Below are 72,089 nucleotides of genomic sequence, written 5' to 3' on the forward strand. Positions count from 1 at the left end.
CGGCTGGCAAAGGACAGGTTTAATTGGAGGCACATGGGAGAGGCCTCTCCCTGCATTGGGCGTAGTCAGGCTAATCTTGATGATGATGACTGGTCGTCTGATGGAAGTTAACACCACAATGTGGAAGGTAAAACAAAATTTGCCACGCAGAGCCCCGTGATTCATTTGCTATTAGGCAACCTTTATGAACCTGCGGCAGCAACAGAAAGCTCTTTTTAATGCAGCAACATTCCCAGTAACAGAGAAATTTTAATGCCTGGAAAAGTGGACAGGACACCGGGAAAAAAGTCTTCACATATGCTACTCAATCTTGCAGAATGAGTCGAATACAGAGCTGGAGGGTGATCCCACATTGCAAACAGCTTCATGCAGTGTGCAAGACACTTGCTTTATTCGCTTCGTGCAAGTTGTTATCATAATGTGCACATACACACGCATTATCAAGTGCACGTGGCACATTAGGCACGAACATGTTTCAGTGTGAGGCGAAGGAAGGAAAGTAGAATAAAAATAACTCTGAAGTTGCAGGCACCACAATAAGGTAGGAAGAACAAAACACGACAAGAAAAGCACAAGCATGCACAGCTGCAAGATAACACACGTAAGGAGGCAAACAATGCAAGGGTAATGTGGTCCGCTGCACAATATTTGAAGGAGGCAGCATCACAAACAGGCGGTGGTATTCTGGCTAAGGGTTCATTAATGCTGCATGATTACACTGGATGTGTAATGATATTGGCAGGACCTGTGCACTCCATGAGGAATGTACAACAGGCTTCAGCAATGTTTGTTGCCTGATGTGCAAGTGTGTAACCTTCCCTGTGTACGCTTCTCATCACATACATATTATGGCCATTGTTGGTTCTTTTCAAGCGGTGTATCACAATGCGGTTAGGCAACATTTACTCCATACACTGATGCAATGAAGACCCTATGATGGCACTAGTGTGCACTGCAGGAGAGTAATGCTCAATGAATTGCATTCACTTTCAAAGTAGTTTCCTTTAATGTGCATTAAAATGAACAACCGAAACTCTGTATGCACACTAAAAACATGACGTCTACAGTTCACTGAAGGCCATCATACCGTCAGTAGGCGTTTCAATGTTGGTAAAAGTTTGAAAGGACACTGAGGACGAGTCGAAGTTGCTCTGTAACAATACATTACCACAAAGTTGCTCTGTAACAATACATTGCCACAATCCAATAAGAAAGGGCCTGCCTGTAATGAGAACAAAGCTCGTGTACACCTCATTGATTATTTAATCAAAGAAGTACTTGAAGTGCGCAAGATTGCGGTGGTGAACTGCATTGTCAAGAAGGCTATTATAGTCCTTGACTACGTGAAAATAAATTGGAACACTTAAGATGCACAGTGGTGTGCGAAAAAGGGTGTGTTTTTCATCACGATTAAGCCAGTTTGAAACATGGTAAGCAAGTCATGAACAGGAAGTATTCATCACGAATATATGGTACAACAGGTTGCAAAATGAGGAAATTGGAGTCATTGCTGCATTAACACCTTTTTTTGGACTAGTTGGTGCATACTTGAATTAGAGAAAACCTTGCGCCAAAACCATGCAAACCACAAGGACGAACGGCGACGAGACACAAGCGCTAGACGAGACATTTAGCGCCGTGTTTCGTCGTCGTTCGTCCTTGTGGTTTGCATGGTTTTGGCGCTGGGTCTTTTCTAACTCAAGCCATTGCTCGTGCATAAAATTTAGGCTTCCTGAAAATTGCCTTCTTGTAAAGCTTTGCTGGCTATTTTCTCTTCAAGTTCAAGGAGAAGTATGAAACTATTCTAAGTCAGGTGGAAATAGGCTGCTATCTCGTTTTGGACTGTCAGAAAAAAGAATTTTATTTGTGATTACTACCAGGTAAAATCTTTACGGCTGCTTGGCATGCGATGGCATCGTAATTAGTGTTAAGATGTTATTGGGAAATATTTACCACCAGAACAGAAAGGTATAGAAAGCCTGCACACACCACTCTCAAGAAGAGGTTTATTAAAAGACATCATTAAGGCTGCCATTCAGCAGAAAACCCAGCGTTATGCAGCCGGCATTGTGACAAAAAACTGCGCCACGCATGCGTGTCTGAATAAAAGTCACTGAAAACAACATTCGTAACTTAAATCAAATTTCAGGACATGTCTCAAACAACTTCATCTCATGAAGTAATAGATTTTACATACAAAAAATTTGATGAAATTTCAGTATGGCTTCAAAGACCCTTGGGTCACCAGCCAGGCACACTCTACTAACTAGACCACGCAGTCACATTGTCTGTACTGAGGTACAAAAAGGGGGGTGGGGGCGTGATGCGTGTGTGCTCTTGGCTTCATTTGAAGCTTATTAATGTAATTACTGCAATGAACTAGATACGTGCCAATCAGTGAGAAACAAGTTATAGTAATATCATGTTGGCGAACTGCAGTGTGCAAGAGTTCAAAAACAAGAATGTCGAACCTGTGTTAAGATAATTGTGATACATGTGCGAACATGAATGAAAAAATGCGACCGTGTGTAAAGAGAAACCACTGCAAGGAGCCATTAAAACTGTCTCATAATGCCATCAAATGCTGAGCTTAAGTGTCCTCCTACTATACTGGGCAGCGAGAGAAGTTGCTATGCCATTAAGGTGTTGCGACTTGTCCGAGTAAGGTGTGTTTTACATGTACAGTGAAAAGTTAGTGGAAGGCTGTATTGCCAAAATAATTTATTTTCATCACTGTCCTTAACGAATCCTAGAATTTGTTATGCAGCCTAAATGAGACTCATTACCTAGTGCAACATTTCATAATGAATAATACACATCGTGTACTAAGATAAGAAATTTTTTTGGACAGACCCTCCTTTCTTAAACATTCAACAGTGGTGTACACGGTGTACACGCACACCACTGTTGCGTATTTTGCAAAAAGGAGTACCCAGCAGTCACCTTTGCTAACCAAAAAAGTGGAACCACATACACTGACGGTCCAGTCGCAATGAGGGCGTAGAGAGTAAACAGGTTGTCTGGGATTTTTTTCAAAGCCACCGAACAACATCCCCAAATTACATGAAGCAAAGTGCAAATGGCGGAGTCAATGAAAATGGTATCTAACACAGTTCGACTGGGACGTTGATAGCCCAGTGCACAAAATTATCCCGGGATAAAGCAAAAGATCCCGGACCTGGGAAGACGACCTGACTAACCCAGAAAGATGAATAATGAAGTTTAGTACTACTACTATTACTCTCAATTTCCAGCTGGATTACTGAACTGGATCGTACCCTTCCAGCTGCAAAATGACATTTCGAGCTTTATTGTTGAAATCAAATCCTGCTGCATATTTTATACTCCCAGTTACCTTCAACTCAATTAATGTAAAATTGTAGGTTTTCGTCAGGGGTACAATTTTGAGTTCGAAGATGGCAATAGGTAGCGTGACAAAACTCTACCTAAACCTTGCATTTTCATCTCTAAGATAATGACCATGAAACAATCGCTTGACTTTTCCCTGAAGAAAAACAGGTCATTGCTGTATAATCACATGCAGCATGTGAAAGAGACAGTCGGAAGCAAGCACACAGAGGCAACAAAATGCACTGAAGCAAAGCACGTTGCAATCTTACCACACAAACAGCGCCACACAACCCTAAAGAGCTGCTGTAAATGACTGCAGGCGCAGCAACCATGCTGTATGTTGAGCATATTGTGAACTGCTGGCTCTCCACAAACACCAAAGCAAACAGAAAAGCACTGGTGAAAGCATGTCCAGTCAACACTATGATGCCAGAAGGAAAACATTTTGGTGCCTTCCTGTCTTTCACTGAAGCCCCAAATAAAATGTGCGTTGTGTACAAACAGAACACGCAAGAAGGCAATAAAAGGAACGGCATATCTTCAAAATCGCCAAAGCATGCATTGAAGCACACACTCAGCAAGTTGGCTGACGGCAGGTGGAAAGCACTTGGGACACTTCCTCACTTTGTAACAATACACCCCCCGAGAAATATTCAGGGGGACACTTTGTTGACCTGAAGTGCGGTGAGGCGAAAGCCTTTAGCGCAGTGTTGCTGCTTGTGTGCTGAAGATGTTGATTAAAGACTACAAAATTATTCGCTTCACAACACCTTCGCATTAGCATGCGTACGCTTGGTTGCTGCAGACAAAGGAGAGGGTTTACGCGGCATCCTTCCAGATCGCCATTCAGGAGGCGTCTGCAAGATTGCCAGAGAAGCGGTCCTTTCTAACGATGGTGGCGCCACTCAAATGTCACACGCATGCGCAGTAGGCTGTAGCGCAGGTATTGAGCACTATTGTTGCTAATTAACTAATTAATATTTAACTGTGAGGACACTAGCCTGCTTACATAAAGGAATGTGAAAGCATGCGTTTTGAGGAAAGGTTTTTGAGGGAAGGACACAGTAGCTCTCATCCACGGTAAAACAGAGCAGAAAAACAAACGGAAAAAAGGACGGAACAAACAGGCATTATCACACCGTCTGAAGAAAGTGGGGCGAGAGTTTCAAATTGATGTTGTGTTTTCGTCTCGCAGAAAATTAAGCAAATATTGCTGAGCTGTGCCGCAGAAACGAGAGTCCGTACTAGGAAGGAGGATTGGTGAGGGGTTGTACCACAGCCACATAGAGAGGAGGGTAGAGCGCGTCGAAGGTGTATACAAGATCCCTCTTTTATGCGGTAGATGGTATGTTGGCCAGACTGGGCGATATCTCAAAGAACGCCTGAGGGAGCATAACAATTCTTTGGACCGGGCAGCTGGTTCGAATATGGCGCTGCACTGCAAGCAACCTAAGCACACGTGCGCCCCATTGTTTCATCAGACATTCGTCCTCTTCAAACATATGGAAAAGATAGTAAGGGAACTGGTAGAGGAATATCACATTGTCAAGGGGAGTCCAGCATTCATTTTCAAGCCCTCATTATCACTGGCTAACAGCGAAATCACCTTTTTGGAGCATGCATTTGTAGAAATGTTGATTTAAGATGTTCAGCGATGACGCAGTTCTTCTTCGATATTTTTTGTCCTGTTTAGTGTTTCGCGGGAATAGTATAAGCACACATGTTCTTAATGAATCTCCAGTTTAAAGCCAGCGCTCGTGTCGTCGTGTTTGTTTCGTCCTCGTGTTTTTCCGCACTTTTTTACCATAGATAGTAGTAACCAACTTGCCCAGCTTTCTGTACTTCTAAGTAGCTCTCACATCTCTCGAAATCTTGGTGAGCACGTCAAGCACGTTTAGTTATAGGTATTGCGTGACACATTTATGCAAACATCCCCGCTGGCGAGTCATGAGCCTATAAAGGCTTTCGCCTTGAAACAAATCTCGGTTGTCTTGAATACCACTAATAAATTGAATGCCAAAAATATGCTCGTGTTTATAGAACAGCACAAAAATTAACACTTCACCAGCTTTTTAGCAGTATGCTGTCAAACTTGAAACAGAGAAAATGCACATTGATTGCTTGTGGCTTAGCGACATGTGAAAACCATTGCAGTGAGTGCGATTCCCACACGCAGCTGATCATACTGTAACGTAGTGGTGACGGCAGTCGAAGCAAGGTTGATGACGGACAAAAGGTCTTCTAAAAGAAAATTTTTTATTGGGCTGACTTGCACCCAAAATGGACTGAATAACTCAGCGGCGGCGAAGCGACAAACGACAATCGAAATAAATCTAGTCGCGTCATGAGCCCTAAACAAAGCGATAAAGTTCTGTGGTGGCAGATTTGAAGAATGAACAAACACTCCAAATGTTCACGGCATTACTCCCATCTCAAAGAAGCATCGACCCGATGCATTAAAACAAATAGTGCGACTAGTGAGATACAAAACGGATCTTGCGAAAATAGACTACAGAAATGCAGTGTCCTTTAGCGCACATAATACGGCTTCAGACGGACTACATGGACAACTTCTGGTCGGTGCGGTTTTGCATGTTAATGTTCAGAATTATAGCTTCAGTCAACACAAATAAGCATCGAATGACGACAAAGTTAGTCAAAGCCACGAAGTAAGAAACTACAGACGACGAGCTTTTTATTTGCAATGGTGACCTTTTCTTTGTTTTCCAGTCCGCGATTCACGTCTCGCGCATAAAAATGCTTGCGTGTCACAATGACAAAATGCAAAACCTGGAATGAGAAATAAGCCATATGCTCTTTGCATACAAGTCGAGCAAGGATTAACAATTCCAGCTCATCTAGTTCGTCCGAGAATATATCCCTCAAAACGGGACCTTTTTTCGTTAAGAAAATAGAAACTGCCTTGTTTGCAATATTTGTAAACTGTAGCATCTTTCTGGTTGGATGCTTTAGGTACCCTTGCTTGAAGCGCTTGGGCGTGTAGCTCGTGTGTGTACGTGTTTCTTGTCTTTGTCTCCGTTCTTTCGCGCAGTTTAAGAGTGAATGAGAAGCACCAACAAGCCCGCCAGAAAACTCTTCTTCAATATATTTCTCTTTTACACCGTAAGGTATGAGTCACTGCCAACAACTGCCACTGGAGAGCTAATATCTTCCATGTACGAAAGGCAAGTTGTGTTTTTGGACAATTTGTGGGCCACATAGCCTGAAAAGTACTCTAGGATGCTTTCATCTACTTCTCCCTTAGAGTAAATGTAGTCACTGTCACAGTGTTTGGGAGATTCAGCTTCAGAAGTTAGCTCGAGCATTCTTGACTGAATAAGTTCATGCAGGCGAGCGTTTAAGCAATGGACGTTGAAAAAGCATAAAACAACATCAGTCATGCAGCCATTCTGAACTCCACTGACATGCTTCATCTCCCTTTGAGAGTGCGTAGTTTTGTCAAATCAGTTTTGTAAGGCAGAAACTTTGTAATATGCCTCAGCGGCAAAGCGGTCCGATTATTTGTTTCTCTCTGCGGCGTGCCCTAGGAATCAGTACAGTCGCCGATGTTCTTTAATATTGCTTTCATCACGCTGGCTCGGCGCTTACATGACATCCGTGACATAAAATTTTTGAAGTACGCTGACGACATCGTGGTGTGGAGTACTCACCAAGATCTGGATTCCCAGGAAGCTGTCCTTCAATCTGCCTTGGATGCTACCTCTAATTAGGCATAATTCATCGGGCTTGACTTTCCGTGCATAAAACAACATACACGTCGGTTGCCAACCGCTGGGAATGCCGAAAACTTCCTGCAAGTCCAATCCGTCTTTCTCAATCAGGCACTATACTAAAAGAAAGTCCGAGTGTAAAAAGTCTAGCTTAACGATTCACTAATCAGGACCAGCGATTGCATGGCTTTCTCAGGCAAAAAGGCAAGCTATTCAGACATTGGGTTTGATTAGAAGAATTGCTCTTAAAACGGGTGGTGGAGTCTCGTTCGTTGCACGGCAATTGGAGGGCAGCTCTGCAGGCACGTATTGCTTATCAACCCCAGTTTCAACATCTTACAAGAGCTCAGTGTGATCGCATTGAAACCGTGAACCGAGAGGCTATGAAGACCGTCGCATGCCTTTCACGCATCAGACCTGTCATAGCTTTGCAAGAGAATGCGCAGCTCAATACCACCGATGAGCTCGTACGAGAACGCCGTGGTGCTCGCAGCCGCCTTGAGTCCAGTCTGTAGCACTGCACGCATGCACTGAAGACTTATGCAACGTCACACTCCATTCTTCAGATGCCAACGCCAGTTCTTCCCCCATGGATGTTTGTACAGCTCAGCGACAACGAGCCGGCAGATAATCGCCGACCAGCATCTGCTAAAGCGTCATCGTTGCTTCACCAGAAATTTGAAGAACAAAATGCTTGCCGACCTGAGGAATCCATTGTTGTCTATGTAGACGGAAGCATCCAATACTGCGAAGCAAAAGCAGCAATCTACTGCCCGTGCAGACCTGCCCTAAATCAAACCTGTAGGTTTCAACTTACGGAACCTCCTACGCCATTTTGGGCTCAGCTCGTTGCAGTTCAAGAAGCACTCTGCTCCGTGGCCGACATAACTATGCTCCCTGCGGCCCACGTTGTCATCCGCACTGATGCCCTTCAAGTAGTATCGTTGCTACGACATGTTAGCAGCTGCCCAACGATATGTCAGGACATCTACCGGCTCGCGGCACGCATTCCGCAGCCCGTACGTATTGAGTGGGTCAAACGGAATCTGTTGACCTCTCAATGCCAGGAGATTTAGCGACCCGCCTCGTGACTCAAGGCTCATCATTACCTCGGATCCTTCATTTGGACAACTTTACCCCCATTTCGTCAAGAAAAGAACTCCTCCGGCGCCGCACACGTGCTTTAATCCCTCCGCGTGCGGTAGCCCTCCCCCGAGGTATTACTCGTGCAGAGGAGTTTGCGCTTAGGATGATGCGGGTTGATGTTGCCCTTACACCTGTCGTCATTCAGAAATGCCCTGAGGACCGAGATTTCTTCCCTCGGCCTGGGTGACTCGATATGTAAACGGGAGGCCATTGAAGCCGACATTCATTACTCACTGTGGGACTGCCCAGCTCTCAAGCGTACAAGAATCCGGCACCTGGAGGTAGTGGGTCTTTCACCGAGTAACCCTGCTTGATATATTGCCTGGACGCAGGCACCATACTATCGCTCTTTACTGGATTTCACAAAATCAGCTTGCCTTTTTTGATTAATTTAATTGTTATTAGATATTTTATCATGCCATCGCGCATTGATGCACTCAGGAGATAAATCTCGTTTGAAAAATGCATGAGCGGAATAGAAGACACACGCATGAATTGGACGAGGAATTGAAATGCATGAACCTGTAGTTTTTGAGAAAATGCTTTACAGTTAGGTATGCATATGCGCCGCAACCAAAGCGTCACAGCGAATTGCCTATAAAACATAAGGGACAAGTTGCTGTCACAAAATCGAAATTCATGTCGCTGAGGCTTAGCTGCCGACCGTGCCAGTAATGTGTGAAACTTAAGTAATGTAACGTGTATTGTGTGAAAATTCGCACAGTCATTCGCACAGTCATTGGGCTGTGCTAATGCTTCCTGTGGATGCGTGCCCTTGTCTCCTCAGAAGGGTCAAAGGATTATCGTACGTTATGTGATCAACTCCGCCTTGTGTGCACTTTTTGATTGCTTCTATCAGTTACGCTGTTATCACTTCTCAACCAGAATACAGGAACTTGCTTAGAAAAACCTCTTTTGTACCATACATACCACGCAGAGACATGTAAATGCAGCCAACCAGAAGGCAAAGTAAATATTATTGTTTTCGTAATTATTTCATTTGTGCTACTGAGGCTCTCTGCTCTGTGTATTTAGGTGATCAAGAATCCATCTTTAGCGATACATTGAACAAAGCTCGGTCAGGTTATCATGGTCCGAACTTCATTTTCATTTTCATAAATTTAGCATCCAACTGAAAATGGCTGGAAATATAAGTAAGAAATATAAGAAATCGTGCACCTACTAACGGTTTAGCGAGAGCGTAATACGCGCTCATGTTTCTGAAAATTTTGAAGGTAGTATTGTACACTGAACACAAAATGCATAAAGACTATCTCGCTTCGTTATTATTCTTTATTGTAATGTTGTAATTTGCGATGGCAGAGATACTGAAGGCACAATGTTTCAATTTCGTATCCACAATCAAAAATTGATAGTTTTATATACTACCAAACACTGATTTGCAATTTTCTGTTTCTGCTTTCCAGTGCTTGCTTGCATGACGGTATTGATATTGTAACATACGAAGGATGGCTTTGAACCGTTTCACGCTGAACCAACTGCGAATCAGATGTCTGCTTTGCGGTTACTCCTATATAAAACAGAGAGATGGTTTTATTACTAACCGAATTACTCAGGTAGAATATGCTGCAAGGTATTTCATGTAGCTTTTAGGTTAAAATTTAGTATTTGTCCCCACGTATATATTTTTTCCTCCGATGCTACGGTGTGCGTACCTACCGTTCGTCCTAATCAGTGCCCTTAGGCGCGTTTTAAAATATTTCTGCAAATATTCTTTTTAAATTTACTTTAAAGCAATTCTCTTTCACGCATTAAGTGCACTCTGAGCGCTTGGCGTGATCACAAGAAGAATTTAGCATAATTAAACGAATTGGACTATACGGATGGCATTTTTGTACAACGTTTTGCAAGGAAATAAACGAGATTTCCATCTTAGTGTTGTTTACTCGCTTTACACTACCTTAGAGTTTTGGACCACCTTTAAAAGTACAGCCATCTTCACTATGTGTACAGGGTTCCAAGCTGTAGTGATTTAAGAGGTTCTGAATGAAATTTTCTTTATTGAGGGAGAGCTCCCCACTACTCAACCTACATGTCAACCACCGCCTTTGCTGCAAAATTCACACATAAATTGTTAGTATCTCCGTTCGGCAGAAAAAGGTCGTCGAGATCGAATAAGGTAACAGATCTGTTTTCGGCCCATGTCCAAAACAATATGCTCTCTCTTACACTCAAGAAACATTACGCGCTTCACCCTCTCAATGCTTCACCCTCTACTTACTAGAATGTATGCTAATTCGAGACCGTACTATCCAATGGCCATTCCCTCTCACATTGCTCACTGCCTACACACCTTGATGAAGGCCGGAATGGGCAAAGAGCTCTGTGTATAATTTATTTCTAGGCTCTTTGCACTAGCTTTTCATTTTCAGTTTCTCTTTATTCATTAACATAGAACCTAATCATATTTTTAATGCTTCAGCGTTCTGCTAATTGTGCTCGCGGCTTTCTCTGCTGCTCCTACGACCTGTACCGGAGTCCTCCGACTGCCTGCCTGTTTCTTACTCTCCTGGGCACGGAATTCGCCAATGAGCATAATAATCATCATTATCCGTATGCTGGAAACGCACAAAGGTCATTAGGCAAGTAGAACAAAGAAATCATACCACATACGGAAAAAAGACCCAGTTTTTTGTAGTATTTATATAATAAGAATATGCCGAATGTAATGTATTTTCCTTTTAATGCGGGTCATTCAACGACTGCGCATGGTCTCTCAACCATCTCGCCAAATACAACATGAAGTCTTCAAATTCTTCAAATTACGCATTTCACTAATAATAATTAGAATAACTCCTATACTCGCATAAATTATGAATAAATGTGTTGCGATCAATATACTTATTCATCAGGAATTCCACACCTAGTTCCGCCCCTGCGTTAAACCGGTGCAGAAATAACACATGCTGGTCGCTATTACTGTATATACTTGCTTTTTCTTAATTAACGTAAGTCTAGAGCACGCCGTTTATTGCCGTGTAGCTTCTCGAAGAGAAATGTTTGCTTAGCTTCGCCAGCCAAGACTCTTGTGCTTGACGGGCCTAGATTCAATCTCCAGTTACACTTTTGTCTCATCCTGAAGTTGTGCGCAGCCGCTCAAAAAAGAAGGCCGGGAATTACTTCCATACATTATGTGTGGTAAAGTGCTCTACCAGGGTGTCTGAACCGTCTTCTGGGGAGGAAGCGCATAGGCACTGCTCTGTCAATGATCCTGTATAGATTGTTGCATCCTGGCCAGCATGGGCTCTGGCCCTCGTCTTTCTTCGTGTGTTGCACACTTTATCTGCATTATGGCATAGCTATTTTTATGTATGGATATTTGGTTTTATATACCTACAGATTGATGTTTTGTACTTTTTAAAATTTTTTGATAATATTTGAGTGATAGACATTACGAATTTTTGCTCTGTAAAAATTTTATATTGCTATATGTATTTATAGATGTGTGTCATGTCTTTCAGTATCAAATGACTTTTTTCTCAGGCAGTTAACTTCGCAAATTGTGTTGTTTCTTTTTGTTTCACGAACGCTTGTACTAGCTGCCCACAAGGCAGCATTGTTTTGCCCCCTAATGTATTATTTGCATGCAATAATTATAATAAATTGAATAAAAACCGGCCCCCAATTTATATAAATAAGCTACATCATCAATAATCTACTTCTCTTGCTTTATTTTGCGGGTAATTAGAATAGCTTCTATCCCAGGAAATATCTTCACCTCCGCACCCTCGACGCTTTCATTTTTTGTCGAAAAAATATTTGTCAGCAGAAATTTCAGTCTTTTTAAAATCAAGTCAACATCATACGTTTCGTATTCATAGCACACTGTCCAGTGTTTCAATTGTGCTATCACCTCATTTTTTAAATAAGCAGGAATTTGGACCTTTAGTAATGCAGTTCATGAAGCAGCAATACATAAAATTTTCAAGAAGTATCTATGGGTCATCCTATTTGGACACACAGAGTGTACATTGACGAACAAACTTTATCATATCAATTAAGGCCTCTTTCTCCTTCCTTGAAATAACTTGTTGAGATGCAAAGGTTAGTCCTTTCTTGATTATTTGACGTGCGTTCAAGGACGACATGGCCAATTATTAAACGTATATATAAAGAGCTTATATTTTATTACAAGGAAGGGTTGTCATTTGAAACATATCTTATTGAAGTGTATTTGTGCATTAAGCAATAAACTAATATTTTGCTTAAAGCAACCCACATTTATTTACCACTTTCATTGGCATCACGATATAATTTTGCTTCTTATATGTATCTGTGCACAGGGGTCTCATGAACCACTTTAATAAATAAATATTAAAGCGCTTTGTAATTATTCTTGTGAGATATTGGGAAGAAAAAGTGTGAGTAAAAATTATTTTCGGTAGCAGAACTACATGAATTGCCGACAAGACTTCTATTTCTGTAACAATAAAGCCAGGATTAGAAACGCATCGCATATTGTGCAAGAGAGCACACAAATAGCAACCTCGTTTGTGTCTCTGCAAGATAAATATTCACATACTTGTTCCAACGACCATTGGAATAGAGGTAAAGTACCATTTCAAACGCTTCGAAAAGAATTTGTTCGAGATATTCTTTCCCACTTGCAGCCACACAAAAAAGTGCTGAAAACATGACCAAATGATTCGTTTCATGAAAGAGACAGTATTTAAATTGTCTACATTATTTTGCTCTCCCACACAACATTCCATGGAGTTTGGCTTGAAAAGGAGAGACACGTGGTTTACCCCTTTCTAACCCCTAAATGCTTCTGTGAGCTGTTATGCTCCATCTGTTCTAATATTCAATAACCGTGATTGTCGCATTAGGTGTTTAGGCGGAACCCAATCAAGTTCTTGGTAATTCGTCCCGCAGAACATAAAAGTCAGTGAGTGCAACAATGCAATCTTCATGTAAAAAGACTGTCTTATTGAGTATCACATGTCACGTAAATTCGCAGAGAGGGCGTTTTATCGCGAATGCAACGCACTGTACGTGAGATTGGATAATTATTTACATGAAATGTGTCCGAAACTAGTTCGTACGTAGTGTGCTAAATTTTTCTTCAAAGGCTTTAAAGAAAGGGCAACAAATATTAAGCAGAGGGCCTAGTTGTTGTCACAAATTGTTTTCGCCCGGCGCTGACAGGCAGTTTTCAAACCACAAATACCTGAACGGTAGTTTCCAACTCTTTTATTTATTGCAAAGACCTATTCTACACAATTTCATATTATAATAGCACTGTTAATAAGTCTCTCTCAAATATATTTCTGTCGATTTTCCAGATAACAACCTGTACGAGACATGTCGCATCATGTGTGCACTTCACAGTACTTTTAAGAGCGTTAGCTCTTGCTCATCACGTTTCTCGATTTTCAGGTGTGTGTTACCAGCTTCTTTCGGCTTGAAATTCAAGATTCAAGGAATTCAAGATGACGGCTCCCATTGTAAATGGATATAGCATCCTAATTAGTGATTTTGTTGTGTTATAATACCATAATGCGCCAAGTTCAATTGTGATTTATTGGAGACGTCATTATTATATTGAATTGGTGATTGATTGGTGATGTCACAGATACATCCAATTTTGAATGATTGGTGACGTCACTTTTAAATATCGGTGAATATTGGTAATTAGTTGATGACATCATTAAATAATCCGAGATGGTGGGCGGCATAAGGTGCGACGTAAATATTACGTCATAGTCCAAGATTGCAGCCTATTTCGGGTGCCACTGACGACTTCAGAATCCAAAGAGGCGAGCAGAAGTCAGACTACGTAATTATGACTTCATATTCAGTGACGACCGCATAGTATCGGAATCTCAATTCAAGATGGCGGCAATATTCGGCTTCTAATGATGACGCCACAGTCCAGTACGACCGATAAAAGAGGAACCACGTGATTGTGACATCAGAGGACGAAATGGCGACAGAGATTAGGTTTTCCAAATTCAAGATGACGCTTTTCAGTGTAACATCGCAGCCAAAATGGCGGCGACTTAAAATAGTTGTGCCCGCACACCCCACCTTCCCCCCCTTGCCAAGTGAGGGTACAGAACGCGTGTCAAGATGAGCACTATTTTTCTTCAAAGTTACTGAGTTGATATTAATTAGCTACCTTTATAAATATTAACTTGAGAAACAAACTGCTTTGCATGCTCATTCCAGGCCGGTAAACCCGATTGTTTTCAACTGTGCTTCTCGAGGCGCGACGAGTCGCTGCTGCTACAACCTTCTTGCAAGTCGCCACTCGTTTCTTGGTGTCACTTATTTCCGCTTCTGCAGCACCAGCAGTGAGACGCAACTGCATTTTCGCAATCGTATTTTGCCCACTCAGCGTGAGTCGTGCGAAAGGACCGCTTTTGTACTGGCTGAATGTACATTACATTCGATTTTTTTTGCTTTCCTAGAGAACGGGGGCACCTGACATTCGTGTCTTTTCCTACGCCTTTTTGTCACCTTAATTTGCATTATTTATTGACGTTTGTGTTATTCTTCATCAGTTTTAATATTAAGGTGATTGTTTCAAGTCGACATTTGCCTTTTTAAGTTCAGTGCGCAGCTTCGTACAGATCGTTTGAAGCACTGCTGTTTTCTGCGGCCACAGCGCAGTTGGCTGGCTTCTTCCCAGCCACGGGGAATTCACTAGGGCCGTCAGTGAAAATGGCGGTTCCGCCTACTGCCCGAAAGTAATCACATGCGCAGTGCTCTCGGTGATCAACGTAGGGGAACAAGACGTATCGCGGTTTTAGACGGTAATAGTGCAAGTGTCCCGTCCTCCTAGGACGCAGGAAGGTAATGGGTCATGGCAGTCAGCAGCAGTGCGCGTCTGAAACGATGTTAGTATATGGTGGAAGTGTTCGACAGATATACGTTTGTTCAGGGAGAGGCCATCGACACGTCAGATAGACTAAACCCTTTCAAAGACAGGCACTGGAAATTTGCTGAGACGCCCTTCACCTTGTTCTGCTACCTTCACAAGGGCGCGCTTATTGATCTCAGTGCCTATCGCATCCTCATCGCATCCAGCGTGCTTTCCTCCTCATTTGGTTCTTCCACTGCACGACGACCACACAACGCCTCTCTTTCATAAAACTATCCAGGCCTCCAATACATTGAACTTCTGCGCCTGAGTCTTCACCTTGATCAGCCAAACGTAGCTCTTCTGAAATATTCGTATCTGCTTTAGAATTTTTAGTTCGCTAGCTCTTAGACCCCTTCGCCGTTTTCGCCTGCCTGGCGACACTGGTCACTGCAATGGCAACCTCTGTCTTAATGCACAACCGGTGGCCACATCTCCCCTAACAGGGCACTGGAGCGTAGCTTAACCGCTGCAACACTGCCCAAGGTGTGGCGTGAAGACTTCAAGCGATCTATGAATGCAAAGTGCAGAATGGCTAATTTCATTACCGCTAACGCGTCATAAAATAAGCTTCATACGGAGCTTAACATTCGCCACGACCTTGAGTGTGCTTGCACGAAGGCGCGCTACTAAGCGATTAAGCTGGTTTTTGAAAAGCGAGCCACAAACCTAAACTTATGGAAAAGGAAGTGCTAGAGCATTAATACATACTGGGCCTAACCATGTTAAATAAACCGTGAATTTCCGCTGAGAGGCCCGCTGGAACGGTGTTGTCTAGACGCTAGTATTTCCTGCCACCTATCATTTAATTTCAATAAAATTCCTCACGCCATTACCGAGATGAAAGGTTGGTAAGATTTATGTTCTTTTTTTCAAAAATCAATTATTTTATAAAATAAAATAAATACTGCAGTCACCATGCTGTCATTTTTTCAGGGTGGTACACGCGTATTACATAGCTATAAGCGAATAAATGCCGCTTTTAACATCATCACCCTTCTAAACATCTCTCTAAACACTCTAAACGTCATTTAAACATCGAGAAATAAGTTATTGGTAGCTCAGAGACGACATTATGATTTAGCAGATCTCAGTCCGTTATTGAGCGCAGAATGAACGAGTACTTGAAAGCGTTCTTAAGTGAGGAAAAGGGAGTTTTATCGGGATTATGCCTTGGCGAAGTAGCATCAACATATTAGAAAGATATAATTTGTAGCGTATTAAAGGTATAATTTGTAACATATTAGAAAGATGTAATCTTGTAACGCCTCTTACATAGTTCATATAAGAGCTTCAATCGCAAACAATAACGTTTAAGTGCCGGAGAAGAAGTAGTGACCCCATTTAAATTTCCAATAACGAAAGTTCTCGTGTATTTATTACAAATAAAACGCGTGGCTCTTCTTTGAAACTTTAAATTTCCCGATTTTCGTTTTTGTAAAAGGATGCAATATCATTTCAGTTCCAGCATAAGCTAAAACACAAAAAAAGCGAGCGGAAAAGCCGCATTCCACAAGTTTCCACAAGCGTTCTTGGGTCTAATTATATTTGTTTTAGGGTTGGTTCTTTTAGGCTACGTCACAGGACCTATAACTTCTTAAATCTAATAATGGAGTCCTCTTTGTTCATGTGATGACGTGTTGGAATTGAAGCTTGGGAGAAAATGTATTAAATGCTTCAAATTGTTTTATTCCGGTCGAAAAATACCACAAAAGCCAATAGCGCGAAATACAAACTTGGCTGCCATGAAAATCAGATAAAGATATAATTATTATGTATAATATAAACCCGACTTAAATACGCAGTTTTTGGGAACTTTTTGCCGCAGATATACACTTGACGGAACAACCTTTGAAAATGCTGAGGGGTTGCGGCCGCTCTTTCAGCACACACAAAATAGGCCGACTTTAAGGCTGGTGAACTTAATGGGCAATGTAAGCACGGCTTGTCAGTCGTCCGATTACGACAAGTATGTAAATTATGCGGATGATGCTTTCGATACAACAGCTTCGTCACACGGCCGCATCTAGTTTGGCCAGAGTAAACAATGTTAAAGACTCTATCTGAGAGAGCACTCGAATAATGCACTGGGAGAACAGTAACTGAAGCGCCTTCCAGTTCTTGACCATGCTTCACGGTATGCGAGCGCCAAGGCGATGCATTTATGCTGTTAAAAACGGTGAAGTTACTTTCGACTCCATAAAGACGCATTTTCATGATTCTAATCACCTTCCTCCCGTCGATTCATAAAGTAAATTTGAAATAGCTTTCTATATGAGTCTGAACACCTGCTTTCATTTGCGAGGAACAGCATGGAGCCAGGCCATCAAGAACGCATGCTCACTCTGTCGACGAACAGTAGACCTCGTAGTGTAGCTGCAAGGCGGCGCCCGTGGTGCGATCTCCGGCTTCTTTTGCTGGTGAGACTCAATGCCACACAGCAGATGGTACATCAGAACGGCCAAAAACGGCCAAAAGTGTGTCACAGATGACCTTGACATTGTAATCAAGGCATTCTAACGAGGGTAAGGTATCGGCGGCGCTCGGCAGGTTTGGATTTCGAGGATGCGCCACTGCTTTCTTGGACGTCACAGGTTTGACAGCTAAAATAGAAGTCGGCAGTCGAGCAGGACTGCCTTACCCATTTAATCTTGCTAAGAAAAAACAATACCACAGTGAATCCGCAGAATTCGGTGAGTACCTATTCTTCGTCATCAGGTGGAGGAAGCAGGGCAATGACATTTTAAAAAGTGCCGCCACACGTAAGATGTTCAGGAGGTGAACTATATAAGAACTGAAACTTGCGATGCTTTGTCGCGACCCTAACCTTGACGTCAGCGATCAATTTCATCTTGATTTCGAGGGGTTCACAGAGGCTGACAGCTGCCTTACGCACACCACACGAGAGATATTAAAGGCAGTGGCCATAGGATAGGAGCTGACACTGTACATCGCTTTTCAGTTGGTATTCCACAAAGGGAGGTTCGGTATCAGAACCGATTACAACCTTTCCGCCCGAAATTTAGTTGAGTTGTGTGTTATTATAAGCTACTTATATGTTTTATATTTCCCGCACAAGTTTTTATAGATTTGTTCCGACCATTCGAATAAACTTCAGGCGGAAGTAGCCCTCATCAGTCCTGTTCACTCGTCTGTGTTATTTTGCGCGCTTTATACCAAGCTTGATTTACCAACCAGCCGAAATGCACACCCTGCAAAACTTATCAATGAAAATCTCACAAGATTTGAGAGAATTGTACTTAAACCTATTAGAAAATTCGTTTATTAGCCAATCATGAAGTTTTCTTCATCGAAAAAAAGGTGTTTGTCAGCGTAAAAACACTCAAAGCATTTGTCTTGTGAACTAGAGGAGGTACTGCTTTATTTGAGTGCCTGAGAGAACCGATAATAAACTGCCACATGAGGATGAAATATTAATGCTGTCAATAATATTCAATACTTGATTTCTTTGAAGGTAACCGCTGGTTTCGAGGAAACAATCTCGGTAAACATGCTCGAAAAGATATTGAGAAACCATGTGAGGAATGGGAATGCTATCTGTATTCGGATGGCTACCCGAGGGTCCAGGTTAAATGGTAAGTAGCTACTCCGCTCTAATTGCTATGATTTGTTATTTTTAGTAATTGGAAACAACTGAAACCATGGAAGCGATTAAAATTGTAATATTACGAATAATGGGAACGGCAGCCACGAAACGATGTGCCTCGGCTTGATGCGTTCTCTGTGCCGTTGCATTTGCTGGCTCCCTTATACGCTTTCCTGTCAGGGTCAATTCCCAGCGCTGCGTGTCTTGGCCCTGACTGGATGCCTGCCACTTACCAATAATATAGCTCTGGGTGCCTAGGCCGAAAGAAATATGTAATCTTAACTATTTCCACGCTTTCAAAACCGTGAGGCCAAGTACATCATTGAAAGAGCCATATAACTGAGCAGGTAGGTTCAAAGTGGTGGCGTACTTATTTAAATTTCACCTCAACAGTTTTCTCTCATATTCAACTGTACGGCACTGCATGCAGAAACGTGTACCTTATCGCAAGTTTTATAAAACCACGATGTGCCCTGCATGAAAAGAGTAGAATTTTAATGCTTTCAATGCTTGCTCGCAGTTTATAATAACGTGGGTATGGCCGCGCGCAATCCACATGACTTCGTTTCGAGCAGTCGTTGTCACAAAAAAACTTAGACGATTTATTCTACAGAAATCTCTCCTCGAGTTTTTATATTTACTAAACTGAAGTGCCGCGTTGATGCTCTGATTAGTTTTTCAATATCCACGAATGAACGTTCACTTTGTTTACAGGGCAATTGCTTCAAGTCTTCTATAAAAATTGGAAGACGCGAAAATTGCGTTCATATCGTGTATAGTGAAAAGGTGGCGACTTAATAAAAGATTGCTCGCTACTGACGACACATTTTTCTCATTCTTCCACTTCTTATTTCGCAGGCCTTCATTGAGGAGATGGTATCACATTCTAAGAATTATTATAATACCATTATGCTTTACACTTTCAGAGTTCAATTTATTAGCCAGGTTACCTGACACTATACTAAACTTTCGATATTGATGTCCAAATAATGGCAAAAATTGTGCAAGAGTTTGTTCTCAGATTCTTTCTTTTCGGAGGCTAGGAAGCCCAAATTTTAACACATGATCATTTTTATCTAGCTTTCATGACATTTACTTCTCTGCGGATTATTTAAGCCTAACATGATGAGATTCGCTGCCGGAAATCATGAGCATAGAGTGAGTGCGGCAGGCAGTGGAATCGTATTCAAGCTGAAAGCAGCTACTAGCTCGAAGCGGAAGTATTAATTGTGGAGACTAGTTTATTTCGTGCACGTGTGACCCACGGCTTGGATAATTTTGTTTTATATCTTTTAATGGTGCCGTTTGGTGTAATAGTCTTCACGCTTTTATGTTGTGGGGAATCAGCTCTAATGGCGCTCGGTATCCGTATTCTGATTGACACTGGAGCACGAGGAAGCGCTATCGCTCAACCAGCTTCTGGCAGCGCACCGAAGAACTAAAATTGCTGGTCGCTGTGGGAGAACCTTAAACAGTAATAGCTGCTTAGAAAACTTTTATAAGTGCACTTAAAAGCCAGTATATGTAGAAGCAAAAGATTACAGTCACTGACCAAGTCAAAGTAAAAACAAATTGCTACTTGTATACGGGGATTGCCGACAAAAATGCAATGCGACTAATGATGTATTTTTTCTTCTTCCATTTGCAGGTGTGATGCAGATGCGGTAAGTGGAAGATATTACGAAGAAATTGAGCAGAACGAGGCAAAATTATTTCCCAACTGTTTCTCGAGAAATTAGGACAGTCGATCTGACTTCTTCTGCTTACACGCTGGCCTTCATACCACAAGCACTAACCTTGTGATGTATAATAAAAGCCTTCCTTTGAGAATTCGGTCCAATAATAATATTTCAGCGCTTGCTGAACTGGTATTTCCTGAGTATCCTCATGAGGAGAAAAGCGGTAGTTAATGTTCTATTTTTATTTTCCGACCAGAGTGCATTCATTGAGTTCAACCCAACACTACCAGTGGTTAATAACAGGAGTCGTACCGCACCCGCTTTCTTCGAATATGTATAAAGCTTAAATTCATAACGGCAGGCGACAATTTATTGCAGCTTTTGAGCAGTAAAAGAGCTTCGCAGGTATACTCACAACAAAACGCAGCATCAAAATGATAAAGTATGTGAATCAGTTTCAAAGAAGCGAGGTTGCCATGTAAAATAAAGAAATTCGAAAAGAATCATTCAAAATCGGCATGGAGCCTTATTTGAACAAATGCACCGGGAAAAACGCAAATGTAGTCCTACACGCAAACTGAATTTCAATGAACTCCAACCCACACGAACAGTTGCTTGCCTGCATTTCTGTCCAGCCTGTTTTCCGTTACCGTGGTATTCGGAAGACACCCAGAAGGCACTTCCAAAAATTACGGTAATATAGCTACAAATTTACCTGGCAGAGTTTTTTTTTTCTTTAAGTCGAAACCGCAACCTGATCCTTGTATGCTACCATGAAGAAATGAAGAATGCCCCTGGAAGAGTTCACTACAGAGCCACCGCGTTGGCTCAGTGGTTACGGCGCTCGGCTGCTGACACGAAAGACGCTTATTCGATTCCGGCATGGGCGGTCGGATTTCGATGGAGGCGATATTGTAGAGGCCCGTGTAATGTGTGATGTCAATACGCGTTAATGAACCCAAGGTGGTCGAAATTTCTGGTGTCCTCTACTTCGGCGCCCCTCATTGCTTGAGTCACTTTGGTACATGAAACTCCTATAAACCATAAACCATCTTCACTACAGGTTAAAATCCTTATCTACTGAAAGCCACTTTCAGTGTAATTTAAAGTAGAGGCCGAATGAAAGCCTTCTGCGCTGCTTGTGGAGCTCTAATTTATGAATAAATACAAGCGGTTATGAGGTCCCTAAATAGCAGGAAGAAACCCACTCTAGTAAAAAGGCCCCGACTTCAAACTGAAATGTAACCATCGATTTCGAAGCATCTACAGAAATTCTCTATCGCGTCATAGGGTGCATTTAGCAATCCATAAGCACTACTTGTTTTGGTCTTGAATGATCCTCTCGGTGTGACACGATTAGCAAGAGAACAAAGTGAGTAAGATTGTTTCGAGATTATCCAAATCTTTGTACTGTGTTCAGCATTGGGTCGGAGCAAAGACAATATTTCTACATTGCGGTCTACCGCACATCACTTTAGACCTCACGAAAATATATTCTAAGGATATCCCTTGCAAATATTTTTAAATTGATTTTAACAGCATGGTGCTTATTACGAAATTTACAGCGGCGGTTGATCTTCGGCTGGCCAGCCTCACACTATCCTTGCCGACCTGATTACAAATCACTGTGGTTTGGCTTTCACAAAAGAGACACCTCTTCGCGCTCAGCACGAGGCTAGCACTTTCTATGCGCCACGGACAACGACTTAGGGGCTGTCATGTTCCACGAAGGTACTTCCAGAAATGACAAAACCAATTGGGTAAAACAAGCTAACTTGCCACTTCAGTCCGCGGAAAAGCATATCGGCTAATGGTTCCAGTGGAACGAGTGTTGCAAAGGCCGAATGGCAACATAATAAATTCATACAAGCAATCAGAGGTCACGAACGCCGTCTTATATTATCTTTCGGATGCGTTGCAATCTGCCAGTATCCGGACCGCAAATCAAGGAATGAAAAGGAGGAGCCTGTGTGGAGGCAGTCAACGGCACCATTGTCACGGATCTCTGAAGAACGATCGGGCCTAAAGAATGCACTAGGCGACAGACGTACCCACACAAACGCACATTTAATACACCCTACCTGACAGAAACACTAGCACAAAGAACTAACAAATCTAACACAAAACACAGACTACCAATACACACGACACGGGAACGCTGTTACTAGCGCCTACTACTAGCGTTTCACTATAAGCGGTCGGCGTTCGTGCTCACAGTTCGGTGCTGATGCCGTTGCGTGGGTCCAGTAGCCGGCGTCGAGGTGGCGTTCAAAGTGTTCAGGCTAGCGTCGCTGGCGGCGTCGTTGGCTGCGTCGTACTAGCTCACGGTCGAACCGCCCGTGGAAGTATTGCTGGCGATGTTGGCGTTGTGGGCATCTCCCGGATGGATGGCAACAGCGCTGAAGGAACCCCTGGTCGTAGCAGGTGGTTGCGTCATTCGTCGACTCCCCGGAGCGGGCTCACTAACGGCAGGAAATCCTTGGTGTGACGCTGTAGAACTTAATGCCACCGGAGCAGCACACTTTTGTTTGCGCAGTTAAGAGAAGCAGGCGCCATCTCAGGGTAGAGGGCTTTGGAAACTGTGCTCATGGACTCAACTGAAACGACTATGGCTGGCATCGCTAAAGCAACAGTGTCTGCGGAGAGCGAAAACGCTTGTACATCAATCGGTGAACCTTCTTAGAGAGCCGACCGAAGAGCAGGACTTAAATATATGTCGACACCGCGGAAGTCGATAGCTTCGCCGCATTGGTGCAAAAAGTCAATCCCTCGGATGCGGCCGTGTATAGACCAAGACAGCACCGTGAATTGAGTTCGAAACACCTGCCAGCTGTCGCTACACTTACGAAACAAATACCAAGCGGAACCAATGATTCTCCCTCCATGCGCTGCAATATCACAGCACTATCTCAACCGAATATTAATTTATGAGCGAGCAGGTTCTTTAAAACTAAAATCATCATGGACACTGTGGAACCAGTGTCCACTAAGGCAAATGAGCTAAAAAATTCGGGAGATACATTGATGATCTAAACTGCGTGAAGCGAAAGCCTTTAAGCGCGACTTGGGCTGCTACTGTTGCCGCCTCTGTGAATTATTATTAATTATTTACTATCTAACTAATATCACTTGTTAATTACTAATTAATACATCTGGCGTCTTTTCCGTCCATTTTGTGAGTTTTTCTTAATGAGCTAAGACTACTACCGGTGGAATTACAGAATTTTTTACAGTAATTAACTAATTACTCTAGAGTCATCAAATTTGGCTCCTAGGTATTTTTCCGCCTCTGTCTGATGTAACTATTTTTTTTCTTCTATCTTTATTAGTACGCGAATTACTTCACTATGCAGTGACGACTTCCGATGGATGGTACATCGTACCGTTACCGTGGCTATATCGACGTCCACGCTATTTCGACAATTTTGGCTATAATTAGTTAACTAATTGCACTACGCTCATCGAACTTTGTTTTCAGGGTAATTTTTTCCTCCTCTATCAGAAGTACCCATTTTTTCTCCTATCTTTATTAGCTCCCACAAAAGGATGAGTGTCGGACGGACCGACGGACACGGTGGTAGCCACGAGCATGAGCCATTACAGGCTTTCGCCTTAATACATTCGACTAAAACTTCAACGCGCTTCTTTAACATAAAGATGGGCAGATGAATTGGCAATTTCGACAACCCTGCGACCGCCCATTCATCTACCGCACCCGCTAGTTTCCCGGTGGCGGTGTTGAACGCCGTCGGTGAGAATGGAAGCGGAAAGAGTGTTGGAGGTGGGGGCGGTGTCGTCAGGCTTCAGTCAGAGGCAAGGGTGTCCTTCCGTGGCGGCACGTAACAAGACGCGCGCTGAGATGTGAAGATACAGTCCGGAACATGTGGTTTGAGAATCATTTCAGGGTTCTACCATTCGCGCACGTTGCGGGAAATCTGTTCCCGACACGGCAAAATCTGGATATGTGACCGATCAGACCACATCGGTAACTAATTGGTTGGTCGAGAGGACACTAGGAATAACACTCCTCGTAGACAGTAGCAAACCAGCAATAGTACTACTGCCGCTGGTAGTTTGTGGAGCAAGCCAGCACACAGAGTAGGGACGGGTGAAACGAGCAGCGTAGTCTTAATCGATGCGAAGTTCACAGGTTGGGGCGTCCCTGGACAAACTCCAAAGAGAACAGCGCTGGGCCGGACCTGTCCGAGGAGAACCGCTTTCATACGGAACCTCACTGCGGCGCTCAAAATCTGGATGCCGGGAGAGTTCATCACGAACGTGGTGAATGACGTGAAGAAGGTGCACAGAATTCACAGGCTGAAGGAAATCCACACCAGCGGCGGTGGTGAGTTTGGGCATTCGGGCGAACATCGGGGTAATTCGACGTATATTGAGCTTCAATGTGCACCAGTGCCTGACGATGTCCGTGAAAGAATCCAACTTGCCTTTACTAATAACAAAACTGGAGACGTGCACTGCGATGCCTTTAATGGATGGTCATCCAGGTCATCTTCACACATACGTGGATTAACCATCTTCCAGAACTTAGTGCCACCTCTGTGTAGGCCGCGCACAGCTTACCAGACACTCGTGCCTCCTGGAGCAATGACTATTCACAGCATTTACGTTTTGGAACGGTATTTCCGGAGAACTTGTGGATCTGTTCCACAAAGCGGTCCCAAGTTGCTAAGTACGCCTTCTCGTTTTCGTAGCATGCTGACTTGCTACCCACTGAAAGAAAACAGCACACGTCCGCTAAACGTTGACACCCGAGCGATTGTATTTGCTAAACTGCTGTGAATTTATGATCCACTACTCCATGCCTTCGCCAGCCTTTCCAAAAATCTTTCGCTGCTCACAGTAGTGCTGCAAAGCGGGCGTTTCTGGTCCTGGCGGACGTGCATCGCCTTCCTGGGTCATTTTTACTGGCGACGGTGTGGTCCGGCAAGTCTTCGGCTCCAGCGGAGTTTCAGGGGGTGGTTATCTTCCCAGCACCTCGACTGAGCTTACAGGTTGTATTTACAAAGGCGATTTGTTAGGCGCGTCTGCCCGACGTTGGTGCATCAGCGCGAAGATGCCGAGCTACTTCTTCCGTGTCTGCACTTCTTTGTTGCTTTCCAGCGTCCATAGGTAGCGCGTGGCAAAAAGTTGTGCGAAAAACACGGATTATCAGTATTCGTTTTACTTACATTTCGCTTTTGCACTAATCACCTCCTATTTCTTCTTTCCATGTCATTTCTCCGGGGCTAATATGTTGGCGGAGCCTTCTGGAGGCTGGAGAAAGTATAGTGGGTTTAAGTAGGGAAAAGGAGTGTTGGTACGAGATCACTTTTTCCGGTATGCGCTCCAAAGTTCACTTTTGAGGAAGTGTTTCCGGCGCTTTGAGGGAGGTTGGAAGTCCGTATGTTTTTGGTGGTTACCTAAAGTGCAGCTATCCGCGCGTGTTTCCAGAGGGCTGAGGTAGTTCCCAAGATAAGACAGCATCACGACACCGTAAAAACTGCTCGATATTTGCTAGTTGTTCTTCCAGACAGCAATTCACTGATGAGGCACAAGCGCCCCATTGGCACAAAGGGACGCCTTAAATAGTAAGGTCCGCACGTGTAAAATAAAGAGGCTTTCGCGCGCGACTGAATCCAGATGAGCCGAAGTCTCTTTATTATACGTTTAAATAATGGCTAGCTAAGGCTGCGTGTATATTGGTTGAAGAAGCAAAAATCCATCAGAACGTTTCTCATCTGCGTTTGGGAAAAGCCATACAGGTGTTCTAAGAAAACGTGAAGACGCACGAAACAGAACGTATTAGCACAAAACTCTTGCGACCATGTCAACTAGAGATAGATGAGCGCTTCTGCGGCTCTTGAGCAAGCATGCCAGACAGAGGCCGTGGGCTGGTTTTTTTTGTTGCTTATTTTGATGAAGTTCACCATATTCTGTAACAAAGTAATAAATTCGGTCAACGCATAAGCACCCTTTGGGAGCGCCCCAGAAAACCACCAAAAATTATAAGCCACTGATGAACTTTCTTTCTCGCGCAATGAAGCACTTGCCATAGCGTCGCAAAAAAGATGTTGAAAATTTGTTCCTGTGCATGTGCGAAGTGCTCCCAACCGATCGAAGCCAGCCTTTTCTTACGCACTCTTTTTGTCTGAACAAAACAGAGCGAGGTCATCAGCACAAGCATATAATTATAATTGCACACTGCGCCGGCGAGAAACACGCACAATCGCACACCATGTCGCAGAGGGTCGCAGGTGGCTGCGCAAAAGATGCACGCTGGAATGGTTCCGGTGGGATGAATGGCACACGCGTTTTGCCGTGTGGGAATGATGTCTGTTTTTAGCTGCTGATAGCTGTTTTTTAGCTGTTTTAAGCTTCCACTCTGAATAGTGTGCGTTAAGGTAGAAGGCGTATGCGGGGGTATTGACGCAAGCCACGTGAGACCGTGCTACGATCAGAATTTCTCTTATAATTCTTAACTCATTTAAACCAGTCCGGACCGAGACAGACTATCGCTTCGGAGCAGCACCTAAAAAGGAACCGATAGGCATTAATGTGCACCGAAACTTAATTAATTCCGTTTCGATACCAGCCATGGAGTAGCTATTGATGCCCAAAGTGGTGCGTAAAAAATTTTATTATCATGCGCGTAGACAAACTTCATAAAACTTCGTTAAGAAAAAGAAACAACTTTAGGGCTGTTTTTGACAATGCGGAGGTCTGAACGGCATAAAAAACTAATTTACAGCATAGAAAGTTGGATTTTATATTTTGGTGCTGATTAGATTACGCTATCGCAGGTGTGATCAGAAACGACTCCACGATCAGCGATTGGATGATTATGGTTATGTGATATAGCCTCAAAGACATGGGTACGACCCTATAATTGCTGTCTATCCAAAGTGAACCTGGAAGCTACCGGTGACGGTGGTACGTTTCATTAATCTTTTTGCCCGTTCTGGTCCGAGCTTCATTTTGAGTAAAAATTCTGCCTTCCTAACCAAAACAGAGAAAATCGATTTGTAAAGTCTAGCTACAACTTACCTCTTTTGTCTGAAGGCATGCTGACGCTACACTTGTCATTGCCCCGTCAAATGTCAGTGAAAGAGTGGAATGGTAATTATTGCTTCCAGCGTGAGTCATCAGGCGCCTGCTGAGTGCTTTTGACATTCTGGGAATGTGCCTTCGTTGAACACTCTCTTAAGCTATGACACGATTGACCTTTCAAAGCGTTTCTTTTCCGGTAATGCTGCCCGCAATAAAAATAGTTACCACAGGTGAGACTTCCTCATCGTATGTTTCTTGCTGTGAATGAACCGCCGTTTTGCCACACGATTGCTGGCTATCGCGATAAATGTTAATATACTTTAGTTCTTCACTGGCACAAAGAATTGCGGATTTTTATGAATCGTTCGAGCAACACTGTCACATTTATTGAGGAGGATAAATTAAATTTTAAAGGAAAGAGGCGTGAAGAAGACGAAGAGGTTGGCGATAAGAATGACGTGTTTCAACCGAAGACTAAAGATGCTGAAGTAGAAGCATTCGGTGACGTGGAGAGATATGATTGGTGGAGAAGAGAAGACGACAAGGCTTACGTGGACTAACGCCAAGGCTATAAAAGGGCGAGGGAGAGCGAGGCAATGGGTGAACAGCAGAGAAGCAGAGGCTCCGGCGGGTCAGGGACACTTTGGTTGGAAGAGAGCGACGCCGGCTACTGCTCCGGTGAGCTCGCGTTCTGCGGCATCGCATCGTGGACTTCCTGCTGTGCCTGAGCCCGTTCCGGGGAGTCAACGGAGGACGTTACCACCTGCTACGGCCAGGGTTGTCTCCAGCGCTGTTGCCACCCATCCGGGTGGTGCTCCCAACGCCAACGACACCGGCATCACCTCCACGGGCGCTTTGACTTGGAGCTTGTACGACGCAGCCAGCGACGTAAGCCAAAGCGCGTCGAACGCCGCCAGCGACGCCAGTCCAAGTACGTCGAACGCCGCCTCGACGCCAGATATTGGATCCATACAGCGCCGCAGCCACACCGAACCAAACGTGAGCACGAACGCCGAACGCTAGTAGTAGACGCTGATAGCAGAGTGCCCGGGTCGTGTGTAGTTATAGTCTATGTTTTGTGTTAGTTTTGTTAGTTTTGTGTTCTAGTATGTGTGTCACGTAGGCTGTATTAAATGTGCGTTTGTGTGGGTACACCCGTCGCCTAGTCCGTTCTTTCGGTCCGAGTGTTCTCCGGAGAGATCCGTGACAAAGATAAGTGGCGAGCCTGTGAGAGCATACATTTCCTTTTTTATTTTTGCTTTGTCTCGTATTTTTCCGATCTCTCGACGGAAGAAAGTGTAGATTTGGCGAAAACGTTAAAACTGGCGCTGAAGCTAGGTTTAAGCAAGGAAGAGGCAATGCGTCTCTATGACGAGGAGGGAAAGAGGCAGAAAGAGGAGGCAGATAGGCAGAGAGAGGAAAGGGCGCAAGCACGCGCAGACGCTCGCGAAGCAGACGAGCAGATAAAAGAGCCCGCGAGGCAGAAGAGCGAGAGGCTAGAAGAGCTGGAGAGGCGGAAGAACAGGAGAAGAGAGGGATAGAACAGGAGGAGTGTCTTTTGTGGAAACAGGCGCATGTCGCGGGAGGATATGAGGAGATCACGGACAGTTATCAGAGCTCCTTAGCGGGTAAAAAATCTCCCAGACCGGCCGGAATATGTCCAAGGAAGCTGATGGCTCCCTTCGATGAGAAAAGAGATCATCTGGACGCATATCTGCAACGATTCGAGCGGGTAGCTTTGGGGCAAGCTTGGGAGCGTAGTGAATGGGCCACGGAATTGAGCATGTGTTTAGTTGGAGAAGCGCTGAATGTGTTTAGAAGGATGCCTGCTGCTGATTCCATGGAATACGAGAAAGTCAAAAAGGCACTCCTCCAAAGATTCAGGCTTACGGCAGAGGGTTTTCGTGAGAGATTTCGAACCGCGAAACCTGAGGATTCGGAAACCGCTAAGCAGTTTTCCTGCAGGCTATCGAACTATTTAGATAGGTGGCTTGATATGTGAAACACAGAAACGAGTTTTGAAGGTGTGCGTGACAAGCTGGTCACAGAGCAATTTTTAGCGTGTTGCAGCTCAAAGCTGGCGTTATTCCAGAAAGAAAGTTGAGTTCGTCGGAAGAGTTCGGCGACACTGCAGACCAATTCCTCGAGGCTCAATGGTTAAGAAATTTTTTGTGTAAGGCAGAGAAGGAACACTAAAAGACCATAGAGACAGATACGGCAAACCTAAGAGCATATGGCGGTGCAAATAAGGCGCCAGTAAGGTGTTTTCTCGGCGGCAAGGTAGGACACCGTGCAGCTGACTGTCGGACTGGTAGCGCTGCCCAGAAAATACAGGTTGTGTGTCAAGGTTGTAAGAGGAGGGGTCATACTCTGGATGAGTGGCAATACAGAACGCATGACCGAGCTGCCTGCGTTGTCGACTCTAGGGTAGAACTTGTCACGCCACCTGAAGTTCCAGAGCTGAAAGGAGAGCAAACGCCGCTGGAAAATAGGCAGTGAGTGGAACACCCAAGTCGAAAGCAGGAATGCCAGTGGTGGTTGGACAAATAGGGGACCGTCCTATATTGGTGCTTAGAGACAGCGAAGCTAACACATTCTTGGTTCGTAGAAGCCTGGTGAAGGACAAGGATCTTACAGGGGATTGCACATTAAGTTACCTTCCTGAAGCCAGGATTCTAGTGTCAAGCCATAATATACTGAGGAGGTAGTGGCAAAATGCGTATACTAACCCATCTACGATTTCATCTTGGGAAACATTACGGGTGCAAGAAGTGTCGAAGACCCAGATCCCCAGTGGAGGATGCTCGACGTTGAAGAACATCCAAAGGAGGAAAGGCCCGCGACAGCTCAGACGGGTGCAGGTAGTTTCTCGTCGGCAGTGGAGACAAGAGCTCAAGCGACAGCCCGAGCAACGCAGAGCCTGAAGACCTGCTTCGAAAGAGTCGGGGAAGAAGTGAAAAGAAAGAAGAGTCGCACGTCCTTCGAATATCTATTGGTAAATGGTCGTCTGCACAGGGAATGCATGTTTAGTTCAGGATGGCGGGACCAACAGCTGGTGTTACCGAGAGATATGCGAGAGACCGCGCTAAGCTTAGGACATGACGCCGTTATGGCCGGACACCAGGGTGTTCAAAAAGCGGTGTCTAGGATCATCAAGGAGTTCTTTTGGCCGGGTGTTCAGAGTGACGTTAAGCGCTTTGTTCGCTCATGTGACGTGTGCCAGCGCACAGTTCCGAAGGGAAAAGTTGGTCGCGTACCTCTGGGCAAGATGCCAGCCATCGACCTACTGTTTCACCGAGTGGCGATTGACATTGTGGGGCCAATCTCTCCAGTATCCGCCAAAGGCAATAGATATGCGCTTATTCTGTTTGACGTGGCCACTCGTTATCCTGACGCCATTCCACTGAGAACTATTTACAGTATCCAAGTGGCGGGGGGGCTGGTGGAAATGTTTTCGCGTTATGGGTTCCCGAGGGAAATTTTGAGTGACCGGGGCTCGAACTTCACATCGGAACTAATGAAGGAGCTTAACCATCTTTTGTCAGTAAGGCAGTTACTGACGACGCCTTACCATCCCATGTGTAATGGGCTTGTAGAGTGGTTCAACGGCAACCTCAAAATTATGATTAAAAAAATGTGCCAGGAGAGACCTATTGATTGGGATAGATATCTCCCAGCTCTTTTGTTCGCTTACCGCGAAGTACCGCAAACGAGTCTTGGGTTCTCGCTCTTGGAGATGTTGTATGGGAGAACCGTTAGAGGTCCACTTACGATACTCAAGGAGCTGTGGGCTAATAAAGAGATTGCATCAGATCTCAAGACAACGCACACATACGTTCTTGAGTTGCGGGACAAGTTGGAAGAAACATGCAGGCTTGCACATCAAGGCCTGGAAAGGGCGCGCGAACACTATAAGGGCTACTACGACAAGAGAGCCACTCACAGCAATTTGAATCCGGGCGACAAGGTTCTCATCCTGCTACCCACGGATCATAATATGTTACTGATGCAGTGGAAAGGCCCTTACCTTGTGACGAAGAAGAAAAATGACATGTAATATGAGTTATTGATAAATACACAAAGAAGGTTTGCCATGCAAACATGTTGAAAAAGTACGAAGAAAGAGTTCCCGTACAGTGCGCCCCCAAGGTTGCATGCTCGGTAGTAGCCGAGGAGACAGATGACGTTGTCGAGAGGCCCACATGCAGTGGGAAGAAAACTGTAGGTTGGGATAAGGTGCTAATAAACCCCAATCTGAATGAAGCCCGAAGCTCAGAGATAAAGGCCCTACTCCAAAGCAAAGAGGATGTATTTTCAGATGTGCCGGACAAAACGGATGTCGTATGTTGCAGACTATATCTCTCTACATATATACCAATCAGCGTGAAGCAATGCCCACCACCTTTAGGAGTTCAAGAATCAATAGAAAAGGAGGTGCGGGATATGTTGGAGCTTGGTGTGATTGACATGTCGTGGTCAGCATACAATGCGCCTCTCGTGGTTGTCAAAAAACACGATGGTACTAACCGACTGTGTGTAGATTTACGTCGGCTAAATGACATCATAGTACCCGACGCAGAGCCCATACCAAGAGCGGACGTGGTGCTCGCTGAGGTGGCTCACAAAAGGTTTTTTTTCTAAATCTGACTTAATTAAAGGGTATTGGCAAATACCAATGGAAGATTCGTCTAAAGAGAAGACTGCCTTTTCGTGCTCGCAAGTTTATTCCAATTTATATTCATGCCTTTTGGTTTGAAGACAGCATCTGCAATATTCACGAAGCTGATGAGGAAGGTTTTGGATGGGCTCCAAAATGTAGAACACTATACTGATGACATCCTGGTGGCAACAGATACGTGGGAAGAGCATGTAATTACATTGGAAAAACTATTTGATAGAATTAAGCAAGCCAGGTTCACCATAAATTTGGCGAAACGTGAGGTGGGCTTTGAAGCCATTTCTTTTCTCGGGCACAAGCTGGGGATGGGCCGCATCGCGACGAAAGACATCTTGGACAAAATACAGCAGGCCCAGACATCGACGACCGAGAAGGTGGTACAGTCGTTCCTGGGTTTAACAGGATACCACAGGGACTTTATTCCCCATTGCGCTCACATAGCCAACCCGCTTGTCGAACTCACTAAGAAGGGGGCAAGCAATAAGCGGAATTGGACTGCTGAACATGAAAATGCATTCTTGATGTTAAAAGGGTATATGGCGAAGCCGCCCGTTCTGCTTGCACCGAATCTGGGTAAAGAGTTTGTGCTTCACACCGATGCATCAGACCGAGCATTAGGAGCTGCACTCTTGCAAGAAGATAATCGTGTGCTGCATCCAGTATTTTTTGCAAGCAAGAGATTATTGGCTAGTGAACGCAACTACTCCACTGTTGAAAAGGAATGTTTGGCGGTGGTGTGGGCGGTAAAGAAATTCCACATTTACCTTTATGGGAGACATTTAAGGATTCAAACAGATCCTCAGCCGCTTGAATACTTAACCAAGGCCAAAGTGAACAATGGTAAAGTTATCAGATGGAGTTTGGCCTTGCAAGAATACTCACTTCAGGTGAAATATATTAAATGCAGAGATAACGTTGGAGCGGACTTCATGAGTAGAGCCAACTGAACAGCTCTAGGTATCTCTGGGATGTATCTTGTTGTTGTTGCTGTGCTAATGTATTTCTGAGATTTATCTTGTTGTTGCTGCTGTGGTTGGTGTTATGTGTTCATACAAGGGAGTGTGTTGAGGACTGTACTGACAGCGGCAGTGGTGTTTTAGTGTTCTGAAAATGCAATTTGGTGTGCTGCGTTAGTGGTGTGCGTTTGGTGTGTGCTGGACATCTGCGGTGTGGTGCGTGCTGGGTCCAGAATCGTCACAGAAGATAGTCGGTTGGCTGGATGGCTTGAAGAGGAGGATGACGTGAGCAGTTTTTCATGAAAAAACTCCTGAGAGAGGGGGCCCTTGTCAATATATTAAGGAGCCTAAATTAAATTTTAAAGGACAGAGGTGTGAAGAAGACGAAGAGGTTGGCGATAAGGATGACGTGTTTCAATCGAAGACTAAAGATGATGAAGTAGAAGCATTCGGTGAGATGGAGAGAGATGATTGGTGGAGAAAAGAAGAAGACGACAAGGCTTACGTGAACTAACGCCAAGGCTATAAAAGGGCGAGGGAGAGCGAGGCACAGGGGAAACAGCAGAGAAGCGGAGGCTCCAGCGGGTCAGGTACACTTTGGCTTGAAGAGAGCGACGCCGGCTACTGCTCCGGTGAGCTCGCGTTCTACGGCATCGCATTGTGGACTTCCTGCCATGCCTGAACCCGTTCCGGGGAGTCAACGGAGGACGCTACCACCTGCTACGGCCAGGGGTGTATCCAGCGCTGTTGCCGCCCATCCGGGTGGTGCCCCCAACGCCAACAACACCGGCATCACCTCCACGGGCGCTTGAACCTGGAGCTTGTACGACGCAGTCAGTGACGTAAGCCCAAGCGCGTCGAACGCCGCCAGCGACGCAAGTCCAAGTACGTCGAACACCGCCTCGACGGCGGATACTGGATCCATACAACGCCGTAGCCACACCGAACCAAACGTGAGCAAGAACGCCGAACACTAGTAGTAGACGCTGATAGCAGTGTGTCAGGGTCGTGTGTAGTTATAGTCTGTGTTTTGTGTTAGTTTTGTTAGTTTTGTGTTATAGTGTGTGTGCCACGTAGGCTGTATTAAATGTGCGTTTGTGCGGGTACACCCGTCGCCTAGTCGGCTCTTTCGGTCCGAGTGTTCCCCGGAGAGATCCGTGACAAACACTGGCTTGAAATTTTTGTTTATTGCAAGAGCGGACAAGAAAGGAAAGACCTGCGGCGGCCATATGCCGACTCTCGGTAATGTCAAAATATGGAGACAGGCAGGATGTGCTGCATGTTGGCTTTGACATCCATTATTAGCAATACTGCACAACAGGGTAAGGAAACAACCCTCGGAAGAGAAGCTATTTCCAAATGATGGTCGGATGGGTGACAACTCAAATTCGCATCTTTACAAGGGAAGCATCTTTCCTATGCCGCATACACAAGAACTAAGACGCGCACAGCGCCAAATGTGATGTCGCGTGAGGATTAAGGCGGTGTCATCACCTCCTTTGTAGTTTTTGCTCTGAGGTACAGGAAAGAGATAATAATCTTATAAACTTATCTTTTTTAGGCATTTTTACTTTTTTCTGCAGTTTCTTCAAATATTTGACTAATAGTATTGACTAGAATAGTCTTCTTGATTCCGCTGATTGAGAGCATTTGGAAACATCTTTCATGAAGTTCTACGCATTTGTGACGCTCTGTGACCAACGAAATCTATCCGTGTACATTAGCTGGAGGAGCTCAAGTGCTGCGTCTACTTTAGGAAACTTGAATTGTTGTATTCCTTAAAGCTAAAGTTAGAATGCGCCAGCAACAATGTTAAGCAACAATTTTGATTTACCATACCCTACTTGGATAAATCTCAATTAATCATTAACACCCGCGTATACGAATATGATCAGGGTAAATATAATTGACGTTCATCTCTGCGAACGAAAACCCATTATATTCAACGCTAATACTGTCATTTCTTGTCCTCAGTTTAGGTAGGTAGGTAGGAAAGACTTTTTTTGCTCTAGAAAGGTGCTAGTAGCAGACGAGAAAGAAGAGGTCCATCTTCCTTCTTCTCACAGGGTCGGTGCCCCTATTCCAGGGCTCCGCTGAGCTTCGCTGCTCGTTGGGCGTGCTGGATCAGACCTTGTTGGCAACCCAGATCGCCGCTGGAGAGCCGGCTCTCCCACTGTTCCGCACTCGGGTCTTTGCGAAAGCTGTCGTTTTTACTGCATTCCCACGTGATGTGGTACAACGATGGTTTGCTGCCACACCACGGGCAAGTGTCCCGATATTGCGTCGGGTAAATCTTGCTAAGGATATGCAGGTTTGGGAATGTTCCTGTCTGCAATCTTCGCCAATACACTGCCTCTAGTTGACTTAGATCAGGATGAGGCGGCGGATAGCGGATCCGTACCCCCTTATAGTAGTTGAGAATGTCTGAGTACGTAGGACTGACTCGGTCGGGTAGATCGTCCGATTGGGAGGAAGCTCGGCTCGTATACCCTCGAGCTACCTCGTCGGCGCGTTCGTTCCCCGCTATGTCGGTGTGTCCTGGTACCCAGTAAATGCTATGTATGACTTTTGGTGGGGTCGCGCTCTGGAGGAGCCGGAGCGCGGCGCGACCTATGCGGCCGTTCATGTAGTTACGGCACGCTTCTCTCGAATCTGTAAGGATGGTAAGGGACATGTTGCTTCGATAACCGGCTACCGCCGCTAGAGCTACGGCCAGCTCCTCCCCTTCGGTTACCGTGCAATCCCTCACTGAGGCGCTAGCTAATTCCTTTAAGTTCGAATCAATAACTACCGCCACTGTGCTGTTATGTGAGCTTCTTGTATACGGAGCCGCGTCCGTGTATACCGTTGTGGATTTTGTAGCTAGATTTTGCTGTACATACCTCGCCCGGGCTGCCCTACGGGCCGCATGCAAGTTGGGGTCCATGTTCCTGGGAAGGGAGCGAACCTTTAGCGTCTGGCGGATTGCGTCCGGTATGCTCGCAGTACGATTCTCGAATTCCGCAGTTCCGCCTAGCCCCAGTCGGCTAAGGAGCGAGCGCCCCGTAGGAGTCTGCTGGAGCCTAGCTAACTGCGTGACCAGTTGGGCTTCTTTGATCTCTTCGAAGGTGTTGTGAATTCCAAGAGCCAATAGTTTTTCGTTGGAGGTGTTCATTGGTAGATGCAGGGCAGTCTTGTAGGCTTTGCGGAGTATGGTGTCTGCACTATCCACTTCTCCTTTGTTGAGGTTGAAGTACGGGAGGGCGTAACCCACGCGACTAACCACCAGGCTCTGAACCAGGCGCAGGGTATCCCCCTCTCGCATGCCGCTCCGCTTCTGCGACACGCGCGTGATCATTCTGGCGACCTGAGTGGTCGATTGCTTGAGAAGGCCGAGCGTATGGCCGCATCGCTGGTTGCTCTGCAGCCACATTCCCAAGACGCGTATCTTGTCTCGTTCGGGAATTAGCTGTCCTTCGAGGGAGACATTGAGGGACCCTTCCTTGTGTTTCCCTTTGTGGACTCGCAGGAGTTCTGATTTTTCGGTGGAGCAGGCGAGGCCTCGTGCACTGGCATATTCTTCCACGCAGGCAGCCGCTGCTTGCAGTCGTTCTTCTTTCTGGCCGAGCGACCCAGTGGTAACCCAGACCGTGACGTCGTCAGCGTATATTGCGTGCTGTATGCCTTCGATCTTCTCGAGTTGTCTTGCGAGGCCGATCATGGCCACGTTGAAAAGTAGTGGCGAGATGACGGACCCTTGAGGTGTGCCTTTGTTTGGGGTCGAAAATTTAGCGCTACGAAGGTCTCCGAGCCCAACCGTTGCAGTGCGGTTGGAGAGAAAGGCCTTCACGTAGCTGTGCCTCAGTTTACAAACAGCAATGGAAGCACTTAAATTTAGATCCGTAATCCTTTGCCAGTTCAGTAATATCACACAAAATTTTAACAAATGTCTCTCTATTATGCGGATAAAATCTACTTTGAAAGCTTCTACCAGTTTTCAAACGAGTCGTTTGCGCCTGTTAGAGATAAACCAACTGTTGTGACCACAGGAGGGATCAGATAAAGACAATATAAATAGCCTCCAAGCGAATGAACGCTCGACGAATCCTCATTCCTTAAGGATAATTCCCTATATTATTATTATTATTATTATTATTATTATTATTGTCTTTACATGCATATGAATCAAAGTGGCCTGCTTTCCAACGCCAGCATAAGAAAGACTCCTTCAGCTTAACGCTGCTTTCAAGTAATGAAATCTTTTCGTCCCCAGAAAAGTGCGAGACAGAAAAAGGAGAACTGTTCGTCCCAATTTGCACCGATATGTTTTCTAGACTAGAAAAATTCGTACGTGGTTACTCGGTCTGACAGTGTGCTTGGAAATTTGTAGATGCATGCACACAACAGCCATACGTCAAGGTCAAAGCAGAAACAACAAAAACCAACTTGCATGTATATAATCAATTTCACCGCCGGTGGCAGTAACGCGGACGAATTTAAGGAAAGAAAGAAGTGGTGAAAGCATGAGTAAAAGATAAGGTACGTGGATTCGTCCCAGAAAACTCAGCTCAGGTGGTGACAAACTTCTTCCTGAAATAGCGAACTAGTCAGTTTCCGTCCGGCTATTTAAGTGGTGGATGATGTTTAACCCTTATATTTTCATCTACCTTCCCGCGAGAAGGATTTACTGGACTCGGAAGAATTGGCCTTACACCGCGCACCTTTCACTGTTCTTTAAAAATGGCTTATGCGGAACTTTGCAGTACACATGCATCCTTTACAGTTACCTGCTAGATTTAAAAAAATGCCTAACATGTCGGCTTAAATCATAAATTGCTGCTTTCTCTTCCTTTTCATTAGAGCACCCTAGTGTTTGAAGTGTTTTTTGTACTTGAGCCTTTTGACTATTCTTAGCTTCTGTTCTGGCCATCAGTTTTTGTGTTTTTTTTTATTTACCTCCCCCCACTTGTATAAATTCCCACCCGGGTCCTCAAGCATCCCCGGGATTCAGAACCATGCGCCTCGAAAAACCGGTCACGCCATCTCGCGACAGCCGGCGGCGCGTAACTCAATGGCGACGAAAAATAAAAATTGATATTTCGTCGCGCATAACAGTTAGAAATTAGTTCTCTCGCCTAGATGTTAAATGCATCTTAAAGTTTCATTTAGTCGAGTTTCATTGATGTAGCTTACATATTGCGTTTGCCATGAGCAATAATCTATGACAGCATGGATCCTATGGCGAGGTCCTGAAAAATACCCCACTTGACTTCAATTTATCGCTCACTACAGCCCTATTTTAAAATATATCGACAAGCTCTAGCAGGTTCACGTAGGGTAATGTCCTACCTTTAAGGAAGTATAAGGTATTTTACATTTCAATGGCGTAAAAGTCTTCCTGCGCTATTTCACTATTGATCATGCATCATCAGCTTTTTCATGAAACGTGTGGCGCCCTCTCTCGGTGCGTTGGAAAGGCACACGTCCCTGCTCGCGGCCGGGCTCGAGTAGCGGAGGCGGCTCGATTCCGGCCGTGCCCTGCTACAGTGTCCCTGCTTTGGTAGGTTGCTTTGGGAGGTTGAGCCTGCCGTACGAATGCGCAGTTTTATCAAAAGTGCCCCCATCGGAGGGAGGCTATGGCCATGGGCTGCTACATAAAATGCTACAAGAAAGCGTGTGCCTTCTATGAGGTATATAGAGGAAATTATAAGAAGACTCTTTTGCTTGACAGGTACATTTTTCATTAAGCGCGTACAGTGACCACACCGGCATAGGTGATAGTGGAATTGCGTACGCAATAAGAGTGCAAAGCAATGAAGCTTCTAGGTACTTTCGTTCAAGCAGTGAAATTTGTAATTCCCGGACGCTCATACTTAGAGCTCACTCACCGATACTTGTATATGGTTCTTGCACTGTGCATTCAAAATTGTAAAATCGTGTCTTAACGTCTACATTTCAACACTCATGTTATTAGCCTCAATAGCAGAAAGCTCTTTCAATCTTTTCTCGATGTGGTGCAAGTGAAGTAAGGATGCGTTGAAGTGAATGCTGCATGTGTTGCACATAAGAGGCGGCAAACCTGATGCTGCGTTTTATGCCAGTAGGTTATTTGTCCAATGTAACAATTAGTAGTGTGGTAGTTCACATTTTTGTCTAGGTTGGTAAAGTGCTTCTCACGATTCGATCGTTCGCCGTCGAGAAGGGGTTTACCATTGCTGTAATCGATGCTAGTTTCGGCAATTCTGTCAAAGATGTACGTGAAGGATGAACCGCTAACGAAGACTTCATAGAGTGGCATGCTGGGAACTATTCTGAAGAGTGTGCCATCAGTTCGGCAAGCCAGTAACTACGCCGTTACCCAGAGCAGCAATCAAGAGTCAAACTCTAGTTAAATGTTCTTGATTATAATTTAAATCTGCTAAGAAATGAACAGAAGTTATTGTCGGATAACACGATGTTTAAAAGATTACTGGTTTTCTCCAGTACGGTGACTCGGCGCTCCACCCAACCCGTTTGTGCAATGCGCCGCTAGCGCGATTCATTAGCGACAGGACGCTACATGCTCGCGGCCCTGAATATGCAGTGAATTTACCGTGTTGCGAATATGTGCAACAATACCCATAAGCACTTTCGCACGAGTGGCGCGAACATATTTTTTTTTTGCATAAGTTCCAACCTACCCTCGTTTTTTTTTCTGCCGCTCTCCTATCTACTTTTCGCTATCCTCTCTCTTTGCTTTTAATTCCACCGGTTGTAGTTCCAGTGCTTGAGGGATTAGATAGCAATCGCTGGGCTAGCAACATTTTTAGCTTCCTTTTTGTATTCTCGTCAGTTGTTGTGGCCTCTGAAGCTGTTGGCAAACTACTACTTCTTGGATGTGTGACTCCCGGGGAGTTAGCGCGGCTTTTTAAGCGCACAAACCGCGGGAGTCAGAAGAGGGAGCCGTTTCCACGGAACGATCCAGCGACTTTTAAATGTGCCATGCATCTCCATGTTCCTGGTGCTGGCTCCCTTCCCCTGTCGAGAGGACGGAGAGAATTTCAAGCCGTGGAGAGAAGGGGTTTGGGGGGCGATGAAAGAACAACTTAAACCACGAAGAAAAGTTCGGGGAACCTGAAATAGCTTCAAGCCATGAAGAAAAGAGCCACCGAGAGCCCGGCGATCCTTCCATTGTTATAAACCGGACCCCTCTTCCAACGCGTACACGAGCGCCCAAGCGCTGATGCCGACATCTAGCACGGACGCCTCACCTAGGCTTGCTGGCGTCTCCTGCAGTGCGCATGCGCAGACCGGTTTCGGCTTACGCTAAAGCCCCAACTCGATGGACACATCCTACGCGTACCGGCGGAGCGCCTACGCGCATGGGCGTACGCTGGATCCTGTCTGCGCATGCGCAAAGCGCGACGCGCGCGCAGGCGCGAGCAGCGGCAGATATCTGTCCATGTCAGATATCCGCGCCTGAGCGCGCGCGCTTGTGCGCGCGTCGGAAGCGGGGTCCGGTTTACAACAATAGGAGGACGGCGGGAACTCTCGGGGACTCTTTTCTTTATGGCTTGAACCTATCCCAGGCTCCTGGAACTTTCCTTCGCGGTTTAAGTTCTCCTTTCAGCGCCGCCCAAATCCCCTTTCTTCACGCTTGAAATTCCTTCGGTCGGCTCGAGAGGGAGAACGCCCCAGCACAGGGAGCATGGAGGTGTATGACTTTTTTCGACGCTTGGCACGGCGCGGCGCTGGGCGCGTAGGCGCTCCGCCGTACGCCTAGGATGTGTGCATCGAGTTGGGGCTTAAGAGCGCGGACGCTGAGCGCGTACGCCCAGGAAGGGCCATGCGAGTTGGCGCCTCTAGGCCTTTTTTGGGGTGGGATGACTGTCTTTGAAGTGGCACAGGAGGCCTCCGATAATGATGTCCGGCTTGTGTGTAGTTTGCATCCCTACCTTTCTGAGAACACTGGCCAAGGTTTCGCAGACACCCTTTACGTACTAACTGCACACGCGTTTTTGCCACCAGCATGTCCTTAGCATAAGCATATCGAGTTGTTTTCGTTGCATCCTTTTCAGTTTTAGATGATACATCGAGTGAAAAATCTTGGGTATCCATTGCCTAGAAATGTTTTCTTTTGCTGATGATGAGTTTTAATGGCGCACTGGCAACCTCGCACCAAGCGCAATGGGTTAAACTGTTTTCTTCAACACAATGTTAGGTGGAAGACCATTTTCCGAGCACTTCAACTCAAAGAAACCAAGCGCCAGGCTTCGAGAAAACTTCTACCCATTGGAAATCAGAGGGTACACGGCGACACTGCGGAACGAATCACACACCGTCCTCGAGCCGCATGCTCAAAGCGATGTGTCATTGCTGTTGTCGCTGATTTTAAAACAAATATGCAAGAATTGGGAATCGTCTTAACCAAAACTTGCTTGAATTCCACCCTACCCTTAGGGCACAATTTTCAGCACTGTTCCTCCCAAAAAGGCTACGGGAACAAGACACACAACACGCAGTATCAAACGGATGAAGAACGTGGAGAGGCGGTAACGGAAAGGATGATTTGAGCAGGTGCATAGGTACGGAGAAATTCTTTTTCAAGAGCTACACGGGCAGCCGGTAGCAGGGTGGTAAGAGGGAGGAAGAAAAGGACAGTGGGGAGGGGTCTCCTGCTGTGCCTTTGCCTGCCTTTCTTGTTTTTTCTCCTTTTACTTTTCCTCGAATCGTGGAGCGCAGTCCATGGTTGCTTTTTGGATGCGCTATGTTTCTGTTCCCTACGGTGCGAAGCACGAGCTGCACGACATAGTCGGCGCCTCTGCGAAAACGGCCCGGAAAGGTCATGGACGCACTCTTGCCTCCAGGCTGTCACAAAAACAAACTTACAACCGCTAATGTGTTAGTCCTGGCAAAGGGTTTCTCCACACGCAGACAAAAATCTCCCAAAAAAGACATCAGAATTTCTGCAGAAGATTCTTTACTGCCTTCCGCCAAACTAAGGAATTCCACCAGCCTTGTTAAAAGCACAGCGCATGGCACAGGTAGACAGTGCCACCAAAATCAATTTCGGACGAGTTAGCGTCGTTACGCCAGTTGCAACTAGGAGTGCAAGCACTTCGGTTTTCAGTGCTGTTTCAGTGTTCGGTTCTGTTGCGCATAGATGCAGCTGATGAAGACGACGATATGCAAAATACAGCGCAAGAGACTGGTATTTTATGACGCAGAATGCTCGGCTGCGGCGGTGTGGCAGTCGACGGCAGCAAAAAAGCGCTCCGCTGCCGCCGACGCCGGCGAATCGCCCGGAAAAACGCTCCATGCGGGCCACGCTTAACGCAGTAACCAGCAAAACGTATGCGTTCTCGCCGCCTCGGGTTCGAAACTCACTCGCGGCCGTAAAACATTTTCGATTATTTTATTTCAGGTCAAGTGAATTTCAGACAGACAAAAAGGATACGTCGAAATCCAAAATTGAAGCCTCAGTGCTGTAATGAAAAATGCGACCCCGTTAGCCCACTGTTCTACCAGCTTGTGGAGGGAACGGTTGGTACCAATGCGGCCACTCGATGGAACCGCATCACCGAGTGGCCGTGGCTCTCATCTGCTCACTCACTGAAAAAGGCAGCGCGTTGGAAATGTTTTCCTTAAGCCCCAACTCGATGGGCACATCCAAGGCGTACGGCAGAGCGCCTGCGCGCCCAGCCCCGCGCCGCGACGAGCGTCGAAAAAAGGCATCTACCTCCATGCTCTTTAGTGCTGGCGCGTTCCCCCACGAGCCTACTGAAATAATTTCAAGCGTGAAGAAAGGGGATTTGGGGGGAGCTGAAAGGACCACTTAAACCGCGAAGGAAAGTTCCAGGAAACTGAAAGGGCTTCAAGCCATGAAGAATAGAGTCCCCGAGAGCCCCCGCGGTTTTCCTAATGTTGTAAACCGGACCCCGCTTCGGATGCGCGCGCAGGCGCCCGCGCTCAGGCGCGGATATCTGACATGTACAGATATCTATGCAGCGCATGCGCAGACACGATCCAGCGTACGCCCGTGCGCGTGGCGCTCCGCCGGTACGCGTAGGATGTGTCCATCGAGGTGGGGCTTTAGATCCTTTACTTCGTTCCTTGTCATGCAACGTGAGTGCACTGTGTTGTTATGGCCTGTGTACTGTACGAAATAAAACCGACCATTGTGAACGCGCGAGACATTTCCGCGAGCACATAATTGGTGAAAGCTTCAAAAACCACGTGTTTTCGTCTTGTCTGGCAAGAAACGAATATAATGCAACAAACTGTCCATTTCTCCAGAGATTTTCTGGCGACAAAAAGCGTCGAGCACGGTGCATTGAGTCTCCAATGCCACCATATCAAACTTAAAAAAAAAACGCAAAGTAGAGCACAAAAATCACGAGACACGGTTACCACCGCAGAACGCCAGATATCTCATTGTTTATTGCCATTTATTTTCATATTGCTTTGAGTACGCATGGCGTCACTATTCTTTTACTCGTGATGTCACTGTGCTCGTAAACCTCTCGGCGAGGAAGCGTGAGCGCGTGCACTGAAAATGCGGACAACTCTTTTTTATGGAGGAAAAACGCCAAGGCGCCCGTGTGCTGTGCGATGTCAGCGCACGTTAAAGATTCCCAGGTGGTCGAAATTATTCCGGAGCCCTCCACTACGGCACCTCTTTCTTCATTTCTTCTTTCACTTCCTCCTTTACCCCTTCCCTTTGGGCGCGGTTCAGGTGTCCACCGATATGCGAGACAGATACTGCGCCATTTCCTTTCCCGAAACACCAACCAACCAACTCCTTTTCAAAGACAGCTGGTTCACATGATCTTTGCCTCGCGTCACTGCACCCTAGGCCAACCAAACACAAAGAACTATTGACAGGGTACTCTTGACGTGCAGCATTCATTTTCTCAGAAGTGAATGGACAACTTGCAGAATTGCTGGCTTAAAGGAAGGTTTCTTCCAACAACCCACGTTACCAAACCGCGTTTTCACTTCCTGCTCTGCTGACTAACGGGGTTAGAATGAGGAGAGATGAGTCAGTCGTCCTCCACTGTATTCTGTTTCGAAAAGGTGAGGGGGGCTGCCTCCTATCCTGCGGGAACATGAAGCCCCGATGGTCGCCACCAGCTGTAAAAAAGAAGTTGTCGAAAGGTTACAATGATGTTTTCGATCGTTTCAGCGACGGTGGGGGCGCAAAGCGGGCTCTTCCTGAAGCGGCGAGCCGGTGATCAATCTGCGCGGCGCGTGCACTCGCAGTGGTTTGGAGCCTAAGATACGCGTCAAAAATGAGCATATTCTGTTATTCTACAATTTGCGAACAGTCCAAATAGAAAACATGTTGTTTCTGCCAACATGTAATGTGTTCAAAAAGCAGTGATTAAGTTCATTCTGCAGGTTGGTAACGAGTTTCAGCCTAATGACCGTCTGTTAATCAGCAACATACTCGTTGCTGATTAACACCATGTCGTCAACACCACCACGACACCATGTCGTCAACGCATTCCTGTTCGGAGTTTTGTTCATGCTGCCAACATAGCCTATTACAGCTGCATGAAAGCAGTGCAGTGCTTGAACACTTAGCTATAGTATGGCGTATATGGTAATATTTTAAGGTGGGCGTTAGCAGCAAACACATTTTTCATCGAGCTTCAGTCCATTCTGGTCTAGATTAAACACGGCTTTCTGGCCACGACGTGACTGCTAAAGAGCGACATGAATGGCAAGAACATCACAATGTACATATATTTCTCGGATATAATGCGTAAAGTGGGTGTATAATTGTGAACGCTTCTTGGCAACCGTCGTCTGCTCACTCGATCACAGCGTTTTCCCCCGCCAGTCAAAAACACATTTTCAGCGCTAACTTCGACTGTACTATAAAGCTCGAATGACCCCCTGGCTGCCGCTTCAAGCAACAGCTACGTTGCCTCTTCTTTTACCGCATATATGCGACCAACGTACGCTGCAGATGGACTATATATAGTCGGAAATTAGTCTGCAGTAAAGCTACGCGCACATTCAGGGCCACCGAACAGAATTCCTCCGCGAGAAAATGTAGACCACTTGTAAAACTTTTCTGTTTACCTAAACAAGCAGTCAATCAACGTCGAAATTGTAGGCTCAAGGATTTTGATGTTTCTGGCTGTTTGATGCAGTCCAACATTAAAAAGTTGATTTTGATCACTGCTGTAATATTACGCTGCGGAATGGCCATTGTTACCAACTGCTGATTTTTTTTTCAATGGTATCCTTATAAGGCCAGCACACAATAAATACACATACCGCATTTACGCGGGTAAGGGCCGCACTCGTGTAGGCACGAAACATAGCGTTAGACTGTCTGGGTCATTAAAGTAGTTTATTTACGCTTTCGGATAAGTGCCGAAAGAAAAAGAAAGTGAACGCGCAAAATAATTACGCTTCAAAGTGTTCATCGCACTTCACCATGCTAAGTTCGCAAGTTTCAACGACGCGGTTTTTGCGCGCGCGGCACTTGCGAACTAGCGATTCCATGCGAATATCGATAAAGATTTATTTCTAGCCTGTAAAGCAGCAAACTCAAGCATAGGATCGTATTAATGACCAAGAATCATTTACTGCTGCTTATCTAGACTCTACGTTGTGACACCTTTTGTGTGATATTTAAAGAAGCCGCTTTGCTTCCATAAAGACTCACGCTATGGCATCGGCGCCATCACCGCCTCCTCCGCAGTACCGTACTACCGCCGCGCCACCTCTAAGAGCTAGAATGACCGAATTCTCTTGACGAGTACTTATCTCGACCCGCTCCTCACATCCTTTCAACGTCTACTCTCTCATACAGATAAAGGGACCTCTCCAAACTCATTTTTCGTACAAGAATGCGAGATTGCCGTCTGTAAACGAGGGTTTTTGGCTGGCAAACTGTAGAGGATGCTCGATATTCTGCAAGTGTGCTCCAAGGGCCGTTTTTGGGTACACGCGCCCAAAGTCGGCGCTCTTAACATACGACAGAACCGGTCTACGTATGCCAACTGCTGGAGACGCCGTCCAAATACATCGGCGCCAGCTCACGGGCGCTCGAGCACGTGTTGGAAGCAGGGTCCGGTTAACGGCAGTCGGAGTACAGCGGCGCTCTCGGGGGACTTTTCTTCATGGCTTGCAGCTCTTCCAGGTTCCCAGAACTTCTCTTCGCGGTTTAAGTTGTCCGTTCAGCGCCCCTCAACCTCTTTTCTTCACGCCTCGAAATTCTTTCCGTCCGCACAAAGAAGCACCAGAGTATAACGCAGTTTTTTCTACCTCTTTCATTTCATTTCCCTATTCTGCCTGCTATCCTGCTATCCGCTGCCCCAGCTCAGGTGCTTCAGTATCGATGGCATATGCCGGGGCTAGCAAAAATATTTTCCTTCCTTTTCGTCATTATTTCAATAAAACCACCACTACTACTACATGCCTCTGACGCCGTTCTGTTCTCCTCAGTACTCAATCCACATGGTCTTGGCCCGCCTTCGCGGCGTGTATTGGCGCCTGAGAAATGGCTGTTGGACAGACTAAGAGAGGAGGAAAAAAAGCCAGTGACTTTTGTTCTTTCTGAGTGAGAACCTTATAGGTGTGCGAGTATCGCATTTTTGCCTGCGAACTGAATAGTTTCGAATTATTATGAATATAGGCAAAAAAAAATACATGTTGCTGGTAACGACTGAAATGCGCTAACAGACGGGACAGAAAAGAAGAACACATACACATGCGATGGTGTCTGTATTCTCTTCCGTACCGTTGATGCTGTCCAGTCGTTTTCGTCAACATTCACCAACCAGCCCGACCTAGCCCTCTTCAGTGAACAAAATATCGACAGTCAAAAAAAGTTTTTCGCACAACAGAACAAGGAAATATGTATCAGACCATAATTTTGTTTTGGTCGTTATTGTGGGGGGATTCACTCGTTTGGTTTTACCAGGTTTAACGTCCCAAAGTCCGGGAAATCAGCTTCGAAGGCGCAGCAAAGGTGTCTGCAATGGTGGAAGGGGTGGGTGGACAATTTTCAATTCTCAGAAAATAAGAATGGTTTAGCCGGGGCGAACACATGTGCATGTGCATGGAAGAAACACACGCCAGAAGTGGAAACGTTTTGCATTCCATACGTGAAAGGCGTGAGCGAGACGCTGGCATGCATTCTCGGTAAAGAAGGGTGCTAACAACGCACAGTCTATTGAGTGGCTTTACGACTACCACCATCAGACGCCTTCTCCCCCCCCCCCCCCAAACGGCCGTCACCCATAAGAAAGGGCTCAAGAGGTTGTATACCAAATGTCCTGCTCGGTCTTCCCGGAATCGTACATAGGGGAAACGAAGAACTTCGCCGAAGTAATGAGGCAACACAAAGCGGGCGTCCGACAAATGAACCGTGACCGCAGCGCTGCGGCCGAACACTGCGGCCGAGGCATGCGACCACCGAATGGACGTTGACGGCACTAATGTACTGGAAACCGAAGCTAACCCGCACAGGAGGCTTCTACTTGAGTCGTGGCACATCCGACAGACAGGGAAGAATGTTAATCGCTCCCTGGGGACACTTCCCGCTTCTTACATCCATGGTTTGCAGCCACTGACCCGGATGTCTTCAATACGAGGGCTTAAAAAGCCGAGGTTCGAACCATCCGAGGGTTTGTCGACAGCCCGGCGCCCAGATGCGGTGATTTCCCTGTTAATCCCCGTCAGCAGGAAGCGTGCATGGCGAGGCAAGCGGGCGTAGACCGGCGAAGGCAAAGACCGAGCCAGAGGAAAGGAGCCAAGACGTTCTCCCGAAACCGCCCGCCCCCCTTCGCCCGTCTAAAGAAACCACCGTAGTGATAGCGTAGCATAGCGCATGGTCAGCGCGGACGCGGCAAGCAGATGCCGCGTCTAAGCCGCGACGGCGTCGAAGTCAGAGGATGGGGCATACCAACGGGTCCCGAGAAGCGGGCCTGCTTAACGAAACGCTGAAGCGTGTTCAGAGGCAGCAACGACAGGCTGGCGCCTCTTTCCAGATTTTGCGGGGACGCCTGTCAACAGTCGTCCCGAAGACGAGTAGTCTACTACTCGCAGCGGTAGCGATCGGTTGAATATCGGTAATTGGCGTAAAGCTGGGAGCCGCATGGGAATGTTTTGATGTATTTTCATATGTTTCTCTTTTTACTTTTTAAGGGAGAGTTTGAGTAATACTGTGGAAGAATGGGGCGTGGCACGTAAACCTGTTGGCCCAAGCATTTCGAGGGTTCATTCCCGGAATTACATTTTCTTATAGCAATTTAGATGTGCTGTGTATTTCAGGGAGAGGGTTTGAACCTTGCCGAAATTGGAGGGCGTGCCATGAAGTTTGTAAACCAATGATGGGTTAGTTTGCTGTTGATTGGGCGATGCAAGAGGTGGGCCGGGTTTCTAGGTCTTTAAAACCAGGGTCCGGAGCCATGGGAGATCGTTTTGAGCTCGATTTAGATCCCTTGCATTTTCGGCGGTGCCAATGAAGGAAGATTTTCCCTTAGCCAGTTCCATGTAACCGCCATCGCCCCCCATACACTTTGCCCTCGTCTCCCGCATCCTTTAAGCTCCTCAGGACCTGGCTGTCTCGCTACTGTCTGTCATCAGCTGCATCTGGTTAGCCAGTTCCCTGCGTCCATTGACTTTCTTCTGCTGAAGTTTTGATGTACCACCTGGTCGAGAGAGTCATTGCCAAAACGGTAAGTAACAACCTTCCCAAGCCATTTCTTTAAGCACCTCGGTCCATGTTACGTTTTGTGTTTGTTTGCATGTCCTGATTACACAATTCAGGGCGGTCTGTAGAGCTTGTTGGTAACTTTTTTTTAATTCCTACAGCATGACAAGCGTAGAGCTTACATGCGTGTGCAATCACTGTGGATTTGGTTTGTGTGGAAGGATTGTCACGGAAATTCAGTGTGGGGTCATCGTTTCGATTAAAGAAGATAAGAGGCTTAGGCAGAATTCGACACAACCACTAGGTTGCGAACCAAACGCGCTCGAGGCCACAAGCACGCTTTGGTGTTTTGGGGAAAGGAAATGGCGCAGTATCTGTCTCGCATATCGGCGGACACCTGAACCGCGCCGTAAGGGAAGGGATAAAGGGGGGAGTGAAAGAAGAAAGGAAGAAAGAGGTGCCGTAGTGGAGGGCTCCGGAATAATTTCGACCACCTGGGGATCTTCAACGTGTGCTGACATCGCACAGCACACGGGCGCCTTAGCGTTTTTCCTCCATAAAAACGCAGCCGCCGCGGTCGGGTTCGAACCCGAGAACTCCGGCTCAGTAGTCGAGCGCCCTAACCACTGAGCCACCGCGGCGGGTAATGATCTGGGAACAAGAACAAACAAAGGACGCGTCTTCGTTTGGAGCTATCCACGAGGGCCACGATTAAACATTAATTCTTTCACATTCCATGATTTCACAAGCAGTCTTCAGTGTCCTCAAAATTTCTTTGTTTTTTTCTGACATATAACTGCGAATTTGTAAAGATAATACTTGTACGTAGTTCCTGACCACTCTCCCTCCTATAGCTTATGGCTATAGTTATTTCATTTCTCTAATCTGCCTGATATCCCTTTATTTGCGCTGCCCCAGCTCAGGTGCTCGCAGCAGGAAAAATCTTTCCCTTCTTTTCTTTTTATTATTTGGATAAAATCACCGCTACTACTACTACATAGAATTGCCACCCATCACAGTTAGCATTCAACATTGCACATGCGACACGTGACACGCCGCCGCGGTGGCTGAGTGGTTATGGCGCTCGGCTGCTGGCCCGAAAGATGCGGGTTCGATCCCGGCCTCGGCGGTCGAATTTCGATGCAGGTGAAATTCGAGAGCCCCGTGTACTATGCGTTGTCGATGCATGTTAAAGAACCCCAGGTGGTCGAAATTTCCCAAGCCCTTCACTACTGCGTCTCTCATAGCCTGAGTCGGTTTGGGGCGTTAAACCCTCATAAAACAACGACCATAAAAAATGTACACAACGACCGGTCGTTCATGTTTATAGCATGCAAACAGCTTAAGGCCCTTGCTTACATGGTGCTAATTGCGGTTTACGTAGTGCTCTCATATTTTATCAGGTAAAATTACAACATTTGGCCAGAAAAAAGCAGTACAGGGAGACGTCAGGGCAAAATTATTATTCCAAAGGATATGCAAGGCACTGCAGATAATTTAGCGAAGCTTAAAGAGATAACATGCAAAGGTTCGAATAATGCAGAAATACAGCAGGCGCCTTCTGCTGGACATAATATTTCTGAAGTACGTAATTAACAAGTAGCGCTATCTCTCTTGTTATTCATAACTTTAGCTCAACATTTTCAACATAAATGTAGACCAAGTGAGGACTTTGTTTACTAATGTATGCATGCCAGTGTTACCGGATACGTTGTCATTCACAAGTAGACATAATGCAAAGCATGCAAGGCGAGCGAATTAAAGAGGAATCGCTCGTGGGCGATGTAAAACGGTATAGCATACCTACTGACATAGGAGTGAAGCGGCAAGATTTGACACATAAAAAAAAAACCTGCAGCTGGTTCGCTTTCCCATCTCGAGGAATAAAAATAAGCGCACAACAATATGTTTGGATAGAACAGATGACAACCTAAACCTTGCAAGTGCAGATTATTTGCAGCGCGCGCATTTGTTTCTTCAAGCTTTCCTTAGCATTAGCTGAGCGACTCTGAATACCAGGTGTTACCTGGAAGACGTTTCAAAAATATGCGTTTTGGCTTTAAAATATGGCTTTTACGGCACAGTATTACCAGTGTGAATTGTTTCCGGTGAATCGTTTTATCTATTCAGCTGGTTAACTAGATTTTAATAATTAACTTTTAACAATTGCAGTTAGGCGCTTAGCCGTAATTTTAGATTTGTAGCCGGTAGTTAGTAATAGCCATATAAGTTTTTAGAATTTCCAAAACATGGTTACCTTTGGCCATATGGATCGACAAAATTTGGCTGTTTCGACTAGTCACGCGCACTGGAAAGGTTTCTTTGCTTGCATGCTTTCGAAAGCGCATGTGTTTTGGCGCTAACTGGTTCTTGAAAATTGGCTTTTGAGGAGAGGAAATGACACAGTAACTGTCCCGCCTATCTCGTCGGGCACCCGAATTGCACCGTAAGGGAAGAGATGAAGGAGGGAGTTAAAGAAGAAAGGAACAAATAGGTGCCGTTGTGGAGGGCTCCAAAATAATTTCGACCAACTAGGGATCTTCAAAGTGCAGTGATATTGCACAGCGCATGGGTGCCTTTTGCGTTTCGCCTCCATAGAAGCGCAGCCGCTGCGGTTGAGTGCCAACCCGGGTACTCCGGCTCAGCAGATGAGCACCTTAACCACTGAGCCATCGCATGATGTAGCCAAATTTTGTCGAGCCACTGCGATGAGGGTAATCGCGTTTTCAGAATTCTAAAAACTGATACGGATATTAGTAACCTACCTCTAACTGCAACTAGGCGCCTAACTAATAGTTAAAAGTTAATATCAGAATTAGTAAACCAGCTTCCTCCCGGTTTACTGCCTGTTAACTACTGGGTAACTACCGGTTGGCTACAGTCTGCGGGCACTGGTATACTATGCCGCAAAATCCATTATTTAAAAGCGAAAGCTTTTCCTGCTTTCGTCGGAGCGATTTCGCCGTCACCTCACGTTTGATCTTGAACGTCCTTGCTGCGCCGCTGCCATAGCAACCCAGCAAGTGACTTCGCCGCGCCGCCAAGCCTAGTCTTCGCCGTCTCTGCGCAGGGGCTCCACAGCCGTGCAGCGGCTGCTGCCTGACCACGTTATCTAGCCGAGTATCAGCTGGATAAAAAAATATTAGCTGTTGCTCAACTACTGCTGAACCTTGCTAGAGAGCGAGAGCTGTGATGTATCGTGCAAGCAGACGCGGCTTAGCGTCTGTAGCGTTGAGTGCGTTCCGCACACTGGATGAGCAGTGCGCCCAAGCTGCCACCCTGGCAGGTGGCATTTGAATTAATGGCTGATCGCGAGAGGTTGGTCAGGCTGCGGCCTATTGCTGCAGTGCCGCGTGTCTGCCACAACGTTGTCAGCGCTAATGCATGCAGCCCACATCTTTCTCTCACCACCATCACGTACCTCAAAGCGCTATTGAGGCGCCCACTTACACAGGTGGCCAGTTATATGCGCCCTTCCTTTCCACAAAATCACCAAGAAAGTTGTCAACGCCAACACCAATGAACACAATGAACGCCGACGACTTTCGCTTTGTTAGCTGAGCTAATCCGAGAAAGCTTAATTTTGATGATGACTTAGTGTTCTCTGTAACACCTGGTATGTGTTACTGCTGTTATCTGTATAAGAGAGCCCAGAAAAATTCAAACCTTTTTCTTTTGCATTTGTTTATTGATGTTTGAAAAAATGTTGTTAGCTTGCATATAAATAAGCTGCGAGAAATATAAACTTAAGAGGTGTCTTGATCACGTTTTCTTTAGGTTTCTAGGTTTTCATTGACTAAAATGTGTTAGAGAAATTGGTAAAATTGCACAGTAGGAGGCCCCAAAGCGCGGCAGTCAGGGAGACTTCCTATAACAAAATGTCTCCGCAATTGGTATACCGCCAGTTTTCACTCGGGCTCACAAAAGGGACGACGAAAGGCGCGAGTGGACTACCTGCGCCGCACACACCGACAGGCACGAAATGCTGTATACGTCGACGCAGCCATGTACCCCAATTCCACGAACGCGGTGGCGGTAGTTTTGGACACCAACTTCAAGGAAATCGCCAGCGCCTCTCTACGCAACTGCTCTCCCACAGTAGCAGAAACGGCCGCAATCGGTCTCGCCATCCAGCACGGCGATACCACGCGAAACGGACTAAAATTTGTTACAGACTCCCATTCGGCGTGTCGGCTCTTCCTCACTGGCAGACTTCCACACTCCATCGCTCCCATTCTGACTACCCCACATGTTAAAAATTCCACATGCAAGCACCAAATCACTTGGGCTCCTGGGCACGAGGGGCTCGAGGGAAACGAGGCCGCGGACAGTCTAGCTCGAGATACACCAACCGAGCGACTAACCTCCCCGACGTCACCCCTCTTCCCTCTATGTACGGCGAACGCCTCCTCCTTCTCCGAACGCAAAGGCAAGTCTATCCCCCACCACACTCGAAGCTAACGGCGGCAGAGACGAGGGGCTGGCGACAACTACAGACGAACACTTTCCCAAACCTACACAAATACCATATCATGTTTCCCGATAGATACGACGGAATCTGCCCCTGGTGTGGCGGAATTCCAACAACATACCATGTAACATGGGGCTGCTCCGGTAGCAAGCCCCCCGAACTAGACAAACATCAATCCGAGGAACAGTGGGAGTCTGCCCTGCTCAGCTCCGATTTGGTGACCCAGCGTAGCCTGATATCCCAAGCAAGAGCAACTGCGGTGGACATTGGGGTCCTGAAATAAGGACTCCACAAAAAATCTGTTTTTTCCCGCCTCTTTATCCTACCTTTCTATGAATAGATGTTTTCTGCTACTACTACTACTACTACCGCCAGTTTTGAACACTCGACTTCCAAACTTAGTGATGATGCCAGAGACAAAGCATTTTTCATAAATATATTTTTTCGCGCTAAGCGGGCAGCCTGAGTCCAGTAATGTAGATAACGCGGTCAAGATTTTGAGCAAACCCTTCAATCCCAGTAACTTAAGTCCTCTAAGGCACTCATTTCGTCACAAATGGATATGTTAACATTTGCATAAATTACCATTAAAGTTCATTGGCTCTTCATTTCGTAGTGACATATCTTTCCTTTGTCTTTTCTTTGGTTCACTTGTGCTTCGTTTTGTCGTTCCTCGGCGTGTGTGAGTTTTCTTGCGCTAAATGTTTCACCATGCCATCTTTTTTTTACAGAGCAAGGGATACCTTATAAAATGGAAAGGATATTCCAAGTGGCATTGCTCCGTTGAACCAAGAAAAAATCTGAACGGCGCCTGTCTCCGGGAATTTAAGCACCCAAGCAAGCCATCGCCACAACGACTGGAAGCTGCTGCTGAGGAAATAATTTACGCTGTGCAAAAGAAACTTTCGAACAGCCGTCGATCCAGCGGGCTTGTCAAGGTGAACATAGACCTGGACATCTTTAGATGGGCTTTCAGTAGGAAAGGAAGGCCGCTCGAAAGGGGTTGCATTGTTTGCAATGAGTCAGACTTTTCAAAGCTGAGTCTTCCCTTTGGGTGGCATACTCGAGAAACGAAACTTGGCAGTGTAGTGGCAATTGAGTTCCCAGTGCGTGTGAAGGCTGCTGTGACACGACAGAAAGCTTGCAAGCTCTTTCCAAACGGCTATCCTGTGGAAAGTCTGCAAATGTTCCTTGTGTCGAAGGTTATTGCATGCAGAACCTAGCCCACAGAAATAGTGAGCCTTCCGCCTTTCACATATATGTTGCCAGCAAACGTTTTGGAACTTTGTTTTTTTTTCGATTTAGTATTGATTCTTGCATTTCAATTTGTGTTGTTTAGAATTTCTTAAAATGAGTTCGGGAGCTTTGCGCTTAGAGATTTCTGAATGTGTAATTTAATTTACATTGACAAATAAGACAGTTCTGGAAATCTTTAGCAACAAAACGGTTTTGGAGAAATCTTATTTTGAGACAATAACATCTTTTATTCCACTTGGCATGTCCATCCCAGGGAGTTTAAAGGTTGCAGTAGAGACAAGATTTAGAAGCCTCTGCTCCTCGGTAGATACTCAGTACAGAAAAATTAATGGCCGAGCAAAAGAGGGGTTCCTTAAAAAAGAGCGCCATGTAAAAATTCCCTTCGATAAGGAAAGTTCTGTTCAAAATTCAAATAACAGTATCAAGGACATCATTATTCAAGTTTTACAAGAAGTGAAGCGAATGGAGGGTGTATCAGAACGGTCTCTTTCTGAACTGCGTAAGTCCATTCAGGATTTTGAGGCAAAATGCCTTCAGCTGCAAAAAGAAAACAAAAGCCTGTCATCACAGGCAAAAAACTGCCGCTTGCTCAACAACTGCGGAAAAAGGGTCGGGGAAGGTTCGAAAAGCACCGATAGAAGAAAGCTGCATTCTGTAGGCAGCGTGATAGTTCAAGGGCTAGAAGAAATTTTGGAAAGCTATGGCTTGGACTTAGGCCACTTGGTTGTAGAAGACCTTCGAGGGCTACTGCACAAAATTACTTTTTCTGACATTGACGGAATCTCCGTGGAGCGAGGAATCAAAAAAGAATACCGCAGTAATGGTAAAACTGACTATCAGGATCTTTCTTCCCCCGAGAAGAAAAGCGTCCGTGCAATCACCGCGCTCTTAGACAACCACTTTGTAAGCAATGTTTTTTGGAAAAAAATGTCTTCAGCTGTCCCTAATTTACCCTCGCTCCGTGTCATCAATTCATACAGGCAAAAACTAGACGAAAGCACTGCTGTGTTTAAAACCCTAGGAGAAGCAGCTGGCGCTCAGCTGTCTTTTGTGCACGAACTTGAAACTGCCGTTGCGGAGTACGCAGTGAATAGAGGTATGACAGGAGAACAGCTCAGGTTGCAGCCAATTTTGGTCAAAATAGAAAAAGATGGCTGTGTAGTCAGCACACGAACAAGCTGGACAACTCTATCTTTTCTCCTGATTGACAGCAGCCGGAGGCTGCAGAGCAATACCTTACATCGCCTGCTCGCAGTCGTCGAAGTCTCTGAAAACTATTTCAGATTAGAGAAAGTTTGAAGGATTTGATAGACGAAGATAACAGTGTTGTGAAAAGGGGCAGTGTCAGCTTGGAAGGACAGGAAGTTCCCGTCATAGTCTGTCTGGGCTCAGTTCTAAAATTCTTGCTCATGGTTCAAGGATTGCAGTCAGCGTCTTGTAGGCACCCATGTCCTTTCTGTCGTATTAATTGAAAGGAACGAAGCAGAGCTGGGGCAAACACAGAGGAGTGTAATAAGCGGCCTCTTCTGCGCACTCTAAAAAACATGAGGGAGGACGGCATTGTTGAAGAATTCGGAATGAAAGTCGTTCCCCTATTGAACATTGAACCTGCATTTGTGGTTCCAGACATTTTACACATGCGCATTAGAGTCGTTAATCGCCTGGTTGATGGATTGATTGTCGAAGCAATGGACAAAGACAACCGCGATAAAGTTATGAACTTAAACACCAAGAGCACTCACGTGGAAGCAATTGTGCAGGCAATTAATAGCTGTGGTGTAAAATTTGAACTGTGGCAGGACGAAAGAAAACGAAAAAATTCCACCTGTATTCAAGGAGACTCCTGCGAGCGCCTGCTCGAAATGCTGCCAGAGAGGCTCACTGGAAAACTCAGCCCGGAAACAGAAAAAAAAATCATCTCACTTTGGAAAATGCTTAGTCGCATTTTTGATCATTTTGAACATAACACGACCGGCGAAAGCATCGACCAAGAAATAGCCAAATTCGATAAAACGTACTTAGAACTTGGAGAACGAGGGCATATGGGTTACGGGGCTGAAAGAATGACGCCATATATGCATATTCTTGTCTGTCATGCCTCAAATAAGCATAAAGAATTCAAGTGTTCGGGGTGGTTTTCGAGCGAAGGCATTGAGAAAAAAAATGATATTCTGAAGCATTTGCATCATGCAAGATCCAATAAATTGAATGCGGCCGCCGATGCGCTGAAGCTGGCAAAACGCCTTGAGAATAGCGCGCACGTAACAACAAGTCGAGCGTACAAAAAACACGATCGTTCATACTGGGTTGAGGGTATGATTGAAGAGAGTCGCACAAATAGGGCTCGAAGCGCTCCTGAAATGGAGCGCGAGGATACACCTCCCGCTTGCATCGAGGATATGGACGCGGTTGAACTGCGGACCGAATTGAAAGCTGCTGGCATTTCAACGAAAGTAAAATCAGTTCCCAAACTGCGTGAAATGCTTCGCAAAGAAAGAGAAAAACGATGTTTTCAGCAGCCGACTTGACTTCTATTAGCAAAAATTGCCTGCAATTAGCAATTGCCTGCTCGCGATGTTCCACAACTCTGTATGCCTCAGTTTTTTTCATTTCTTACTTTTTTAATGAAATATTCATCAAAAATTTTTGTAGTGCAGTATGTGCACACTTGCAGCTTGAACGGTTTACTATGTCTCTTCACTCAATGCTAAAACTCGCATTCTCGCTGGTACGACTAAACGAGAGTGAAATGCTTTGTTTGTGCTTGTGGCGACTTATATGTGCAGTAAATGTTCTTCGTTCTTCGCCATATTTGTGATAATCTTCCTTGATGTGCAATATTTACACGCTGTATCTGTATTCATGTATGATATGTTTATATTTTTTGTATCGCGCCACGCTGTGTTGTTTTATGTTTTTTGGGTTTCATCAAGATTAGGCCAATTGTGTTTTATAATTACTGCAGTGCACGCTTGAAATGCCTTCGCAGTGCACCTCTGGCTGCCTATGTTCCCTGCGAAACGGCGCGGTTCATGTGGCTGACCTCATTGTAGCGCGAATATTGCACCTCTCCTTTCCTCACAACCAGCCTAGTGATGTGTGGCGGTTGCAAGTGGTACACGTCTATGTAGAAAGTGTAAAGTTTTGTCATACTTAATATTTACTACCGACACTTTCTCAAGCTGGTTCTGTGCATAAGTGCATTGTGTATTTCTAGCAAACTGTCGAAATGTATCGTTTAGACTTTTTCTGCGCCATGATGTGATGCGATAATAAATGTATTCTGTCATGTCAAGTAAACTGCCGCTTTGATTTTTTGTACAAGTTTTTGTAGCGATTATTACGGCAGCATTTCGAGCCTTCAACGTGGCGGCGCCGTGGTGGCGGCACCGCCACCCTGTGGCTGCGTTGACACCCTGTAGATGCGCCGCCACCCTGTCACGTGGTTGGTCACGTGGTGCGGCTGATCCCGTTGTTGGTCACGTGTTTGGTCACGTGACCAAGTTCCACTCGGGCAGCTGTAGCTATCGCGTCACTCCAGGTTTAACCAAAGCTAAACCACCGTTATTTTTTTTTGCAACTTGCACAAAAGGACAGGAACAAAGAATTGAGCAAAACACTCAACAGGTTAGGAAATTCGGTAGGCTGAAGAAGTTAAACTGAATGTACGCATTGCTACATTTAATTTTCGCTATTTTCAACTTCACTCCTGAACATAATATGGCCTCCTTTTGGAGATTCTCATTTGCGATGGCATGTTCTATCTGCGGCCGCCTCAGCATTCACAGTTGACCGCGAGGGGACCGAATTCCCGGGGGTATTCAGCGTCGGTCGTAATCGAGTCACATCACCATGCTGGTGAGTAACGTCATGTAGATCCGGCCGTCAGGGTACGTTAGTAAATTTCAGCTTTAACATAAGTGATGTGTCTCCCCTTGGATCCCAATTTAGATCAGTTACGAAACAACAGAAGGAACGAAGAGGACCGGGTGGGACGCATTGCTGCCGTTATATGATCTCTAATGGTCTTTGAAACATTTGTCAGGCAGTGCTTTCAAATACGTGAAAAGGTATGTTTGGCGCATCACAGCTCCAGCTGCCGCTGAGCGAGTTCTTACAACGTGAAAAAGCAATGCTTGCTTTCCGATCCCTCATGGTTATGTCACACCCAAAAATAATCGTGGAATCTCCTTCATCTCGCTTTTCCATAAGGCGTATAATATTTCCATGCGTTTTGGTTTATGGTTTATCGTCCCAAAGCGACTCAGGCTATGAGGAACGCCGTAGTGAAAGACTCCGGAAATTTCGACCAGCTGAGGTTCTTTAACATGCACTGAAATCGAACAGTACACGGACCACTAGCATTTCGCCTACATCAAAATCCAGGCGCTCCATAACGATCGCAAAGTACAACATTGATGACTTGACTACACAACTCCTCATTGCGGCAGCACTATGAGCAGTACTTTTGAACAAAGAAAAGAAATCGTGCTGAAATTAAGAAATTTGGGGAGCACTTAGGTCCGCCTTGTTGGTATGATGCTATAGCATTAACAGGTCTTTTCTGCGGCTTGGTGTCCTCTGCATATTTTGTATTCGAAATTTCGGGCTATTTCGCATGGTCTCATGACGTAACATTTAGACCGGCGAGCAATGAGCACTCGACCGTATAACCAGCCAACAGCCACCCGCTAGTGCACCTCCCATCTCGGACATGTGACGGCGCTTGGTCATGTCACCAGGTATCGTAATCTAGTATCTTAACCCCGCTCAGCCACAGCGTTTAATGCCGGGATGCATGAGGCGTTTTTACGACGTGAGGCCGGCGATTTTCACCCGATGGTGAGCGCCGCCACCAATGTGGACCTACCAGATAATTTTCGCACGTCGTCCGACGACGGTTGATGAGGCGGCGGCTGACGCGAGCGAATAGGTGCGCAGAAAGCCCGCTCTTTTCCGATATGACTGCTTGCGCACGTCGCCGTCGACGAGGCCGCCATGGCCGACGAGCACGTGGCGACTTGGGGGGCGGGCATGGAAACGTGACTGTCTTGAAGATAAACGATTCATCAAGCATAGCATGTCTTTTTTTTATGGGGACATGAATTACTGTCGTATGAAAATGGGCGCGCGCGTTTCCTCAAGGCCGGTGGAAGAAAACCACGCGCGCAAAAAGCCTGTGTTGTCTCCAGCGTGTGGTTCTCGATATCTGGACATGTTCATGCGGAGTAATGCGATGAAAAAAAAATCCGAGGGATCTGGTTGCATGTTACATTCTCGAATTTCCTGTTTACATTATCCCTACGTCATAAGACAGGCCGGTGATCAGCCATGGAACTTAAAAGCTTCACATCCTGAGCCGACCCTCGCCCTCCTAACCAAGCCAAACTTGCGACAATCCAAGTGGGAGCTCCGCGTTTTTGCGCCACTGCATGCAATGGACTCTACCGTGGCGCGCGCGCGCACACCCACACACTCAGCCCAACACATACACACACACACATGCAGAAAAAGGCAGTGAACTAGGGCGCCAGAAAGTCACGTGCATGCAGGTACAATTCCTATACAAGCGCATCCCGAAAATGGTTACACGTTTAAATGGATTATTCAATAATTTGTACGCTGAGCAACCTGTCACCATACTTGTGTATAAATGCAGGAAACACATGTTGTGTGCAAGCAGCCTAGGTAAAATGATCAGCGCCGTTCGTAAGTAGAAGGCAGCATATTTTCATTTTTGCGAAAGCATAGCAGCTCATAAGGAGGAAAATCAGGCGTTGTCCTCCCCAGAGGTTTGGAAAAACCACGTGACCTAATCAGAAAAAGAAAAATTTCGTAAATAAAATACTTTCCGAAGTGGGTTCCGCACCCACGAAGGGAACCCGCCGCATTGGCTCAGTGGATAGGGCGCGATGTCAGTGCACGCTAAACATCCCCAGGTGGTCTAAATTATTCCAGAACCCTCCACTACGGCACCTTTTTCTTGTTTTTTTTTCACTCCCTCCATTTTCCCTTTACGGCGCGGTTCAGGTGTCAGCCGATATGAAAGACAGATACTGCGCCATTTCCTTTCTCAAAAAACCAATTTTCCATTTTTACTTTCAAGGTTAGTTTCTAAAATTGGTTTTGAGGAAAGGAAATGGCGCAGTAACTGTTTCACATATATCGGTGGACGCTCGAACCACGCCGTGAGAGGACTGACCTCTGGCCCACTTGAAGTTCAAAACCGTAAGCACCGCGAAATCGTTACGAGGTAGCATAGTGAAGCTTTCGCATCAAAAGTGAAGGAAAATAATGTTGCCGGCCGTGGCAATTGCTATCTAATATCTTAACCACCCGAGCTGCAGCCGGCGGAGGAGAAAGGGAAATGATATCGAGGAGAAATATAAAGATGAGCGATAGCAACGAAGCACAGGATCGAGTATTCGGGTGTGGCTCAATCCCCGGTCCGCTTTCGAAGGGGGATGCCATTCACATACCTGGTTTAATATCTCATATGGGCCCTTGAGGCTTGGGTGTTACGCATATTTTTGAAAGTATGGCGGAGTGCTTGGCGTATCGCACTCTGGCACAGGTCAGCCCGGTATTGCACTGCCTCCGGGATTGACCCGTGACCTACGGGCTATTGCGCGCGCTTTTCTTCTGTCTCTTTACTCCCATCTTTCACTTCCTACTATCAGCACGCAGGCAGCTTTGCGTGGCTCCGCATTGAGCCAGTAAGCAAGCCCGTGCTTTTCCTTTCGTCCTTCTGCCGACAACTCCACTCAACTCGAAAAAAGGAAGCACAGGGGCTCGAGCTGGGTTTGGGTATCGTCGCCTTCATCAACTTCCATTCGGGCGGCGTGAACTGATCAGCTTGGCTGGCCATTGCATTGGAGCAGCCCGCCATCGCCGCAGCCGAACACCACGCTGCAAGCTTTCTCCTTCACAGCTCGTCAGTAGACTTAATTGTTGTCCGTAATTTTTTTTCTTTGTTGCGAAAAAACTTGACAATTATGGTGAGTCATGTTATAACTGCAACCTCTTTCGAAAAAATAAAAACACTGACGTGTAAACAAATGCGCAACACAAGGTTCTTACTGATGCTTATACGGCCGCTGGTTCTGTTCTGTCACCAGTCATCAGATTTTCTGTACAGCAAAACACCATTTACCATGAAGACACAGACCGTCCCACGGGGAGAAGTTGGGTGCAGCGCTAAAAAAATTCTATTCCACGCATTATGCTCTGGACTCACTGAGTGATAGCTGGGCCTTGGCACAATTCTGAAACGTTTAGCCATATCTTGTGTGATGTGCATATATACCGCCAGTAGTTTTTGACAAATGGCCCCTCAAAGTCGGACAAAGACGGGGCGTGTACACCGCTTCAACCCCAACCCGACTTCTTTCTTTTCTTGCACCGCAGTAAAGGAACAGACTAGCTGGGGGTTTACATGAGCCCGACAAAAGTCGGGTTAAGTCGGCTGTCGGGTAGAAAACCGGTTGTCGGGCTCATGTATACGCTAGGGGGTTGAGATAAGTGGTCGTCGAGTCGAGCTGGGCCAGCCCGGCTGCAGGGGGTGGGTTGACTCGTCCCGGCGTTGGCCAGAACCGGTTGAAAGGACCATGTATACGCTGCCGCATCGGATTAGCGCCTCCTCTCCTGCCTCCTCTCTGGTATGGCGGCGCTGCGCAAGCCTGGGCGCTCCTCCTCTTCTTCTAGCATCCGCGCGTGGTTTGCTTGCTCGACGCTAGGGGTAGCGGCGATCTCTGCCCGACAGAAAATGGGTTCATATAAACGCTGTCGCGTCGGGTGGTCAGCCCGACATCTGGAGCGGCCCTACTCCACCCGCCGCTGTCGGGCTCATGTAAACAAGGCTTAGGGGAGCCGCACAGTCAGCCCGTTTCGAACACGCTGGGTGGAAAAAAAAAGACAGAAACGCGAAGGGTGCCCCCCTCCCGAGGAGCTTGGCTTGAGGGGAGGACACACAAAGCGGACAATGGGCGAAGCTTACTAGCTTCTCTCTCTCAAACCGGGAGGAAGAATGTAAGAGAAGGAGGAGGAGCTCAACTTCATGCGGCCCGTGGTGTCGGCGTTGTGAACTAGGAGCGGATGAACCAGAATCCTGGCCATATGCACAATAACAGATGATGATGGTTATCGCTTGCCTGGCCGAGTCCTCGGTCGTCCTAGCGATGCGGATATCCCAATTTTCGTTCAATAGCTCCTTATACACAAAGATGGAAATTTATATGCGGTCTCAGTAGTGCATGGAACGAACCTATACTTATGCACTGCATCGCATGCCTTTTTTAGACCATTGCATTATGTCTAGGAAAAGGCAGGCAACCGACGTCGTGCAAAAATAAACACTGAAATATGGCCTCCAATGTAACCTAGAAAAATCTGTAAAAGTAGTGGGAAGGCGATGCCACAAGGGAAACAGTTCCAATCACCCCTCATATACTTCACACCACAAGGCAACGCAATGCTCATAGTCATACGCAACAAAATATTGGGTCTCCACATGCAGCAAGACGGAGCGGGAACATTCACCCTCTGCCGCCTCATCCACAACCAACGCAAATGATGCGAACCATTAGGCGGGTAACAAATAGTTATCACTGGCTGAAAGAAGAGGATATCAGAAAACGTTTTCAAGCGCTTGTCATCAGTCGTAAGTTCTACGCTACCCTCAACCTCCATATAAAGCCAAGAGAATTTTAGGAGCTACAAACTCTGCAGACATCCAAAGTCGTAAACGCTATCACCCGCGAATTCAATTCCAGACTTACCAATCCACTTTGACGGCGCTACTCATCCAGATTCTTAGCAGGCAGGCACGTTCTCAATCGCGACAGTCTCGGGACACACTTAAATGGCCCCATCAAAATCGACATGACGAATGAACGCAGTCAAACCTATGATTCGAAGAATGCACCCAACCTCGCCGAAGTGGGCCGCTGGCGTCCGCAAGCACCGAACTAACGTGAGATATATCGACGCGGCACACTAGTAGCCTACTTGTGATACCTTTTTTAAATGTGTGCTTCCAAACAAAAGTGCCACCTAAGTTTACGCAAAAATACTGCAAGATATCTAAACGGCTGCACAGCTACCATAGTTGTTGTAAAGTCACCAATAATATTCCCCGTAAAGAACGCTCTCAGACAGGAAGTCACGAACTCGCCAGGAATATTCGTTGCCTGTTTGCAGAAGGTATTCAAAGGTTTTTATTCGGAACAGTTGGGGATCAGAGTGAATTTGAAATACGTTCCTTATCTGTAGTTCGCTCATTACATTGCCTTGGTAAGAAACGCAGGAGACAAACTGCAAAGCATGATCAGTGAGATAGATAGGCAGAGCAGCAAGGATGATAAATAAAATAATAAGTAAGAAAAAGAAAACTTGTCAAGAATCTAGGAAAAAACAAAGCTTATCATAGGGAGCCAGGTGCTGGAAGTGTTAAGATAATACGTCTCCTTAGGGCATGTGGCGGCCGCAGATCTGGATCGAGAGAGTGAGAAAAACTAGAAGAATAAAAATGCAGTGGAGAGCATTTGAAAGATTCTGTCAGACCATGAATGGCAGTTTGCCGATGTCCCTCAAGATGGCGTTAAAACACAGCAAGATGGCAGGGCGACTGATAATGTCTAAGTCGAAATCAAGAGGAAGGAATGGGATTGGCAAGGTCACGCATTGCGAAGGCAAGATAAGAGCGCGTCCTTAAGGGACCAGTGATACTACTGCCCTGGTATAGTATTACGTATCAAAATTTAAGTGCTTCCATTGCTGTTTGTAGACTGAGGTTAAGAGATAGTAATATTAGAAATGAAGATTGTCATTCGCGGAGATAAAAATAAATATATTTAACCTGATCATATTTCCATGCATGGGCCTTAATGATTATTTAGGTTTTCTTCATAATTTGTATGCAAAATGAAATTTGTTGCATATCTTTGTTTCCAGCGCTTGCTAATTTTAGATTTGAGGCATAGATCGGATGATGCATTCTAATATAAACGCACCACCAAAACTCCTTCAGCTAATGCACACCGACGGTGTTCGTTGATTGCAGAAACGTCCAAAATGCGTAGAACTTCACGCAAGATGTTCCCAAATGTAGTCAATAGGCGGTATAAAGAACTTTATTCTCACCTATTAGTTAAAAAATTGAACAACTGCCAAAAGGAAGTTTAAAATTCCAAACGAAAGAAGATGCGCTTATACCTTCATTAGCTCTTTCCTGTACCCCCGAGAAACAACTGCGCAGGAGGTGATGGCACCACCACAATTCTGACGCGGCATTACCTTTGGCTCTGTGCGCATGTCTTGGTTCCATAGAGTGCCACTTGTCTGACTCATAGGCAAGATGCTGCGCTTCACAATACGCGGATTTGGGTTATCGCCTATCGGACCATCATTTGGTACTAGCTACTTTTCCATGGGTTGTTTCCCTACGCCGGCTTGATAGTATCGCTAATAATGGATGTCGAAGCCAACATCCAGCACACGCTGCCGGTCTCCTGAATTCGATAGTGACGAGAGTCGGCATATTGCCGCAGCAGGCCTATCAGTAGACAGTCCTACATAATGTAGTGTTTGCACTTGGGGTCTCAGTGGTTTGCCTCTCCTGTGGATCGCTAAATGTGCAAGTATTTTAACGCTGTAGCGTAATGGAACACGCAGGGTAGAAACTCCGGCCTTGTCAGCGTCGTTGACCATGAGTGGTAAATCCACAAAATATGTCCGGAGAAGCAACCTCGGAGGCATCTGGGCCATAGGCCCCATAGGGGAGTCATAGGGGAGTCATAAATTCCTACCCACCAGAATGGGAGCAAACAGGGCACCGTGACAGTTGGCGGTAAAAAAGCAGTTCTTTGCGCGAGATTGCTCGCAGAGAGCAATATGGATCGTACAACTGTCTTTGTAGGGAGCACCCGCCAACGAAGTGCAGCGGCGCATCGCATAACATCTCTACCACATCACTACTGTGCCAGGAGTCTTAGGCGGACCCCTTGGTATTTATAAAAATTAAGTTGAGAAAGGCCACTGCTTCATATATGGGAAATAATCCATTAGCTATCGTGTCGCACCATTGAGGCAGAGGTAATTGCCTGCGGCAGTTTTTTTACAGTCACGTATCATTTTATAACTCGTTTAATTATTCACTTTCTTCTCCACGCTTGCAATCAACACCATGTAAAAAATTTCAAGCCTGTGTGGCTCAAACCATTGATATAAATCCGCCATTCTTTGTCCAAGTTAAGAAAAACAAAATTATGTCGAGATATATCGTCATAGCCAGCAATCGTGTGGCGAAACAGCGGTTCATTCAGAGCAAGAAACATACCACGAGGAAGCCTGACGTGTGGTAACTATGTTTATGGCGGGTAGCATTACTGTAAAATAAATAATTTGAAAAGTATATCGTATTATAGCCGAAGAGAGAGCGCTACGAAGGCACATTCCAAAAATGTCAAAATCACGCAGGAGGCGGCTGCTGAATAGCGCTGGAAGCAATAAATAACATCCCGGTCTCTGGCTGACATTTGACGGTGCTATGACAAGTGTAGTGTCAGCATGCCTTAAGGCGAAAGAGGAAAATTCTAGCTATACTGTACAAATCGATTTGCTCCGTTTTGGTTAGGACGGCAGTATTTTTACCCAAACGAAGCTTGTATATCTCATAATGGGCAAAAAGATCAAAGAAAAGTATTGCCGTTACCAGAAGTTTCTAGGTGCACGTTGGATTAACAGCAATTCTTTTGTTGTACCCCTGTCTGTGAGGCTATATTACATCGCCATATTCATCCCATCGCTGATCGTGAAGTTGGTTCTGGTCACACCTGCGAAGGCTTAATCTAATATGAGAAAAAGCGTTGAGTTTAATGTCCAACTTTCTGAGCTGTAAATTAGTTTTTCATGGCGTCCAGACATCAGCATGGTCAAAAAGAGCCAAAAAATTGATTCTTTTTCTTAATGAGCTTTTATGCCTTTTGGTTCTGTTCCTGGTTCTGCTTCGAAGCGACAGTCTGTTCCGGTCCGGATCGGTTTAAAAGAGTCAAGAATTATACAAAAGTTCTAACCATAGAACGGCACTTACGAGGACTCCGACAACATCCCCGCATACGCCCTCTACCTTAGCGCACACCATTCAGAGTGCAAGCTGTCCTGTTTCGAAAGCTAAAAACAGACATCATTCCCACGCGGGAAAGCTCATGTGCCACTCACCCCACTGGAACCATTCCAGCGTGTAACTTTTGCGCAGCCACCTGCGACCCTCTGCGACATGGGGTGCGATTGTGCGTAGACTCTCGCGAGCGCAGTGTGAAATTATAATTTTATGCTTGTGCTGATGACCTCGCTCTGTTTTGTTCAGACAAGAACAGTGTGGTAGAAATGTGTGGCTTCGATCGGTTGGGAGCACTTCGCACATGCACAGGAACAAATTTCCAACATCTTTTTTGCGACGCTATGGCAAGTGCTCCATTGCGCGAGAAAGAAGGTTCATCAGTCGCTTATAAATTTTGGTGTTTTGCTGGGGCGCTCTCAAAGGGTGCCTATGCGTTAACCGAAGTTATTACTTTGTTACAGAAACTGGTGAACTTGCCCTTCATCAAAATCAGCAAAAAAAAACCACCTCACGGCCCCTATCTGGCATGCGTTCTCAAGAGGCGCATAAGTGCTCATCTATCTCTAGTTGACATGGTCGCAAGATTTTTGTGCTTATACATTTCGTTTCGGGCGTCTTCACGTTTTCTTAGAACACCTGTATGGCTTTTCCCAAACGCTGATGAGAAACGTTCTGATGGATCATTATTTCCTCATCTAATATACACGAAGCCTTAGCTAGCCATTATGCAAACGTATATTAGAGTTCAGCTCATCTGGATTCAGTGGGGCGCAAAAGCCTCTTTATTTTACACATGCGGACCTTACTATTTAAGAACGCCCTTTGTGCCAATGGGGCGCTTGTGCCTCATCAGTGAATTGCTGCTGGGCGACCAACCAGCAAATATCGAGCAATGTTTTTACGGTGTCGTGATGCTGTCTTATTTGGGGAACCACCTCAGCCCTCTGGAAACACGTTGCCGATAGCTGCGCTTTAGGCAACCAACGAAAACATACGGGCTTCCAACCTCACTCAAAGCTCCCGAAAGACGTCCTCAAGAGTGAACTTTGGAGCGCATATCGGAAAAATTGATCTCGTACAAATACTGCTTTTCCCTACTTAAACCCACTATATTTTCTCCAGCCTTCCGAAGGCTCCTTCAGCATATGAGCATCGGAGAAATGACATGGGAAGAAGAAATAACAGGTGATTAGTGCAAAAGCGAAATGCAAGGAAAACGAATACTGATAATCCGTGTTTTTCGCATAACTTTTTGCCACGTGCTACCTATGGACGCTGGAAAGCAACAAAGAAGTGCAGACACGGAAGAAGTAGCTCGGCATCTTCGCGCTGATGCACGAACGTCGGGTAGACGCGCCTACCAAATCGCCTTTGTAAATACAACCTGTAAGCGCAGTCGAGGTGCTGGGAAGATAACCACCACCTGAAACTCCGCTGGAGCCGAAGACTTGCCGGACCACACCGTCGCCAGTAAAAATGACCCAGGAAGGCGATGCACTCCGCCAGGAGCAGCAACGCCCGCTTTGCAGCACTACTGTGAGCAGCGAAAGATTTTTGGAAAGGCTGGCGAAGGCATGGATGAGTGGATCATAAATTCACAGCAGTTTAGCAAGTACAATCGCTCGGGTGTCAATGTTTAGCTGACGAATGCTGTTTTCTTTCAGTGGTGTACCAAGTTAGAATGGTATGAAAAGGACAAAGCGTACTTAACAAGTTGGGACCGCTTTGTGGAAGAGATCCGCAACACCTCCCGTGATACTGTTCCAGAACGAAAATGCTGTGAATAGCCGTTCCTTCAGAGAGCCCGAGTGCCTGGTAAATCGTGCGCGGCCAACAAAGAGGGGGTACTAAACTCTACAAAGTGGGCAATCGCCATATGCGCGAAGAAGTCCTCGGTGACTATTTGTTAAATATATCGCAGAGGACGTCTGCAGTTTTCTTATCAGTAAAAGCAATTTTGATTTTTCCACTGACATCATCAAGCACTGCTGCACAATTGAAGCTCAAGCTATAGTGTAAGTCGAATTATTAAGAAGTTGAGCCGATTGCCTAACGTCAACTCAGCCGCTGGCGTGAATTTTCTTGAGCCTGTGAATGCGGTGCACTTTCCTCACGTCATTGGCTACGTTCGTGACGAACTCTCCCGGCATCCAGATCTTAAGCGCCGCAGTGAGGTTCCGTATGAGAGCTGTTGGCCTCAGGCAGGTCCGGTCCAACGCTCTTCTCTTTGGAGTTTTTCCAGTCACGCCCCAACCTGCGAATGTCGCATCGATTAAGACGACGCTGCTCGGATCATCCGTCCTATCCTGTGCGCTAGCATGGTCTGCAAAGCCACCAGCGGCCGGAAAACGGTGGTCGCTTTGCCACTGACTACGAGGAGTGTCACTCCGAGTGTTCTCGCGACCAACCAATTAGTTTTTTTATTGGTTTATTTTGGGTTTACAATGCATATGTAAACCAAGGACGAGCAGGCAAAAGGCGTTATACAACACCTGACTAAGGCCTGCCTTCCAATGCAAAAACAAAACAACAAAATGAAAACAAGCATTCAAAGCATTTGACAGCAACCGACTTCGAACAGAAAACGCAAGTTAAATTGGTAGTAATGTACAAATTGCTTACCAAAAAACAAGCAAAGGTGTTTCCTTATACAGCACTGCCACGAAAGTAGCTTATCAAGCACGGCTCTTTTATATCTTGGGTCACTTCGTTTTTCCATTGCCATAGAAAGTAGCGGGGGGTAAGCTTTTAGAACTCGCGGTATCAAAAATGTCAACATTTGGTGGCCATAATTTGTACGGGACTTTGAAACATGAAAATTAGCAGTTCGGACGTTATATAGTCCAGGCATGTGCAGATATGTGTTCTGAAACGTTTCTTTACTGTAGTTTATTTGATATTTTTTGTATAACGCCAGTTTTTCTGTCATACATTGTTTGTATTTTAAGTAACTTGTGTTTTCTAAAAAGCTCTCTGTGTCTTCGCTGAGTGTAATATTGAATACAACCCGGATGGTCCTTTTTTGCAGCAAAAATAATTTTCCTATATTCGTAAGTGTTGTTTCCCACGCAAGTAGCCCTTAATCTATATAGGAGTGAACTATAGAGTAGTATAGCTGTAGATTGTATCTGACAGGTAAAAGCAGTCGTGGTCTGTTTATTGTGCCCACTGACCACGATACTTTACAGCGCAAAAAGTCTGAATGGTCATTCCATAGTAAGTGCTGCTCAAGATTTACTCCTAAACATTTTATTGAATTTTCATGAAGTAGAGTTGAATTTTGAAATTTTATTTGAAGACCTTCAGTAATGGCCTTGTTGTTGGCTCTAAATACGACATATTTAGTCTTTTTAACATTTAGTTTCAATAGGTTAGATTACAGCCATGAAGAATGTTCTTGTAGCCGTACGTTTGCTTCTTTTTCTAATATGGCCATATTATTTCTTGAAGAGAACACGTTAGTATCATCTGCGTAAGTAATAATATTCTTAGTCTGCGGTATGTTCACTATATCGTTAATATATAGAAGGAACAGTATCGGTCCTAAAATAGTACCCTGTGGTACACCAACCACAATTTCACCTGATGTTGATGATACTGCGTTTATTTGTGTTATTTGAAAACGATTTTTCAATAACTTGTTAGAAGCTCAAGAGCAAGACCTCATACCCCGTACCGTTCCAGCTTTTGAAGAAGGATATCGTGTTTTACCGAGTCGAAGGCTTTCTTGAAATCGATAAAAATTTCTATTGTTACTAGTCTTCTTTCTATATTATCAGTTAGCTGTTCCTTTATATTAAGCGAAGCAGATTCTGTTGTTTTATCCTTTTGGAAACCATATTTCTCTTTCGCAATAATTCCGTGTCGTGCCAGATAATTATACAGGCGAATATTTATTACATGTTCAGCAACCTTCGCAAAAGTAGAGAGAACGGAAATCGGCCTGTAGCTGTTAAAGTTGTTGGCGTCATCGCCCTTGTGAATTACAACTACACGAGCCACTTTCATCAAGTCCGGGAACTTACCAGTGCTAAGCATGATGTTACAGATATGTGTTAGGGGGGCGGGTATAATATCTGCAACAAATTTAATTGGCCTTGTTAGTATGTCATCTATTCCCGGGGCGCTATTGTTTCGGAGTGAGTTAATTATGTCTACAATCTCATTATCAGTACATTGTTCCAGGAAAATTGAATTTGTGTATCTCTTCTTTATGTAACTTGTAGGCTCTTTACGGAATGAATCTACATTTTCTATTACACCAGCTGTAAGGAAATGCTCGTTAAATTTATTTGCAAAGCCAATCCCCGTGTATTCTATGTCATTAAAGTTGAGTGAAGAGAGGACATTGATTTTTTTTCTAGGACATCGTTTACGAGAGCCCAACTCTGCTTTGGAGATGTAGTGTTAGAGAACTTGTTTGTATAGTACTGTTGTCTAGCCTTCTTTATGTCGGCGCCTAGCTTGTTCCTGATTTTCTTGAAATCTCTAAATATCTCTGAGTTCTTGTTTCGACAAAAGTTGAGAATAAGCAATTTTTTTGCAGTATGTGGTCATAAAGCCCTTTTGAGATTCATGGTTTCCTGTACTTTTTATGTTTTGTTGCAGGCCGCCGCGGAAAGGCCTCATTATAAAGCGTGTGAACAATTGTTTAAAATGTTTCATACGCAAAGCACGGATTACTTTCTGATAGGACGGCACTCCAATCCGCTTTCATGGCTAGACGCCTCAAATTGGCTATACTTTCGTCATTAATCCTCCGATAACTGATTTATTGTTGTTTTTATTTTTGTATTCAGTGTGGTGTGGGATCAGGCTATAAATGGGCATGTGATCACTGAGACCAACAGTCAGGACACCAGAAATTACGCCAGAACGGCCAAAGTTGCACAGACACACGTTAATGAGTGTCTAAAAAGAATCAGTTACTATAGTTGGAGATTCAACCTTGTTATCAAAGCCATGGCTAAGCAACAGGTCAAGGATGTGTTTAGTAGCCGGTTGCTTGCAGAGAAGGTTTATGTTGATATCACCTGCAATCACTGCATTCATATTATTAATTGTAACAAAGTCCAATATTTTTTCAGGGTAATTACAAAGCATGAGTACAGAGCCCGACAGGGGCTCGATAAATCGCTATCACAATATTGTTATTATAAGACACTGCAAGTACCGCGACATCCTCATTGTTTGCACATATTTTGGACATTTCGTAGTAGTATTTTTCATTTTTTATGTACGCAGTGAGTCTACCTCCTCTCTTGTCACCCCTTGTTCGAGAAACACTGGTGTAAGTTTCAAGATGAAAAGCATCAAATTCACTTTCAACCATGTATTCGAGAATACTAGGACATCAAATTTTCAGCAATGTGACCAGTTCATCCTTCTTATGACATAGGCTTCGGGCGCTTAAATGAAGAAGTGAGAAATAATTTTTTTCAGGCTTCTTCAGGCTTGACATTTGGTTATTGAAAGAAGGAATGTCATTTTAAGCCATAGTCACATTGAACAAAAAAAGTCAGGTGTAG

The sequence above is a fragment of the Amblyomma americanum genome, chromosome 8, assembly GCF_052857255.1.
Source record: "Amblyomma americanum isolate KBUSLIRL-KWMA chromosome 8, ASM5285725v1, whole genome shotgun sequence".
NCBI classification, from domain to species: domain Eukaryota; kingdom Metazoa; phylum Arthropoda; class Arachnida; order Ixodida; family Ixodidae; genus Amblyomma; species Amblyomma americanum.